The sequence below is a fragment of the Saccostrea echinata genome, unplaced genomic scaffold, assembly GCF_033153115.1.
Source record: "Saccostrea echinata isolate AGI-Se365-2 ecotype Australia unplaced genomic scaffold, CSIRO_AGI_Sech_v1 ptg000032l, whole genome shotgun sequence".
NCBI classification, from domain to species: domain Eukaryota; kingdom Metazoa; phylum Mollusca; class Bivalvia; order Ostreida; family Ostreidae; genus Saccostrea; species Saccostrea echinata.
This window is the reverse complement of record NW_026889781.1, coordinates 688,129-760,217: the sequence shown is the minus strand read 5'-3', so window position 1 is coordinate 760,217 and position 72,089 is coordinate 688,129. Positions and strand designations below refer to the sequence as shown.

The following is a 72,089-nucleotide window of genomic DNA, read 5'->3' as shown; positions in this document are numbered from 1 at the left end:
CCATGTGAGCTTTACATCAAAGTCATTAACACCGTCACGGTAGCTCAGAGCTAAACCGTAGACTTTTTGAGAGCTTATTGAATATTATAGAATGTTATATTTTTTACATTGTATAATTTCTTGCAAATTATTTGCTGACTGATAATAAAACATCTACTGTAATGCCAATGTTACTTTCGAAAATATTTCACTCAAATAGAGACGTAACAATATACCGGTTAAGGCTTCAAATTTAGACCTATATTCTGCGCTCAAGGACATTGAGCAGTGAGGAATCTTTATCATGCCATACCTACCGTGACACTGGACCTCGTTTTATCCTTTTTTTTTAGGTCAAAGAATCTGTTAATATCACTCCAAATGCCGAAGGATTGGCAAAGGAACAGTTCCTACAATGTCCCTTTTCTTCTTTGATCGACTTAGGCCAGTCAATAGCAGAGTTTGAACCCAAGACCTTCTGATCGAGTTCTGTGTCAAATCCCAAACTTTAACAAAATAATAGAGCAATATCTTTAATGCTGACTAGTAAACAGGTCCATTATGGGTTGTCACATGATCATGACAAGGTTAAGTTAACATTTTGATATACTAAACATATGGTTCATGAGAGAAAAATGGTAAAGCTAGCGCTAGTTTTTATTTTGATAATGCTATCAATATAATACTGCAAGCTTTTTAATCCCACATTTGACCATTTGGGACAAGATACATGTAACCGATGGAGTTTCTCACTCCCCCCCCCCCCCCGAAAAAAAGAAAAAAAAATGAAAAAAAAATCATCCCTTAACTAATTTATTAATTATAAGGAACTCATCCAATTAAAAATATTCACATCATAAATGTTTAAAAAGAATTACTCAGCACCGAACTCGACAAATTCTTCAAAAAGGAGAGGAAGAATTTGAAGAAAGGATTTATCAAAAGGAGGGAATGCAATAGGGTAACATGAGTATCCTTATTTGTCACCCCGGACGAAGTCGGGGAGAATTATTGCTATTTTTCGACCAATAACGCGGCCCGCACAGTTTCTCGAAGATGCCTCTGTCAATCTTAATGAAACTCCACTCTCATTATAATCACTAACTAAAGATGTGTAATCTTTCTTCAAAATTTTCAAAATGGCAACCGTTCCCATGGAAACCGATAAAAAGTGGGTTTTTTTTTTTAAATTTCATCTTTCTCGTCTGCTTTTAATTAAATCTTTTTGAAACTTTAAAAAAGTCTTCATTGCTTCCTGTCAAAAAAATTTAGGCAAAACAATTGGAAAAGGATGGAGGAAAATACGAGTAATTGAAGAAAAGTTGATGTCATCACTACTGGACGAAAAAAGTGCTGAGAATCCCAAATTTTACTGATAATGTTTGATAATTACTGATACTGTGCTGTTCTTGCTGATAAATACTGATATTTACTGTTATTCTTACTGTTGTTACTGATAATTTTAGTTGTTTCTGATAAATACTGATAATTACTGTCGTCTTTACTGTTGAGTCTGATAAACACTGATAAATACTGTTGATGTGCTGTCGATGCTGAGATTTACTGATAATTACTGTGGTCATTGTTCCTGAGCTGAGAAGGTGCTAAAATAGAGCTTAGGGTTGTTAAAACCTTCTTCAATCATTACTTTCTTTTTATTTAATTTTTATAACAACATTTTCATGTTTCTTTATATTTACTGTTTGTGACAAAAATTATGACACTGATCTCGATTACAATACGGTTGTGAAAATCTTGACAATTATAATTAAAGTTAACCATTACATAAAAAATGTCAGCGTAAAGGGAAATGTTTTCCAAGAATCTATGAAAACAGTACATGTTTGTCTGTAAGGAGAATAAATGGACTTTTCCTTTTGCATAAAGATTTCATATTCACATAAGTCACTGTAATACTAAAACATTTAGGCTTTTTGAGAAAAAAAAAAAGAAAAACGGATTGATAGCCCGACTCAAGAAATTTGGGTAAGGAGGTTGGTGAATTTTTTCATTTAAAAAAACAACTGAAGTGGAAATAGTTATTAATTATTAATGGGTTGGAAAAAAATCGGGATAAAATAATTCCAGCAGAACAGAAAATTTTTGACCTGTTTCACTCGGTCAAGAGAGGACAAACAATAATTTTCTTTTTAAACAATAATTTTCTTTTTAAAGATGGCCTTACATGACAGCATTTTTTTTTAATTCTTTCCCAAAGATATGCATGGTTTTAATTTTTTTTTTTAATGTTCGGTTTTTCTGATCCCCCCTCCCCCCACCCCTGAAAATCTTCCCGAAACTGATAAATTTTATGCTTTTTTAAAAATAAATTGAGAGATGAAAACAGGGGTTAATATATTCCGTCTGGAAGCACATTTTTATTATTATTTTTTTTTGTTTATGAATGCATAATGCAAGCATTCATAGAAAGTCCCAGAAAAAAATCTGCTACATGTTTATACATGTGCAACAGGCAGATGGGGGCTGATCAAAAATTATTTGTCAGAATTATAGTGTAAGTGCAATGGTATACACGTGTACATGTAATTTTGATGTTGGTCTCTTACAATTTCACAAGTCACCACATAAAACATTTTTATGCAATAAGTTTTAAAAATCTCATTCATTTAATTTAATTTTATGGAATGGAAAATAAGAAATGGGACCTACTAAATGTAAAAATTGATGATTAAGTTGATCGATTTTAGTATTGTAAGGTAACAGGTCTGAATGGAATACACATTTAAATTGATTTGTATTAATCAGAAATCGAAGATCAACCCGTGATTTGGCTATATTGTGTACATGTCTTAGGCACTGGGGCAGAACGGGGTACAACATGTATATTCCATGTAAGTTGTAGTGGTCAGCGTAACAATGGGCACTAATTACCTATTGTTCTGCGTCTGCCGCCACCGGTGTTAATAATAAACAAATGAACCTACACTGTACATGTACTTGCTACTTTTTAGAATAACCCAGTAATTTCAAGTTTTGTTCCAAATTGTTTTTTAATTGACTGACCACGTATAAGCAGGTTATTATTATTTTTTTAATTGATCTAGCTGTTACCAGTAATTACGTACATCGTACTAACGAAGAAAGAAAGATGCGTATTTCATTGAATGAAAATCACACTGCATAAGATTTCTAGTTCCTGGTGGCTTAAAAAATAAAATAAAAATAAAAACAACGAAAGATAGATAGCTTGATACCACAAAATGTTTAAAAAATTGCGAGGAGGACATAAATTATAGAACTAGAGCGCACTAGCCGAGTAAAAGAGAATATTCAACAAAGAGCTAAATCCACGAAGGGGCTAAATCGGCCCAGTCATCAAAATAAATGAAACTTTCTCACATAAAACTCTAAGATTTGTATGTTGTAAAACAATTTATTTTTTAACAATATCTTTTCTGGTTTTCTTTTGACATTCGTTTAAATTTGGTATAGTTTTCCTTATTAATACTATCACGTCATTACGTTGACGTTACATACTTTAACGTCATGACGTTGGCATTTTGTATAAGAAAGTAACATATGTACGTTAATGGAATAAAAATAATCAATACAGACTCTTCTTTAAATTTTTGGGAAAATTTTACTATGAATTTTTCAAGAAGATCTGAAAACTTCTGGTTTATTTTTTAATTAAAGCTATTTGTACTCGAAAGAAATGCCAAATATTTGATATATACAACGGTTGTCTGGTATAATCGTTGATACATGTAACACGTTTTAAATGATACTAAGAGAGACGTTAAGCTGAAAACAAACACAACGTGCTAATCCGTCATATCTGAGTAAAACTGAATTAATGTAGTAAAATATATTCTATATTAGCCATGGATAAGGATTTTATCTTTCTTAAATGTGTTATTGTATGGTCATACGGCGTACAAACAAAAAATAGACTTTTTTCAGAAAATGCACAAGTACGCTTTAATAACAAAAACATAAAATTAAAATGAAAAGTTGCATTAAAAATGAATACGTTTGAAGTTACCATCTATTTTATTGTCATTTTGGGAATTTCGTTGCACCTCCGTAATTTATGGCATTTCCCGTACATTTGAAATGAAATTGTAGTTCATACATGTAATACACGTAAAATAATGTGTTTAACGGTAATCCTGCTCACCACAGATTGACAGGAAAGAAGGCACTACAGACTTTTAAACAAGAGTGATGCAGAGCATCAAATCGGCCGCAAAAAATCAAGACTCCGACGAAAACACAAGATTTCCAAAGTATTTGAATTTCAAAACGGAACCTGAAGTTAAAAAAAACAAGATAAACGGAAATGGCAGTATACCACTTTACTCAATGTAAATTACTTAATCGAAATAAAGTTCACTAATTACCGGTATAATAAATGTGCTATATCATCAAAGAGAAACGTTTTTTATATACCCACAATAGGTATGAAAAGAGATTTCAGATGACGAAAACGATCGAATTAATTATTGCTAACTAATCGTTTTCTTGTCATATTATCATATCTTACACACTCCCATTTTGGGGAGTACCTATTATAAACCCTTTTAAATAAAATCATAAGTAATGGAGTCAAGTAATTTGAACGAAAATACAAGCTTATTTAGATCTATTTTGGATACCTTTGGACTTTCATTTTCACAAGGAAATTTTAATTCTTTATCTGACGAAGAAGATCCATTCCTTGATGTTCAAGTGCCAGATTTCTTACAAGTGAGATTCAACAAACAGAGTGTTACATTGAACTATGAGCAAGATAAATTTGACGACATTGTGACCATTCTTAACAATGATCTACTGTTTAGCAAAACTGGATTTAAAAATGGAAACATTTACAAATCACAAAATGGTAATGTTACAGCTACGCTGTATAAATCAACCCAAACAATCCACATTCAAGGGAGTGAAAGATTCACTTGGCTAAGAGAATTCCTAGAACAATTTACTCATCTACCAATAACCGAGATTAGTAAAATCGAAGGAATGCCAGAGCCACAAAACATGTCTACACCTAAACATTGCAAATCACAAGATGGGGAACCCAGGCCATGTCAAAGCTGCAATAGCTTTCACGTTATTGAAAAACTGACAAAGACTGTATCTGGTCTCTCCGAAGAAGTTGCTAGACTAAAAAAGGAATTACATTCTCTACAGAGTAAAACCACTAGATCAGTGGATGCAACTACCCAAACAAGGGAACTAGTTACAAAGTCTAAAGCGATTGACACAAGGGACCTAAAAGATTCCAAATTACAAGGTGTTACCAGGCATACCCAGTGTGTTAGAGTGGAGACAACAGAATCTTCAACATCGCCGGAAACAACAAGTGATCAGAGAAATCAAAAAGCTTACAACAAACCCAGTAAGAAGCAACAACTGGAGTCAGACATTCCATCTGGAAAGTCTGTATTAATAATTGGCGACTCCATTCTCCAGCGAATAAGAACCCGAGGATTATTGAGACATGTTGCTGTCCGAACAAACCGAGGAGCTCGGTTGTCTGACATTAGGAGAATTCTCCAGGAAACTGACCTAACACCCTTTCGGTCAATCATCCTTTTTGGCGGGGGTAATGATGCTGCCAACCACAGAGAAATTGAGACCAGTGAATGTGATCTCACTGAAATTGTGCTTGATATCCAGAGAAGATCCCCACACACCGAAATTTTTGTATCGGAAATACTACCACGGCGAGATACCGATGTTACTCACATGAATGAAATGATAAAATTTGTCTGTGAGGAATATAGTGTTAACATGATCTCTCTCCAAAATAAATTCAAGTCATCAGATCTGTTCTGGAAGGATGGGATTCATTTATCCGACAAGGGAACATCTACTCTCCTGAAATCCTATGATGCCCACATTCCACGCAGGTGTGTTAAGGCAGTACCCAGATCAAATTTCGGCGAATTTAGACTTTTTTTCGTAAAATGTATCATTGATAAATCGGAAAAGCCATAAATAAAACATTTACTATTACTGTCTATTGTATAGACGTCACTGAGTCTTAGGCTAATAGAAGCACTCCACTACGACGTCATCACGTGACGTCTATAAATAAAAAAATTGCCTTAATGAAAAAGTGAAAAGTTCAACACAACCCCGGAGATAATTCATTTCTTTGAGTGAAAATGATTATGTAAAAACATCATTGGGTCATGAAAAGTACTGCTAGAATCCTACTCTCCCGATACAGAAAAAAAAATTCCAAAGTTTCGCATGACACCTTACCAAAATTTTTACATTTTATACATACGATCAAGGAATTGTTATTAATTCATGTTAATCACACAATTCTAGCAGCACTTTCGAAGTACTATTGAATACAAGCTTTCGATACAAACAAAAATTATGTTTCAAAGTAAGCGGCGTAGTCTTGAACTTTTGCATCTTTGCTGTTATAGAACGACAGAGGAAAGGCTAATCGGGATTTCAAAGCACTGCCTGTGTTCGTTATTAGAAAATATGATAAGAATATATCAGCGTACCTGATTCTTAATCTTTAATTCCTTATGAATCACACATAACATTCACGGTATATGCTTTAAAACTCCCATTTCATATATTTATTTACATGAATTCTCGTCACCTTTAATTTCACTCGGCAAATATTTGATCAATAGTTATGACGTCATGGGTTTGGTATTTAACCCCCGTGCTAAATAATAAGCTTTTTATACCACCCAAAAACGACAAGATTTAGTTTATATTATGTTTTGAATGATTCCATTTATTTCTTAGACCTGAAATTAAACTTTAAATATAGATATTAAGAAATCATTATTTCTAAAGTTCACGTCATACAGCTTATTATGACGTCATATTGTAAGGCAAGTAGGATATCTCTGGGTGTAGCCTTAACATACCCGCGCAGTCATTAAAACCCGTCGACTGAGTGATACACAAAATGCAACTGGTAATGTGAATATGTGTTATTATTGCGGTGAAAATGGACATTCCTCACGGAATTGTAGGCATGGGCATAAAATTGTTTGCTGGAACTGCAACTCTTCGCGTCATAAAGCAAAACACTGTTCCTATTAGGAATACGGCAAAGAGGATAATGCCGAAAAACCATTCCTCTTAAAATCAAACCCCTTTAGTGTTTTAATCAGTCTTTGTGATGAATGTGGTGAAATATCATGCAAATGCTCACAAGTATGTAATTTACAGAATACTTATCATATATCACCAAGATCGAGTCTAGATAATGATTTTATGTCCTATTCACGTTTTAACAATGACAGTGATGTAAATTGTTCTTTTAAAAATGTATCTCCTAGGAAAACTTATACATGTACATCCTTGACTACAAGTTCATCAACAAGAAATTCTAACTTATTAAATCCTGAAATCAACGAGAAATCAAACAATAAAAATTCAAATTCACACTCATTTAATTTTGGACTCGTCAAAAAAGGTCTTAGATTTGGAAATCTAAATATATGTCACATTTTGCCTAAAATTGACCAGCTTAAGCTTCTTTTATCAGGCTATCATTCTATTGATGTATTTGGTATCTGTGAAACATTTTTAAATGAACAAACGGACAACTGTGAATTAGATATCGATGGATTTGATTTTGAGAGAAGAGATAGATTAGGGAAATCGGGGGGAGGACTAATTGTATATATCTCCAATAATTTGCATTACAAACGTCGCAATGATTTTGAAAAAGGAGACATAGAAACAATATGGCTTGAAATTAGCATCCCAAATTCAAAACCAATTTTTTATTGTACCGCATATAGGCCCCCATCTGCTACCACTTGTTGGGTAGAAAGTCTTACACGGGAGATAAATTGTGCATCCCGCTGTGACGATGCTGAAATTATTTTAACGGGTGATTTTAATATTGACCTGATGAAAGACCCCCTAAGGTACTGGACCTCAGCTTTTGAAGAATATGACTTCTCACAGATAATTAATGTACCCACTGGGATAACAAATGTCTCCTCAACCCTAATTGATCATGCATATACTAACCTACCCGAGAACATATGTGAATCTGTAGTACCTCCAATTGCAGTCTCTGACCACTATCCTATTTGTTTTACGAGAAAATTACATGATTATGTGAGGAAGTATAAACACACAGAGATAACATATAGAGACTTCAAAAAGTTTAATGAAATAAACTTTCTCTCCGACTTGGAAAAGGTTAATTTCCAATCTTTAGATTCACTCTCTAATCCAAATGATACATTAAAAAAATTTTATTCACTTTTTAATACTGTACTAGACAAACATGCAAAAATAAAAACAAAAAGAGTGAAGTATGATGCAAGACCAAAATGGTTAACCCAAGAAATTCTCGAAGCACAGCACATGCGCAATAACTTCCATAAAAATAAAGATTTTGAAAACTATAGAATATGGCGAAATAAGGTAACATCACTTATCGAAAATGCAAAAATAAATTATTATAAATCAACTATAGAGCAAAACAAAAATCCACGCCAGATGTGGGACGCATTAAATAAATTAGCTTCTACTCCACAAAATTATATTCCGACCGCACTGGCAACGAATAATAATGTTACAGAGGATACACAAGAAATTGTAGAGATGTTTAATTCTCATTTGAAGGTGTAAAGAAAGAGGAGTGTGACATTAACGGCCTTTTGAATTTTGTACAATCTAAAATGGGTACAGAAATAGTTGGTATCCCGCTTATAAGTCCCGATGAAGTGCTTTACTCACTTAATAAGCTAGACGTTAGTAAATCATCAGGTGTAGATACCATTGGTCCACGTCTATTAAAACTTACTGCACAAATAATACATAAACCTGTGACCCATATAATAAATACTAGTATTACAACTGGTATTTTCCTAAGAGTTTTAAACTTGCCAAAGTTACACCAGTTTTTAAGAAGGGAAACAAACTAGATCCAAATAACTACAGACCCATTTCTATTTTACCGACACTATCAAAAATTATAGAAAAACATGTGGCAAAATATATCCGATCTCTATTTTCAAACTTTGATCTTTTAATAGAATCTCAATCAGGTTTCAGAGAACTGCACTCATGTCAAACAGCCCTAACAAAAATTACAGATGAATGGTTATATGAAATGGATCAAGGCAAGCTTGTTGGTACTGTCTTTCTTGACTTCAGTAAGGCATTTGACCTAGTAAATCATGAAATTCTTCTTAAAAAGCTACAGCGTTATAATTTTAATGAAATAACTTTACAGTGGTTTCGATCATATTTAAGTGACAGACTTCAAAGTGTCCATCTGTCTAACAAACAATCATCTTATCAGCAAGTCACAGCGGGAGTTCCACAGGGATCTATACTAGGGCCTCTTCTGTTTTTACTTTATATTAACGATCTTCCACTTAATATTAAAAATTCAAACATAGATTTGTTTGCAGATGATGCCACTCTACATGTCCCCGGCAAAGATTCCCAATCTATTGTAAATGCATTATCAATGGACATTGCTTGTATAGAAAACGGTGCTCTCAGAATCAAATGGTACTTAATGCTTCAAAAACTAAATGCATGTTAATAGGCACACATCAGAAGAGATCAAAATTCGCAGAGCATGATTTTTCTTTATACATATCAAATCAGAAGCTAGACAACGTAACACATGAGAAGATTCTTGGAGTATATTTAGATAACTCTCTACAGTACAATGTACATATCGACCATGTGTGTAAGTCCCTGTCACATAAAATTTCTACCCTCCGAAAAATTAAAAAAGTATCTTCCCACTCAAACACGCAAGCTGTTTTATAATGCATATATCATGCCTACTATTGATTACTGCCTTACAATTTGGGGCAATACATCCCGATCAAATCTTGACAGAGTCCACAAGCTTCAAAAACGTGCTGCAAGGTATATTTTAGATGCTCCCCCTGATGCACCCTCACGACCTCTTTTTGATGAACTTGATTGGCTAACTGTCTATGAACAACTTACTGTAAATAAATATGTATTACTATATAAATCCCTCTTTAATTCTTGTCCTACTTATTTAAATGACATGTTTCAATTTCAAAGTAATAACCAATACAATCTCCGATCTGAATCTAATGTTGACTTGTGTGTGCCAATTCATAAATGTAAACTTTTTGAAAATTCCTTCCAGTACTCTGGTGCCATGTTATGGAATGATTTACCTGTACATATAAAAATGTCACCAACTCTCAATGCTTTCAAGAAAAAAGTAAAACATTATGTAAAACAATGTCAGAATAATTTGTGATTCATATTTGTCTTTGTATATTTATGTATATATTTATTATATGTGTGTATGTGTATAACTATGTTAACTTTGTAATGTTTATTGACAGAAGGCCCTGGGGAAGAATAGTGCATGCACTAATCAGGTTACCTTCTTTAAATAAAGTATTATTATTATTATTATTATTATTATCTGGTGAGAAGTGAAAATTACAATGAAACACAACAACTAAGAATTTCATATAGTTCAAAGCCAGTTTTAACATTTTACTCATAATTTTCAAATATTTAAAATAACATTTCGTTTCTCCATGTGCAATTTCTAACACAACTACAAATAGATAGGCGATAATGAGTACAGAAGACGATAAAATAATCATAATATCGTATACATATTGCATATATGGGATTTTTAACTTGGACGTCTTCGGATCGTTACTCTTTGTAATGAAACAAAAATATACGAAGACAGTTAGTGGCAGTAGTATTATTGGACTTTTGCGAGAAGCGCTGACTTTTACAATCGACGACTTACTTTTACACTGGGACAATATACGGCAGCTTTTTTGCGATATAAATATTTAGCTTAATAGTTAATTAAACGATATTGATAGGGCATTTCAAAGCACATATTACGTTTTCTGGGGAGGGGAAGGATAAACACCCTGTACTAACCTCCCCCTTTCCCATTTGACCAACTACTGCCAAGTTTTCATTCTGGAATGTTTTTTTTTCTTTCTTTATTTGATTCCTTCTTAAAATGAGATTGAAAGGGTTTTCACGGATAAGGTATTTTAAGTTAATTTATTCTACCTCCCATTATCTCTTGTGTTAATTGCATACAAGTAAATCATGTAAGTGCCCATAACACCATACCTATGACCACTAGTGAGGTTTTCTAATCTAATATCAATTCCGTACCTCCGTACATAACACATGTTTAAATGTCAAAGTAAGCCGTCGAATGTAAAAGTCAGTGCTTCTCGCAAAAGTCCATTACAGACCGTCTACAAAAATTATAGACCACATGTCGAGCGACATATTACCATACCCCCCCCCCTCCCAAAAAAATATCATGTTCAAAAGCCCGACCTATGAAGTTATATTGTATATAGACATCCTTTCAAAAAAAAAAAAAACAAAACAAACAAACAAACAAACCAAAAAAAAAACAAATATGATAGACAGGCAAAATTAGCAGTTATATCCGTTAATAATAATAATACATTCAGGATACATGGCCATCCCCCCCCCCCATAATTTTGCCGATATATAGTATACTATATAAAACAAAGCTACTACATGTATATGCTTGTGCCCCGTCAATAAAAACGTCTGATGCCCCCCCCTTTTTTTTTTTGCTTGTCAAGGAATTTTGGTAGTTAATAGTGCCCCCAACTGAAAATGTATGGCTGTCCCCCCACCCCCCTCCAAACTGAAATTGCTACCTACGGGCCTGGGATCTATATAATAAATTTATGCAATGACCGAGTCACGAAAAATCAATCGTTTTTAAATTAAATTTTTATCAAGGAGATTAAAAAAAAAATGAAAACTGCTATTGAATTTATTTTTTTATACTATATATACAAGGACTAATATCACTTCACTACTTTCTTGTTTAAATGGCAGCAGTAATTGGTCGAACTATCCCAAGTATTTAATGAGTGAGAGTGAAAATCCCGAAACCCCCCTCCTCCCAATAACCCCTGTCTTTTTTTTTTTTGGGGGGGGGCGTCTTAATTTATATCAATGCTCTAATCCCCCTCTATGAATTTACACTACTACATGTATAAACATGCTTGCTAATCTTGGTTGCCCTCTCTCCCTTGGGCCTGTTACATTTAAGCGGAGTAACTCAAAATAGAAAGAGGTATAGCAAGTAGCCTCCCTTTGACATTTTTTTTCATGTGTTGGCTAGGTCACAGCATGCATGCGATACTGAATTTACTTAAAACCTTAAAGAGTTGTCACTGCCATGGTAGTAAGTTATTCGTTTAAATACAATATAGGACATTTTTCTTATAGAGGTCCATCACAAAAATTACAAGCGATCTGTAAAATCAATCTATTGTTTGTTTGATTTGTCAACTCGAATTTTCTAGGTTCAGTACTTCGTAACATAATTCATGTTAAGAAGTCTCGGATTAGTAAAGGTTTTCACTAATAAATATTAATTAATCTTTTGTCTTAAAATGCCACTGGCGATTTCTGAAACGCATGTTGGGTATGGGTATGGGTTATAATACATGTATAGTTATAATAGACTCTATTACGTAACATTAATCATTTGTATGCTGTCGATGCAGACTTCAAGACATTAATGTTTTGTAAGGTGGCAAAAAAATCATTATAAATACGTCTTGGTAGTTGACTCCGATGTAAATTGTTTAATATTCTAGGCTATTCCGACACGGCCACTAACGAGAAAATAAAGATGTAGCCTACATGTTTCTCGGGTGATCTCCCTTTGATTACATAGTGACCATGGTGACGAGGAGACGGGAGTTGGAAAACGAATTCAAAGCATAAATAAATAGGCTGTCAGAGGAAAAGAGAACACATTATTATTTTTTTCTTAACATTTCAGCATAATGATAAGTTATAGATCAACTTCTTGAAGGAAAAGTCTTGGGTCAGGACTGAGGCATGTAGTACACAAAATGTCGACATTATTGCATCTACATGCAGTCATGCTTAGCGAGAATTTTTCGTACTTTTATGCACCAAAACACAAAATAACTTATAATAAATATAACATTCGCATTTCGAAACTTTTTAATATTTACAAAAACAATATAGAATCTTTTTCTTTTCTATTAATGTAGGGTAATCCCCGCTATTTTCACTGTGTGAGTCGGTGCTAAGGTATTGAATCGAACGAAAAGTATTAATTTCGATGTGGCCACACCCATCGAACAAAATAAAAATATACTTTATTTATTCATATTTTAATCCTCTTTTCAATGGTATAAATCTTATTTTGTTCGAAGGGTGTGACCACAGCAAAAAATTGAACCAAAGACGAAAAAAATGCTTTATTTTGATAAAAATTAGCAAAGTGCACGTGTTTAGACGTTTTCTGTATAAATATGACGTCATCAAATATAAAAATTGGCATAAACTTTTTAAGTTTGATACCCAAGGATAATGTTTCTATTGTTAATTTTCTTCTTCCCCTCAGTTTAATTTTCCTGAAAAAATAGGCCGATTTAGCCCCTTCGTGGATTTAGCTCTTTAAGATCATGATTAAATCTTATAAAAAAAAACCTGTCACATTTTCATTAAAGGGCATAATATATGTTATAGGAATAGATTTTTTGTGAGAAATATTTGATACTGCGTTGTTAAGAGGAGAATGGTTTGTAAAGGGGGGGGGGGTCGTCTAAACTAGCAGAGCAGACGGAACCCATGTTACTTGTCAAATATTCAGGTTCTCTACATGAAAATATATATTTAATTGCAACCATTGACTTTTTTAAAGATGCTTCCTATAATTTTTAACGACAGTACAAATTAACGCGGAAAAAATATGAGATGGGATTTAAAAAAAAACCTTTGTGAATAAAAAATTATTTTAAAAAGTATCTGTACAGACAGAGTAACCACTGCATGAACACCCCCTTCAGATATTGACAACAAAGGAGAAATATAAAGATAAAGGAAAACATAAACATTTATTATATAATTTTAACATTTAAGATGTAAAAAAAAAATAATGATAAAATAAAAATAAATAAATGAATAATGAAATGTGAAAACAAATAATTCATGTGACTTTTTCATTTAGAATTTAACTAGTAAGTAGATTGTAATGAATGTTGTTGATAAAATACTTTCTTTAAAATAATTAATCATCACTCAAGCTTTTTAGTACCTTCTCAGCTAAAGAACAATGACCACAGTAATTATCAGTAAATCTCAGCATCGACAGCACATCAACAGTATTTATCAGACTCAAAAGTAAAGACGACAGTAATTATTAGTATTTATCAGAAACAACTTAAATTATCAGTAACAACAATAAGAATAACAGTAAATATCAGTATTTATCACCAAGAACAGCACAGTATCAGTAATTATCAAACATTATCAGTAAAATTTGGGATTCTCAGCACTTTTTTCGTCCAGGAGTGCATGTGACCAATTTGGTGATAAATTGCTGGTGAGTTCGTCCTGAAAGATTCTGAAGAAAATGACCTGGACAAACTTACTGAAACTTGGCAGAAATGATAATCACAAACTGTAGTTGTGCTAAAACCCTTAAAAATTTTCAGACTTATCACTGTTGCCATGGCAACAGAAAAAAGTCAGATTTTTTTTTTATTTCGTTTTTTCACTAATTTTTCATAAAATCTGTTTTGTAATTTTAATGAGTTGCAAGTCGCATCCTATCAAAGTGATTCCTGCAAAATAATGGAACAGAATGGACAAAAAGAACGATTAATCAAAAAAAAAAAACGGCAGTCGAGTCATCTATTTCGCAATGTTTCCACACTTGGTTTTGTCCTTGAATGTTCTCGTAAAGGCTTTGACAATATTATTGAAACCTTCAACAGAAATAATCACTATTCGAAGTTTAACAAATCTCATTTAAAATTTTCTCCAATGTTCCATTAGAATGGAAAAAAAATCATTTAAGTGCAGTTTCCTGAAACGAGTGGCCAAAAACGTTGTATAAACGTTTATGTTTCATCTTTTTAAATTGTGATTTATTCAATTTCTTTGTCTTCTTAATTTCTTTTTCCGTTATAATCCTTGGGTATATAAGGTCCGATCCATGAAGCTTTTAAATATTACCGATTTCTTTTTTGTTTGATTTAAGAAGAAATTTAATATCTTAACATATCCAAAGAAACATAGGACCAACGTTTCCTCAAACACTACAAACTATTCATTTTATTTTCATTTATGTAGTTTACAGGCACATTACTGGAGTAATACACATAATATGAAGTGCAGAGGTATGACTTTTCTGGTGACGGAGAAGACACGGAAAACCTTCATAGTGTCATAGCATTGAGTTTCTGTTAAATAAAAAGAATTGTATATGGTATATACTTTGTGGGCACATTTGATTTTACCACTTTTCAAACAAAGAAGACAATAGCTTAGTAGTATTTAGTATTTTATCCCCCTCCTTTTCCTCTCTGCCATTTTTCTCTAATTGTTAACAAAGCAAGTTTTGTTTAACGTCTTCAATTCTAAATAAAATGTCATTGACCTTCATTTTACAAACAACCCTTCGTCATAAAGTTTTCAAAATGCTAAGGCTTCATACTTAGTACAAAGTGAGGGTTAATTTGCATGTCTATTTTAATACACCCGCCCCTTTCGAAACAAATATAATTGATAGGAAACATCGTAAGGGTATCATGAATAAAATACAGTGACGCTGATGTGATCTGATATTCTACCACCATTTATTTTTCTTCTGTTTTTCTATAGAATTTATATTTATTATTTTTAATACATGTATTTTTTAGAAGTTTTCGATGGTTATCAGCTGAATTCATTAGCATTTTGAGTTTTCTTGTGAATGTATTACTTGCATGTGAATAATTTCATTCATGATATTTAAAATTATTGAAACTTAATATCCATCATTTTTATTAATTGAAAATCCTTTGATCCGCTCCCGCAGTTTGGCAAAGGCCTCCTCACTACTATAGATAAAACAATCAGCACGCCGGAAGTGTTCATGATTCTGCTAAACTAAAAAAGTTTACGCATAGTTTGTCGTCTCGTTAATTTTATTTGAAGTTGTTTCTCGCCATTCAGATATATCTTTTTTTTGGCAAGAGGCAAGATTAGTCTTTCTTACTATCCTGCAGTCATGTTCGGGTATATAAAGACCACATCAAGATATTCAGATTTGTGAAATCTGCAATTTAGTTTTAGATCACTTTAAACCTCAACTTTAAAACACATGATTTTATGTGGGTTTTTTTTAAAGATTTTGTTGAAGGCCTAAAATAACTGGAAGCATTTTGAAAAAAAATTGACAAAATTTCACATTTGATTTATAAAGAATACAACATCAATTATTTCGTAGATAATTTGTACCCTATACAATCATAAATGTTATTTATTATCAATTTTTTTATCAGATCAGCTAGGCACAGCTACCGGTAAGTCTTAATAATTAAATCTCTCTCTCTCTCTCTCTCTCTCTCTCTCTCTCTCTCTCTTGACTTCTTTTTAAGCAAATATCAAACTTACAAGATGGAAACTACTGAGAATGAACGCAATAATTACATGTCATGTAAAAAAAGGGGGAGGATCCTCACAATAAACAAGGTTAAAGAAAACCTACGAAGACAAGAAAGTTTTATTATATCTTTAAGTATTTATACCTACCGTATTTAATTTCATGAACCTGAAAAATTTGTATTTAGGAAATGTTATCTTAAAATTCATTTTGTTACAACTTCCCACACAGTACACGCAAGTCCATACAATTGCTGACAATACTGCAACTTATTCAATAGTAACCTGTCTTGCTTTTGAAAGTGTTCCTTAGTCCTTGCATATCGATCCGATTGGGATACATAAACCAATATAACTGTTCCATCCGGAAAAGAAACTAACGAATAGAAAAATAAGAAAAAAAGCATTAGCTATTTTTCGTTAATTGTTAAAAAGACATTAATGTCTCTTTCAAGTAAAACATCAAAACACGTCTGCAATTCAACATAATATTTTTTTTCTTCAAAATATGTTTACGATACAAACCTGAAAATGAATCTTCAAATTTCAACGAAACAGCAAAGATTTTAATCAGTTAACACCATCAATTATAAATCAACTAAAAGTATCTACGTTAAATAAATGTATGTAATGTGTACTGTATGTAGGTCATCAACATATTTCAATATTGCAAGGGCATACCCTAGATTAAACAAAAGTAATACATTGTTTCTACGAAACTTGTAGTTTTTGGCAAGTGCAGCTGCTTTAAATAGAATTCGCATTTTATCAGTTTAAATTTCAAGTTATTTCGATCTAGTCGAAATATGTGTTACCTTTACGAAGTATTTTATTGATTTATTAAGTAGTGCTCTCGATTTCAGGAAAGCAGCAGCACTTTTCAAGTTAAGAAATGTAACCATTATGTATATTTAAAAAATGGTCAAGATCTATTAAATGTATGCCCTTGCAAAAAGGTGATTTAATGAAGCACCTCGCCGTGAAACATACAAATCCTGTACAAAAACACGGTAGAATTAATTCAGTACAGTATCTCGATAGTTTTTAAATAATGGCACTAAACAAAGGTATCAGATTTGTATTAATGGTTTGCTTAACATTTGCGAATAATATTCTGTTTAATAATAATTTGCATTTTTCACTTTGAAAAAATTAATTTATCCGCCTCTCACTGCACATAAAATGCGTCAATTTTTACCATGATGACGTCATGTCGACAAGTGCATTGCGATTAGTGACTTGTTTATATATCTTGCTGTGTGGAATTTAACTAGCAATAAAAATGAATGCAGTGGTAAGTTTTGATGTAGTTTATTACTCTTATGCAGATAAAATCGCAAATTATTTCATGGAGATGGGGTTAAATTGTGTTTTTCTGTGATGATTCCTTAACTTATTTACGTTGAAAGATCGTTTGGTAATGTCAAAATATTCATTAGTTTAGCCCAATAATTATCATTCTGAAAAATACATGTTATCAAAAGTAAAATTACAGCAAATGTTCAAATGAACCCTATCGGTTACGGTAGCCTAGTGGTAGGACGCTCGCCTTGTAATCTGGAGGCCCGGGTTCGTTAGCAGCGCCGCGTCAAATTTAAGTTTTTTTTCTTCATCTTTTGCCAAAAAGGGTAATATTCTACTTTAAAATCATTTAAACTTTTATAATAAATGGTCGAAATGATAAACAAAAGTTGTTTTGGCAATAAAGTACATAGTGTAAGGGTACATATTTTAGGCATCCTTCCTCAACTTTGAGGCTTTTGTTTTTTTTTTATGATTCTCTCAAACTTCCCAAAGAAATTTTGACTTACAGGGAAACTGCTCTGTATTGTAGAAAAAAATGTACTTTAAAATCACATCGGATCGGACGTGTAAAAATAAAATTCACATTCACTAAATGCCCATCAATCTAATTTTCACAGTGTTAAAATTTTTCTTCTTATTTTTGTCAATAAATCAAAAAACAATTCATACATTAGAGGATAGATGGATCTTTGACATTTTGAAACCTACGATGAAATGGACTTAATTTGGATTCATTCTCCAATTTGGGCAAATGATTTTTAGGAGGTTATTTTTGCTCATTACACTTACTTTAATTTAGGCCAATCTGTCCTATTTTGTTGAGTGATTGCGAAATGCATTTTAAAAAAATATTTTGATGAGTGATTGCGAAATTCACATTAGACTAAAGCAATGTTAATCGCTCTCATTAGGAAATATCTATATATAAAGAGTTGTCCGTTGTGTAATGTTAATAAACTTCCAAAGGCGCAGCTTTTCTTCATAATGCGAGGTCCAATTATGAATTGTAACACGTACATTAAAATAATGTGTTTTACTACTAGTGTCATATGGATAATGATTGGAAGATGTGATTCCGTAAGTATCATCTTATTACTGCTACATGTACAAGGCTTTTCTTTAAAAGGAAAAGTGAGCTTGCACACTGTAGCAGTTTTAAAACAGAATATATTACTAACAAATGGTTGATTCTGCTTAAATCTGGACAGGAAGATATTGCTGCATTCGGGGGGGGGGGGGGAATTTAAGACAAAGAAATCTCGATTGAGCTTTACGTTGGCAATGGCCTCACCGTGCTTTACGCTATCTATTGTTCTCTGTAATTTTAATACTGAAAAATAACTCTTTATAGTAATCGCATTTTCCCAGGCCTTTCCGGCTAGTTAGAAAGAAAAGCATTACCATATGTTAAAATTTTGTACAAAATGGAATCGCTTCACATCAGTTAAAGTATTTGCTAGACAGAGTTGTCTTCTCTAGAAAATTTAAGGCTACAACATTTAAATCAACTTCAATGATTAAATCATCTAATCATCGTATAAAAGAAAAGGAAATTGATGATTCAGTCTTCTAGTCTACATTGGCGGATCTAGGAAATTTTCTTAAAGGGGATATCCATAGCCATTCAAAAAAATCAAGAAAGGAATAGTTTTGTAACCTTTATAATTCTAAAAGTCTTAGATAATCCTCTGAAGACCAACCCTCATTGCCCCTTGTTATTTATTCTAGGTGACTTAAACCTCGAGTGTCTCTATTTCAGTTACAACAGCATCTTGAGCCACCCTGGCTTAAATAATAAATATTTACTTCAGTTTACTATAATTTTTTTTATTTATATTATCAATAAATATATTCTCACAGCAACTTTTCGTTTACCCGAACAAGAATTCTATTTTTAATACTTTGCAATTTTTGCTTTCACCAAGGCATATAATACTGTTAACATAGATACACAGATTTATTGATTTATTGATTTGCCATTCTATGTGTCATATTCACATTAAATTTCTGTAACATATGTGACCATGTGCATAAATTAAATTAATACTTATTAATATGAAAATAAATAAATAAAAATGAATAATATAAAAAAAGACTACGGCAAAGATTAGTAGATATCAGTTAAAACAATATCTACCTACATTTACCACATTGTTTGTCAGTTTAAAAAAATGCTTCTCTAAATTTGAATCCATTTAAGGAGGCTCATTACACCAACAGTTTATTTTAGATTTCATCACAGCACCACTTTTTATGAAGATTTCAAAAATCCAAATGGAGGTTATTATGCGATAAATATTTTTAAAAGATTTTTTAATCTTTTTTCTGATTTTGGTAAAATGTTTTATTTCAAGTTTCTGATTAATAGTATTGCAGAAATCTCAGTGTCAAGTGATGGATATCATCTTCAGATATGTAAGAAATATAACAACACTTCATTACATTCAATATTATTTTTATTAGAAAAAATAATTTTCTCCCAGAAAAGAATTAATGTGATTTTCTTAATCTTTGTATGAATAATTTGGAAAATCAGTTATAAATAGACAAGAAATGTATATTAATGAATAACAAGTGACAAATTGAATGAAAAATGTTTTAAGGAAATGAAAATTCCAATTTATAAAATAATTGGAATAAAAAGTCCACTTGCAAGAGTTATCTTTCCTAAATCCCCCTGACTCAAAACACTCAGGAACGGTTGAACATATCCGATTCAGAATAAGCTAAAATTTCTAGAATAAATATACATTTTTCAAAGAAATAAAGACAATCACACAAACTAACAAGAGTACAGTACTCTAAAAGCGCAAGACAATTTTAATTTATTTCAACGAGGTTGTAGATTTCAACTCGAATTTCCTCTATGCATACATGTTGTCAGTGGTAGAACTTGCTGCTTACGCTATGACATTGTACACTACTTGGGTAGCAAAGATTTGACTGTCATTCTCTTTGGTCTCTAGCAACCCTTCTTCGTTCGAGATTTATTTATGAATCCGTTACTAAATTCCCATTGTTTACAACATCGCATGTAGTCTATTTTTTAGAGCGTTTTTAAGATTTAGATCATCAGCAAAGCGAACCTCTACAATTCGTCCCCAGGAGAAAACGGACAAAACAATGGAGGTTTATTTTTCTGTGTAGTACGTCATCAAAAAGTGGTGTAATGAGCCTCCTTAAAGCCTGAATGAGTTGCTCTGAACATTAAATTTGAAGTTAAATTTTAATTTGGACAACATTTTTATTTTTTTTTTTGATATAGAGTCTGTGTACCGGTTACATATTTTCTTTAAGACGCGGAAATATTCATCAATTTAACATTAAATTAATCTTTCATATACAATTTAACTGTGTAGAAAGTTGCATGCAAGATATTTTCAATCTTAATGTTCACAATCAGTTCACAATGTAGTTCCTATTCAAAATCTTTAACAATATATCGCTGATCGAAATCCATGTCCAATTCGAACCTTTAACAATATATTGCTATTACTATATCAGATTACATAAATTGAAGGATATGTGTATGTAATCATGAATAATAATCTTGATCTACTGCTTAAGGAATGGATTGTACCTTATCAGTCATACTATATGTTAAGGTCAAAGGGACTATTATCTGAATTACAATATGTAGCTATGGGCACCAATCCCATCAACCTGAAAACAATTGTACAGTTACACTGCATTTCGTATTTGTGCGATTTGACATAATCATAAGAAAAAAAATATTTATACTCTCTGAAATAAGAAAGATGTACTTTTAACCCCCTTTCCCACAGTCACGAATTTTAAAGCATATATCATTACCCTGCAGTCACATATTTTAACGCATTTATCTTAACCCCGCAATCACGCACTTTAACGAACATATCGTTTTTGACGTTTTCTGCTCAAATAACGCGTAAGGTTTTGATGTATGATAATGAATGATTTGGTAATAAATTTTGTAATTCTATTCTAAAATATTCCTCAAAGAAGAAATTGACGTTTGAAACCGATAAAATTTCAACAGAAATTCATCCACTGGTACAGCTACAGAAAAAATGGGTTTTGATCATAAAATAATGCCTTGTTTTAATTCATTCTCATTTCTTGTTCGATTCAAATTCAACATCGTAAAAATACAACGCAGATGTGTTGAGAAGCACTTTAGATAATCTGACATGACTAAATCAGTGATACAATATGACGTCATAGTAGGCAAGATGACGTCAATTGTAGAACAGAAGTTTTCTTAATATTGTTATTCAGAGATATAATTTAACTCATGAAATTGAATGGAAACTTGCAAATATTAACAAAAATAAATGTTTTATGTTGTTATGCTGTATTTGTCACTTGAATTAAAATCTCCGACCAATGACGTCATAACTGTTCAACAGTAACATGAAAATTGATCATGTTCTGTAACGAAAATTTGGCTAAGACGGCATGTAAAAATATACATAAAAGAGGGTTTAGAAGCAGATACTGTGAATATTGTGTCTGATTCATGTGAGGTTAAAGTTTCCTTAACAGCTATGCTAATTTATTTTCATTGATTACATCTTCTATTGAAGACAGTAAGACATTTACGTATCCCGGCCGGCCTTTCCTCTGTCGTTCCTGACAACAATAATTCAAAAGAGCAATACTAAGCTGGATACTTCAAAACATAAGATTTGTACATATCGAAAGCTTGCCTTCTATAATACTGGGGAAGTGCTGCTAGAATCATGAGGTTAACGGTTTGAAGAAATATCTCGGATTACATTTATATAATGCAAATCATCGGGTAAGGTTTCGTGCGAATATGTGGAATAATTATTTTCCCGACCGGACAGTGGGATTCTAACAGCACTTTTTAGGAATAAGAGATTTTTTTTAAACTATATTATTAACTCAAAGAAATTATTAATCCCCGGGGTAATGTTGTTCTGTATGGCATGTCAAACGTTGCAATATTCGATCTTTTGCATTTGCATTGTATAATTTTCCATTTGCATTGTATAATTTTTATTTGTATTGTATAATTTTCTAATTGTATTGTATAATTTTTCATTTGTATTGTATAATTTTTATTTGTATTCTATAATTTTCCATTTGTATTGTATAATTTTTCATTTGTATTGTATAATTTTTATTTGTATTCTATAATTTTCTAATTTGTATTGTATAATTTTCATTTGTATTGTATAATTTTTATTTGTATTGTATAATTTTCCATTTGCATTGTATAATTTCTTATTTGTATTGTAAAATTTCTTATTTGTATGCGATAATTTTTCATTTGTATTGTATCCGCGGACTGTTTATTTGTTTCGTTACGAAGGATTTCATTGGTCAAGTTTCAGCCTGTATCGGGTTGAAGATGTTCCGGATGCTCAAAGCAAACTGGGCTCATATGTATTTGCTTGATTGATTATTGTTTAACGCCGAGTCGGCAATATTTCAGCCATATTTCGGCGGCATATGTATTTGCGTGCATGTTAGACGGTCATTGGATTCTAAAAAGGGAGCGCTGGTAGATGGCAAATAAATAATCTGTCCTTAGGAATACTGACTGAGAAAATAAATAAATTGACCTTGAGTGGTGGTAACTACCCCCACTCCCAAAAAAACTGAGTTTTCGGGTTTGGGCGGATTTTCTTCTTTTTGTTTTTCTCCTTGTCTCTGGTCATATTGGAAATAAATATTCTCTCCTGCGAGAGAATGAAAATAAATAATCGGATTCAACACCCCCCCCCCCGAGAATCAAATGGTCGTCCCTTAGCATGCACCGCAAATAGAGGAGCCGAGTTTGTGTTTGTAGAGAGTACGCGATCGGAATTGTGGGCAGGGTACCAGACTAAGTTTGTGATGGCACCTGAGACCTTTATACAGACTAAATTTTATGACCAATGACATCCTTCGTAACGAAATAAATAAACAATCCTCGGATACAATACGAATGAAAAATTATCGCATACAAATAAGAAATTATACAATACAAATAAGAAATTATACAATGCAAATGGAAAATATAGAATACAAATGAAAAATTATACAATACAAATGATTTTTTTACAACACAAATGGAAAATATAGAATACAAATAAACATTATACAATCCAAATGGAAAATTATAAAATCCAAATGGAAAATTATAGAATACAAATAAAAATTATACAATACAAATTGAAAATTATACAATACAAATGAAAAATTATACAATACAAATGAAAAATTATACAATACAAATAAAAATTATACAATACAAATGGAAAGTTATACAATACAAATGGAAAAGATCGAATATTGCAACGTTTGACATGCCATAGTTCTGTTAACTTATTTTGCTATTGATAGCAGTCACGTGATGATGTCGTGGCGGTGCACTTCTTGGCCTCAGACAGTCTGTCGTCTTTATGCAATAGTTAATAACAGTTTACGTTTAATCGGCGACTTTGGTAAATTGTCAAACTTATTTTTCTTAAAAAAGTCTAAATTTCCCGAAAAATGATTTGTATGCTTCCTTAACATACCCGCGAACCTGTTTTATTCCGCCTTAGACAGTAAATCACACGGAATACACAATATAGAGAAGAAAAAAAAAGAAACGACTAAAAGCATGCTGAAAGAGAAAGTAAAATGTTCATATAGATAAATGTTTATTTAAATTATTTTATTATGAAGTCAGCGTTTCTAACACTTAAAAAAAAAAAAAAAGAAGAGTTGCACTTATGTCTGTGAATTAAAAATTTGATTTTCAAAAATATGTAGAAAAAACAAGGTGTTGCAAGTTCATGTATAATGGATATCTGTTTAATATTTTTCAAAACAGGGCATAACAAAATAATTGCACACGGATACAAAATAATAGACATGTCTTAGGACTGGTTAATATTGGCGTTTCAATTAGATTGAATCGGTATATTTAAAGTTTTGATCTTTCAACAGTTTGTTGATATGTTTAAAATTATACTTGTTTGTTTGTCTGTCATACGGATATAAAACATCTTAAGGTCAAGATCTAGTAAATGAGTTTAGTCTGTCTTTTTGAAGCTAGATCCATTATGACGTCATAATAGATTTAAACTTAATTTTCCCGTACTTCATGGCTGTAATAGAATTATGTAGAAAAGGAAGCATTTTCATGGAATTCAATTCGAAGTCATGTCAAAAGTAACCCGGATACCTATGTTCAATTAAATATCATTTTAAAGTAGAGGTCAAGAAGATACGAAAAACCATTTTCTGAGAGACTGTGGGCAATATTGATACATTTCCTATTTCTGAGATGGAAAAAACTCCGAAATTTATACCTGAATTTCTTCATTTTTCATTGAAAATGACAGTTTAAAACATGTTTTTTTTTTAGTTTACCTAAAAATTATGTCCGGATACACATTATTTTACCAAGCTATATTTGTAAAGGATCATTAAAAGAACTCGCCCCTCAAATTTGAAAAGTGTGTAGGCACCTTTCATTTACTAGATCTTGACCTTAATCAATCTACGTTAGTTTTTGAATACACCCCTGTCTCAAAGTCAAAGTGCACGTATTGAATCATTGTAGCTTTGATGCTCCCGGTAACCCTTCCCTTAGAATCTGTCTAATCATGAGCAATAATACAGATGACATGGCAAAGTTTACAAAGCGATGATTGTAATTGTCTACAAGTGTCGACACAAGGTCTCTCTTTTTTTTTAAATTTCAGTCAATATAATTTACCCTTTTTTATATAAACAAAAACGGGCAAAAAAAGGTATAAACAAATGCTTTTGCACCAAAAATGGTGATAATGAATTTAATTAATACTTAAATATACAAAGAGTTGAAAATGAAAACACAGAACACACCGTGTACAAATATAGATTAGGGGAGGGTTCATGGGGGTTGACCCTCCGTTTTGTTGTTACGACCATTAAATCTATATAATGAGGAAAACATTTATGTAGAATACCCTTTTTTTAATATAAACATATGCACGGACACCTTGTAATTTATGAAGTTTATGTATCAAAAACAAAATTCATGAGCAAGCTGTTAGATTTTCAGTGGGCATAGGCTCCCTTAAGAATATTCCTTGATCCGCCTCGAGTACAATTATATTGTCAGTATATTGAATACTCATCACTAATCAGCCGCTACTGCATGTAGTTTTAGAATATACATACACTGTAGGTTCGTGTATGTCTACACTGCATACACTTGAAATTAGTAAAGTTCATGAAAATGTACAGGCAAAGTAAACTGTCCAGAAGGGGACGACGATGTGGTTCTGATGGAATTCTTCCACCAGCTATATGCATATGTTATGCACAGGTAAGAGAGCAATTCGACACATTTGACAGCCACCTTGTGGATGGACAGTTAATCCGTAACTGTATTTACTACCTCTGTTTCACCCTTTGATATGAGGACCAATGTATTTAGTCGATTGAAACTCAATTCCTCGCCCGGAAGGGGAAAGGGTACAAATCTTTGATCAATTGCTATATAAATAGGACGGATGATCAGACTATTCGCTTTATTTCATCTTGGGAATAATGTTAAGCATTTCCGATTTTTTTTTTCTATTTTCATTTCAGACTTTTTTTTTGGCAATTTATTGTTAATCTGGTAGGTGGAAATGGAATTTCTAAGAGGAAAAAAACATTTCATTTATTTCAAACGACATGTTCCTAATATATTCATAGATAAATAGTGATTAAATGTGCATTTTATGTCTACCAAACTGATGAATGACCGCTCTAAAAAGTCAACTATGCTTGCATTATACACGTGTATTATGTCAGTGACTGCACATAATTTATGTCCGAGACACTTGATACTGGTCTCAAAATCAGCATTCAATTGGTTTCTTTAAAAGCAAAGCAAAACATGTACCTTATTTGGATGTCAATGGTTTACTGTTTGAAGATTTTTATTTTCGATAAGGAAAGTCTTCAGCCCTACTTTTTTTTTTTTTTTTTTTTTTTTTTTTTTTTTTTTTTTTTTTTTGGTCAGAAAAAGTTCTATTTCATAAATGTCGGAAAGAAAACTTTAAAATGTAGGAAATGAAAAGTGGAATATTTTTCTGAAATTCCGGATTTAAAAAAAGAAAATTATTGAGACATTCTGTTTATTCTCCTTTCTGATATACATTATTTTTTTCCCGATTAAATTTGTATCAATTTTACAAACACAATAAATTAAAGATTTTTTTCTGTTATCAAATTGACATTTAAAGAATATGATGATCATAGGGATAACGGCGGAAACACGAAAGCAGATATTAAAAATCTGTTTATCCACTACGCACCAACTCCTGGCAGATCATTAGTGTGTTTGTATGTTGTTTAAAGTCCCTCTCGAGAATTTTTCATTGAAATTGAGACGCCACCACTTGCCGGTGGAGAGCTGCAAATTTTGTCCTATATTCGGCACTTACGGTCATTGAGCAGTGAGGGATCTTTTTCGTGCCAGCACCTACTGCGACACGGGACCTCGATGTACACGGTCTCATCCGAAGGACCGGTCTCCACGTCCCACAGTGGGATTCGAACCCGCGACGTAAGGATCAACTCCTTACGCCGCGACTCTAGAGCAGACGCTCTAGCCACTGCGCCACGCGAGTGACTCAGCAGATCATTAGTAATTAGTATTTCATTAATTAATTTAATTGCATGTACCATGTTTCTTATTTTGAATTCATTTTATGCAAGTTGATTGAATTGGATATAAATATACCTTTCTATAAAACTCATCATGCCATAGAAGCTGATTGTGAAGCCAAAATGTATTCCGTTAAATTTGCAGTCCTAGCAAAAGTAGTCGAAATACTTTTTAAATAATTCTCGATAAGGACAGCTACCATCAATGCATTTTTCATAGAAAGCTTTCCAAGATAGCAAGCCTTCAACAACTAATCGGAATACTTTGGACACCATAGGGAAAAAATACTATCGAGTACCGACCCCTTCGTCCCACAAGTTCCTAGACTCTCTTGTAAACTATTATATTGCAACAAAAAAGTGTTTTGAATCAATCAAAAAAATTTTGCATTTCGATGTTCTTTATGCGAGGTTCTTTTTTAGGAAAAATGGATGCTTTTCTTTCTTTCATGGCTTTTTAAAGGTGCTGACTTTTTATAGTAGTCGACATGTACATGTAGTTGTAAAGATATTGCTAATTTAAGATTAATTATTGTTAAACCTCCGAGTCGGCAATATTTCAGCCGTATGTCGGTGAAAATTATTTAAAAGATGTTAGTTAAAATATAATGTCTCCATTTGATGAATTGCTACTGTCCAACAGAAATTAAGAGATATTCAAAATTCTTCTTTTTTTGTAAAAAATTATTTCATTTAAATTTAAACAAATATGTTGAAAGCTACAAAACAATTTATTTTTTATTCCTCCTCAAATATCTGTAAAAATATCTGTTATAAAAATGTATACGATTGATAATCATTCTCTTATCATTTTTATTTTTATTTATTAGAAGATTGTAAGTCGAGATAAAATGGTTATGGATGTGTCCAAAGAAATAAAAAAGGGGGAGGGGGGTAACGATGGTTGTTTTCTCTCACTTTATTATAAGCACAGAAATTGGACCCTGTCTGGAAAGTCAAACAAATATTTTGAACATGTTTTAGATTTAAACTTTCTAATAAAGTTCAAGCTATGATATTATATTAAACGTGTAACACGGTCCAGACAAAAGAATGATTTAAACAAAATAAACAGGAACAAATCACCATTAAAAATACTTGAATTCAACTTGCGGATGGTTTGCATGAATTTTGACGATAGATACGGCAACCTATTTTACAAAAAATTGGTACACACACAATATAAATATTCATCTTCAAAATCACGTCGTTTCTGTAGGAAATCGCAAGTTCTCTGCGGGGAAAAGGATAACAGCATCAAACTGTGACAAATGTAATGCAACTATTACGTCACAGACAGTGCAAAGTAAAGGGTTAATAGTTTTTTTCTTAATTTCATAATTTCTTCCAATGGAAACGGCAAAATTATTTGCATGATCTTGTAAACTATGACAAAAAATATATGCTAGAAATTTGAAGATAATGGACAATCTTGTCCAAAATTCCAATTAAACAATACAAATTGTGAGCAGAACAAACACGGACTTCTGAAAACAAAGTTGTGATCAGGTGCCATGGAGAAGTTACCATCCCTTGTCCAACGGTCACACCAGCCGTGTGCTCTTTGTCATTATCAGGTAAACAGGAAATTTCGCAGACAATTCAGTGTGAAAATTTTGGCTCAAGATGTAAGTCATCATTCGTCTTAAAGATGAAAACAAGGTCATTGTATCGACCTACTATACACATGATTTGAAAATTATCCTTCAGTTCCTCAACATATAATGCCATTTGAATATTAGCTGGGAAACAAATCGTTGACATTTTGAAACTTCAAACATAACGCGTTTAACTGGGTATATTCTGCGTTAAGTGAATATAATTGTATATAACTGGGAGATAATTTTACATTTGAAACTTGCAAACGTTATTATCTAATAGCCTAAAATGATCCTACGTCGTGATCAATATCTTTGACATTTTCAGTATTTAATCATTCGAACCCCTCTATATAAATTGTCAATTTCATAGATATTAACATCAATTCTCTGTAAGGACCAAAAATGCTTGGCCACGCACTATCATGGAATTTTATTTTATCACTATAATATTAGAGAGTGCCCTATATAAAGACTATTGGTGGGTAAATTTTGGACAGTACCTCCTTGGTTTCCATAGCAACGACTTTGAAATATTTTGTCATGGCAAAACTGACCTGATTGTCATCACCATGTAAAATAATTCCGTGCTTCCTTAATGTAGGAAAGTTATGAACATAACATGGGTTTCATTTTATAGCTAAGTAATCAAAGTTTCTGTGCATCTAAATTTTATTCAATTTAACCCAAGGTTTTTAATATGATACAGATCAATTTACATGAATTTGTCATAAAAATGAACACAAAGGTGCCTATTTCTTGATATGCATATTAAATTTTGCAGGCAATTGAAACTTAGAAAAAAGATCTTTTTAGTAAGATCAAGCTTAGATCTAAAAGATGCAAAAAGATTTGAGGTGGGGAAATCAGTTAAAAGTCATATTCCAATCCCCTCAAATTATAACTTTTCCTAAAAATTAACCTAGAGTTATTTCCCTTTGCTGACTCTTTTGCACTGAAGACAAAAAATTAAACTGGTGTTATTTCCCTTTGTTGACTCTCCTGTATTGAAGTCTAGAGAAGTTTATAACAACATGTGGCAAAAACAGACGCCAGAAAAATAAACATGAAACAATAATGGAAAAATGATGTGTTTTTCAACTTTTTAAATTGGAAATCAGGTGTGAATGGCAAAGGAATTCATCAAATGAAGGAGACACTGCTTTCTCAGCATTCAACTTGATAATGATGTACAGGTCTTTATTATGATAATAGATTTTTAATGTCAAATTCACTTTGCAAAATATTGAAACAAATTTTATGAGGTCTGACTTGCATTCCCATCATGTGGGATTCCATGTACTCTAAAACCCATGAGAAAAATGCAAGATTCAATTGGAGGAAAACAACAAGCAGAAGATAGGGCAGTCAGTGGGAATGGTTAGAACAACCCTAGGCACAGGTATAAATTTGAATATTTTCAAATATTCATTTTGTATAAAAACTACATGTAAGAAGCTTTTTTCAAATAAATTGACATACCGGTAATTTTAAATTAAATAATTTTTTTTATATAATAGACTTAATTGGTCTATATTCAAAGATCACCATGTTAGCAGGACATTCCAGACATATATCTTATTAATATATTTGCATTATAGGAATTTTTGCTTGCTTCAGAAAGCAACTTACTTTGGCAAATCATAACTACAAAGTTTATCAAAAGGAGGAGAATATTGTAGAAGATGTAAGTTTGTATGTAATGAAAAATATACACAAGGCTATATAAAAAAATATATATATTTTTGGTAACATTGTACACAGTGGCGGTTCCAGGAATCTTGAAAAGGGGGGGGGGACCAGTGTGGTCTCGGGGTACTGGCTCAAGGCCACACCAAAAAAATTGATTTATTAAATCTGATGTATATTTTGGACACAAAGAGGTGGGGGGGGGCTGAGCCCCCCTCTAAATCCGCCATTGGTACAGTTTTTAAAATCTAATTTGGCCAAAAAAGTAGTAGGTGGTGGGTAAAAATTAGAGATGGTTGACTTAACGGAAACACATAAAAAAATTTTTAGCCTAAAAGGAAGTCATATAATTCCGATTCACTGTAAAAGAACAAAACATATTTAACTGCAGCTATAAATACAAACTAATAAGATATAAATATAATATACCAATGTAAATGTATGCATTCATGATTGACAATAAGAATGAATTTCTTTAATTTGAAAAAAAAATATTTTAAACATATTTTAGATGTACTGGTGCTTTGAAAAGAAAAAAGAAGATGAAAAGATACATAGAGAAATAATTTTCAGTAAAAACCAGGGGAATTTTTTTTTAATATTACAATTGTCTGGATATTGAATTTTCATTTTTTTTAATGCCACTGCCACCATGAATTTATCAATCTTTTATAAAAGTAAGATTCTGGGGGTGTAATAATTATGAAAAGAAATACAAATTGGTTGTTGATTATTTATACTTCTATGTATATATTGTTCACATTTTAGGACTGTGACACAGGAGCATCACTTATGAAAGGTTGCACTCAGATAGTACAACGATGAAGGATATATGAGCAACTGTAAGTACACTATAATTTAATTAATTCAATTTTCTTTTTTCACTTGATGTATGTTTTATCAAACTTTTAAGATAATCTTAATTCACAAGCAAATTTATGGTGGGTATAATTTACAAATATTCAATATTCAATATATTGTTCAGGAAAGTTTCGCTTGTGAGTACAAGTTCATACATTGAATATGTATAAAATTTATTTAAAATGCAATTTTATATATATATATATATATATATATATATATATATATATATATATATATATATATATATATATATATATATATATATATATATATATATATGAAATAGTGTTGATGACTTGTATGATTATCCCTAATGCATATGATTTATACAAGAAAATTGCATAGGCCTACATGTATAAATTAACTACAAATAGAAATATCCAGTATACAGTAATGATCGATATAGTTGCAAATGCTTGGGAAGTAACTGATTAAAGAGAACCTTTATTCTTGTGTTTTTATCATCTTTATTCAACACAAAGGCTATATACCAGAAACAGGAGGCAGTTACAAAATTAACTAATGGAGACAGAAACCTTGCAATTGACTGTGAGAATTGAACATTGGACAGTATCTTCCCTGAACAATATTCTTTTGGAGAAGATTCTGTTAGAGCATGGGGACAGCTTTTGGAGTAGGTGAAGGCAAATTGTTTCAGTTACTTTTATCTTGCAATTGGCTACACTGAAAATACTGTATGTGTACATAAATTGGCGTATTCAAAATTTAGCGCAATCACTGGGTATGGAGTAATCATGAATTAGCGCTACATACGTCTGCGGCATGTATTGTATTTATTAATGATTTATTTAAGGTATTCATTAATTGGTGCATTGTTGTCTGCGTAAAAGGCGATAAAATATGAAGAACAGGTGCTTGGGAATGGGACCCCCTCCCCCGCGTTCCATACTCCAAGGGTTTTTTTTTTTTTTATAATAAAATACATTTCTATGACACATTCACAAAGTATTACAATTCAAAAATCCAAAATATAATCTAAAACTAACCTTTTATTAAAATTCATACTCTCTGATACTAAAAGTTCTCTTTTAGTATCCGAGAGTATGAATTTTTATAGGGGAGGGAATGGATTGGGGGGGGGGGGGTCCCGTCCCCAAGCACCTGTGATATGAAGCCTGCTTTTTAAGTACACATGCAGGAGTTTTGAGGCAATTTATTTCAAGATGTAAATACTAACTACTTTGATAAAAATAGATATCCTTATATACTTGTATTTGTTATCACATGAAAAATATAGTAGATATTAAACAATTGATTTTTGATTAAAGTATACATGTATGTTTTTTTTTCTAGGGGAAAAGATGAAGATGATTATTTCAAGTATCACTTTTCAAACCCATTTAAAATTCTTCTTGACTGGTCAGACACAACATCACATAATGGTCAACCTCTGATGTAAAGAGAAATCATGGAAACATCAAGCCTAGCTGTTTCTATTGTCTACAAAATTGCTATATAGCAGCTATTTTCTACATTTTGTTTATCTCTAAATACACATTTTGGATAATGTTTAGATGTAGATTCTTGCTCGATTAATAATTTGAAAAAAAAACAAACTGTTTTTAAAAGTAACGATAAAATTATACATATTCACATGAATATGTGTATGTTTTCTGATTGTAAGACTATACATTAATGGTATTATTTTTAATGGGGTGTTAATTTATGGTCAGTCTAAATAATTCTAAATTTCTTTAACCAAATAAAATTGACATCTAAAGATTTGCATCTGGGAACAAGCAAAATTTAAAAGGAGGAAATTAACATTAGCTTATCAAATTTCAAACCAGCTAAATTAATACACTGTATCTACCTACCTATGCATGAAAAACTAATAATTTATTATTTATTTATTATTTTTGGTTGCAAAGTATCATTAGAGTTTTAATCCATTATCTTTTTCCATTTTTTTACCTAGTATTTGAAAATGTTGTTTACTGAAATAAGTTCCAGTGAAAAGTTGAATAGCTAATTTTCTTTAGATTTTGAGTTATCTGCCCTTTGTAAAGGATCATAGAGAAACAATAATAATTCATTTAATTTTGTTTTATCCTATTTATTATTTTAATAATATTTACTAATCATTCCGTTTGTCTTATTTATTAGTGAGAAAAATGTTTGGAAAAGAAATTTTATAAAACAACCAGTGTCTAGTAACATTTTGAACAAAATATTATTTGGCAAAATGCCAATTTTCGAAGTTAAAAATACCGAAAACGAAAAAAATCCCCACTCCACTTTTCATAAAAGTTAACTAATATTATTATGGTGTTTCTAAAATTTAAGGTGATTTTTTCTTGAATTGCCTGCATTTCTTGAAAGACTTCTTGAAATTTAGGGTAAAAACGACCATTTTCAAAATGTAAGAATTTGGACATCTTTGAGCCATCAATTGAAGAATTTGCAGGTGACTTGTAAAATTTTTTTTATTGTGTTATATAGTGCTTCATTTGTTCTATTCATATAATGTATGAATCATCTCAAAATAATAAAGATGATTAAACCACAAGAAATCAAGTATATAGCATTTTTATGCTTGAATTGAGAGTAAATGGGGCAAAAATCTATATTAGCCCGTTACCATGGCAACCAAGGTAGTAACTTTAATTTTGAATGTTGATTATGTCACAGTGTATGGGCATTAATCAACTGAAAAAGTTTCATGAAAATCGCTCATGGTGTGTGCCACAGCCCTACAGTAAAATTTTGGTCCTTACAGAGAATTGATGTTAATATGCTCTGAAAAAGATTTCTAGATTTATGCAAGGTTCTTCAATGAATTGTAAAATGTTAATTAGAAAGTTCATTCTCTCTGTTCTTGTCCTTTGGATGCTGATTAATAGCTGTAATTGCGTAAGTATAATTTATAGGAGTGTATGTGCTATACCCCTTTCGGAAAGACCAATTTATCGGTTTAAACAATAACTAGTGAATAGGAAGTGTATGTACATTTCATAAAACTCATCCCCTAACTGAATGGAAACAAAAACAAAGTACAAAGTAATTCAAATTTACAAAGTTTATATACATTTTAGCAAAACTGGGTAATTATTTAATAAATTTAGTTGGAAACGGTTTTGAATCTCTTTTTACCCAATGGAGTACATTTTTTTTTTCCAAATGGAAATACATGTGCATTGCCTGTAGATACCTTTTTCATGAAACATCTTTCTATTGTAGAAAATAACATTTGCCAACACCATGTTTTCTGAAGAAATTTATTTGCTTTTTATAAGGAAGAAATTTCTTTTTACGAAGTCGTGTTATAATTGTATAATATATTTATCATTATATATTTATAAATATACAAGAGAAGGAAATTTTCGGAAGCACTCTGAATCGCATTAGTACTCCAAAAATAGTTTTCGTCGTAAAAAAAAATTATAAAGAGTGTGTTTCTATTCCTACTTTCTAATCAATTCTGACAAAAAGGTCTTGAAATAAAGAATACACCATTTCTGACAAGGTATAATATTTAACTGTAGTATAAACAAAACTATAATTAGCTTAATTTTTTTTCAATGACAGACTTCCAAAACAATGCGGATTCTTGAAACGCCAAACATAAAGCCACTTTACTTAAATGTATCTGAATCAAGGACGGAAAGCAGAGTAACTGTGTATGGAAGATTCCGGAGCCCTCAGGACACAACAGCAGAAATTGACGACGGAACAATTGTTAAATTTGACAAAGGTAAATTATGTGTATAATGTTAAGTTTATCATTTCACTGAATACACGTGTACATTAGATAACAATTTTATTTACAAACATTTGTATTAAAGCAATGCGTATGATACATGTATAAGCATATTTATAACTCTTTAACATGGGCCAGTTTTAGAATATGGGCTTCATGATGATATCAATATTGTTAAGTGACTGATATTATTATATCATTCAAGAATTGGTTCAAAATAAAGTTAAGACTTTATCACATTATCTGACCTTAATTATTTCTTTATGAAAGTATAAAAACATCCAATTACAATTGGAAATTTCATAAATTACAACAGTTTAACGGATACGGTAAATTGTTTAGCTAGTTTTGATTATGTAAAGTGTTGAAAATTTTAGAATTTTATTCATTTCCCGTTTTATACACGTTATATATTTTTTAAGGTATAGTAGCATCCAAGAAGGCATTTCAACGTTGATTCAATGTTGAATCAACGTTGCACTTCAACGTTGAATCAACGTTGAATATAGGTTGCATATAAAAGTTGAGAAAGCATTGAGACAACAACGCTGTTCAACGTCAATTTTCAACGTTGAATAGACGTTAAAAATGGGTTGAATTTTGATTGATTTATAATTGAATTTTTGTTGCAAAAGAAAATTGAGGCAACGTTGAAACAACGTTGAAGATTCAACATATTTTCAACGTTGAATTTTTGTTGTTATTTCAAAGTTGAAACAATGTTGAAGCTGCAACATATTTTCAATGTTGAATGTTCGTCAATATTTCAACGTTGAATATTTAACATATTTTCAACGTTGAATGTTTGGTGTGTTTTTTTTAAATGTTGAAGCAAAGTTGAAGCTGCAATATATTTTCAACGTTGAATGTCCGTCGATATTTCAACGTTGAAACAACGTTAAAGATTTAACATATTTTAAACGTTTAATATTTGCTGTTTTTAACATATTTTAAACGTTTAATATTTGCTGTTTTTTTTTAAAGGTTAAAACAATGTTAAAAATGCAACACATTTCAACGTTGAATGTTCGTTGATATTCAAAGTTGAAATATCAATATTCAACGTTGAAAATATGTTGAATCTTCAACGTTGAATATGACGGACTTTCAACGCTGAAAATATGTTGCAGCCTCAACGTTTTTTCAACATTGAAATAATACGAACCATACAACGTTGAGAATATGTTAAGTTTTCAACCTTGAAAACCTTACTTTTTTATTATGGCCTATGAACCCTTGAACTTGATTTTTATGCAGAGTTCAGCCAAAAGCACCCTGAAAACGAGGTATAAAATTCTTTGACTTTCATGCAAAATGGAACAGTTTTCAATGAAAACATATACATAAATATACATTATTTTTTATTTTATTTCATTGGCGCCATGTTTTGTATAATAAAACGATGTGTCCTATGTGTGTTTTTTTTTTTTTAAAAACTGTAAATCTAACAGCTTTGATTATTTTTTTCCCCTCAAAAATAGTACTATTTTAAAAAACAACTTGATGCAATGATTCTATATGAATTAAAATCAGAATGAATTTTGACATTTCATATTCTATTTCAACTTTTTTTTCCCATTATGGTGTTAAATTCTATAAAGCTTAAACTGTAGCATAGGCTTTCTTGCTTTCAACATATTCAAAAACAATTTCCGCCAGGACAAGGTGATCAGTACATATTAATTCATAGCGCAGGAAACTTTGCAAATTGCAGGATGTAAATTTTGTTTGAACAATTGTATTCTTTTATCATAATGTTTGTTTAATCTAAGTTATTATTTCATTTTCAGTATTAAACTCCGAGGGAAGTTCAATGGATTTTGAATTGGTTTTGTATTATGATATATGGAGATATTTGCCAAGACTAACTCTAAGCTCAAATTCCGCATCAGAATTTTTGCACATTTATTTGAGTGAGATTGTAGATGACTATGTGCAGACCGACTTTACTGGAACAGACTGCTCAGTTGGAATAAACAGGTCATCCGAAAGTCAATCTACAACGTACAATTCCGTGATTCAAAATTGTAATTACGCCATCGACGATATATTTACCATTGGGTTGAATAAATCTGGTGAGATTATTCGACTTGACTCAGATATGTATTGCTATTCTTCAAATGCAGAAAATATGAAGTATTTTAAATCAAGATGCTCTTTGTATGTATCCGATGATCCTTTATATGTTACGTTCTATGAAGACAAAATGGCTGCTGACAATGTGGAACTACTCTATCTCAATTACATGTTCAATCCTGTAGGACCATGTTCTCAGAAATGTATTGCAAACATCAAACGATGGTTTTTCTCAATCATTTAGCTTCATCAGCTATCAATAAAGTGGAAAAAAATAAACATCACACGACAACTTTTTGTTTGTCTTTTCCTCTGTTTTGTTTTTGATTCATAATAAATACATTTTTTTCCAAATCAAGTTTAAGGAAAATAATGTACTGTTACTATTGAGTTGTGTTTCATTTTGTTATAGTACTGCTGCAAATTATTGATTGTTGAAAAAATAACACATTTAATTTTTCAAGTAAATTGTTTGCTAATCTATTATTGTTAATATAACGGGTTTTAGTTGTTATATTTAGTGTTAATTGCTAAAATAATCATACGTTCCAAAGGCTTTAATAGCTCAAAGTGTTATCCTTTTATGATCTCTCTCTCTCTCTCTCTCTCTCTCTCTCTCTCTCTCTCAGGAATCAAGAGTATATCTTATAAAAAAAACTTACCTCTACTATGCAAATTGATTTAAAGTTTAAAAGGCAACAAAAAAGTGATATACATGTATAAAAGGGCAGCTAACATATCTTTGTAGACCTATTATTTCCACATATAATTACTATATTTAAAAAAAGATATATCAAGTGTCAATATTTCAAACAATGCAAAATTTCAATTTTTTTATTTACGACCTAATCGTAATATAAATCATGATTTTAAAATATTTTAAAGATAAAATAAATCTTTCTTGATAAAAAAAACCTTTCCTCATAGCCTTTATTTTCATGTTACTGAAGCTCCCTAAAAAAAAATTACCAACTACCTCAGAACGCAGTATTCTCCAGAAAAAAGGAGGTTTGGGGAGGTATAAATTTCCTTCATCATGGACGACATCATTGAAGAACAAACGTTCTGAAATCTACAACGCAAAAGAGATCAATGAAAAATGATAACATGTAAAATTTGCATAAAGAGTTGTAAACTAAAGAGTAAATGATCAGATGATCAGCCAATCAAAATTAATTTCTATTTCATTTTAAATGATATTTTAAATCTAGAGATGATTCCTCACTGTTAAATAGCGAAAAGAATTCGAGAAAAAAAGACTTATATATATATATATATATATATATATATATATATATATATATATATATATATATATATATATATATATATATATATATATATATATATACAGTAGTCATATTGTATTTGTTTACTTTTAAATGCTACGATTAGAGAGAAATACGTTCCTGAGATGTTCAAAGTAGGAAAAATTATAAATTTTTTAAAGGTTAAAACAGAGATAAATATATTCCTACTAATTACAGGGGTATCACATTGACATCTGTAGTCAGTAAATTATTTGAAAAAATACTTTCGTCAAAAATTGAAGATAGCATAATTAGTAGTGGAAAATCATTTCCACATAATCTACAGTTTGGGTTTAGAAATGGTTATGATGCCATCCCAGCATGTTATGTCCTAAAAGAACATATTAGCTACTATGTACACTGTAGATAGAGGTTCTCCAGTTTTCTGTGCATTTTTAGATAATGAAAAAGCCTTTAACAGAATCTGGCATTATTGTCTTTTATTTAATTGTATGATCTTGGAATTGAATCCAGATTTTGGCAAATTTTAAAGTACTGGTATAATGACAGCCAGTGTTTTGTATCATTTTGTGGTGTAAACTCCGATGTAATCAAAACTTATCAAGAGGTAGGGCAAGGAAGAGTACTTAGTGCTTTTATGTATCTTGTATATATTAATGATTTATTATATGAAATATTTTTTTATAACAATGGCAATAGTCTTTTACTGGGTGATTTACACATTCCATTTATTCTATTAGCAGATGATACTGCTCTAATGAGCAATTCACCAAGATTCTTACAATGTTTACTCAACCATGTAAAAAACTATGCATTTACTTGGAGACTCCATTATAATCCTAGTAAAAGTGTCTTTATTGTATTAAGGAAAACACAAAAACGTTCCTTATCTTGCAGCGTTACGCTTTTTGGTAGTGAAAAACCTCAGTCTGAAAATACAATGTATGCTGGTTGCCCTCTCCAGGACAACATGAAAAGTGACAAACTTACAGAACGAGTGTGCAAACTGCTAGATCAAAAATCCACTCTTTTATATTCTGTTGGTGTTAATAACTCTGACATTCATCCCGTTTTATCTGCAAAAATATGGACACGGTCGTACTATTGTCTGCCCTCTACTCCTGCAAGATTTGGCCGTCATTGTCACTAACAGACATGCAACAACTTGAATATGTACAAAGACACTTCTCCTGAATAATTCAAGGATTTTCAATGTTTTCTCCCTGACTTTCAAGAATCTCAAATATTGGTCTGTGGACTATACAGAGTTACATTGATAAATGTCGCCTACTTTTCTTAGGTAGACTCCATAGGTCAGAAGAAACCTTCGTACATTATCAGATCTATTTTTATTTCTAATGCTCATATATCTGAAATTTTTTTTGCAACCAAAAACATGTTACAAACTGCTAACAAATACCAGCTCTTAGATGTGATTGAAAACAATTATAGTATTATATACAGTAAAAAGGAATTTTCAAAAATGATTATCAAAACAATATAGTCAGCAGTCGGTAAACAATGGCGTGTTGCTCTGTCTGAAGATCCTGATATGTCTTTTTTCAGTAAAATACATACCAGGTTAAACCAAAATAAATTGTGGCAGATTGCTAGAGAGGATCCCTAAAAAAGAATATGAATCAATTTTTTGATTCAGGTTTCCTCGATGTAAATTGTTTGTAAATTTTGTCAATTTTGTAATAAGCTAACAAATAATTATCATATGCACTTGATCTTAAGTTGTTTTACATTATTTTACGACAGAGAAACTATGTTTAAGTACACTTAAGATATACTTGATGTAAACGAGTATGTTTTATGTGAAGATCAAGATCCTGATTTACAGATTTTATCGTTAATGGGTTGTGTTCAAGGCACAAGTTTTGAAAAAAAAATCTTTTTACAAAATGGAAGCGTATTATGATAATCGTTGCCTCAACAATATATAAGAACAAAAGCCTTTTCGCCATAGATTGTCGAATCTTATATTGTTCTTTTATTTTCTCTTTTGCGTTGTGTTGTTACATGAATCAATTATTTGATCATACACACTCTCCATTAATTTAGGGGAAATAAAGAACATCTTATCTTATCTCGAAGTTCTTATATCAAAAGATAATATCAGCTTGAATACGGATATATACTATAAGCCGACAGATACACAGTAATTTCGGATCGTGCCATCCCCACCATACTAAAACGGATATACCATATAATCTCTCAAGACGGATTTGTACCATTGTGAGCAATATCAATACGAGGGATATCCGTCTGGAGGAGTTAAAATTGTATTTATTAAGCCAAAAATACCCAGAGCAACTTGTAGATCATAGTATTGTGAAAGCCAAGGAGTTTAATATGAACACAATTACTTTCAAAAACACAGGGCGTGCTAAGGGTGGAGAAACAATACCCTTTGTTCACACGTACAGTCCGAGAAATAAAAATATTAATTCAATTGTTTATAAATTAAATAGCCAGCTTAGAGAGGATAAACAAACGAAAAGTATATACAAAAAAACTGTCGTTTTATTAGCAGTAAACGTCAACCAAAAAACCTCAAGAAAATACTTTGCTCCTCCCAATTCGCTGACCATACTTATACAGTGTTTTATATATATATATATATATATATATATATATATATATATATATATATATATATATATATATATATATATATATATATATATATATATATATATATATATATATATATTAAAATACAATCCAAGATAAACAAACAAGTTCACATTTAATTATTACACTAAGCGCTTTCAGAGTGTATCAAAGTTTATAAAAACAATACAACTTGGTTGTTATGACGTCGTTATTGTGACGTCATAAAGGCAGCATTATATATTGGCGCACGTAAATGTCATTAGTGCGCCAAAAGTAGAGAATTGAACATATGTACATTGTGATGAAATAGACTGCTAATTTTAAGCTATAATGTTCAATTTACATTTAGTTTAGGTTTAAATAATTTAACAAAGTAATCTTCCTTGGCTCTCCGTAATTGTTCATTATTTTCTAGAACTTTATAAAATGGAAATATTAAAAAGTTTCCATTCGCACATGAATCAAAATGTTCACTGCATGGCGTATTCCTGACAGAAGGGTCCCGTATTTGTTGCTTATGGACTCTTACGCGGTCAGCTAGTTTGTTACCGGTCTGTCCAATGTAGTTTTCCCCGCATAAAGTACAAGTCATACAGTATATTAAATTTTTAGATTTGCATGACATATTTGCATTTACGGTAAATGTTTTACCACATTTAAAAGTAAATGAAGTGACGAAAAATTCCCCGAACACACAAAGAAATCATAGGAGCAAAAGCAATGGAAATACAAAATCCGGATATAGAAAGGAAAACCGATTTTCTTACACTGATGCCGTACGCAATGATAAACCACATAGATCTGAATTTCCGGCACACAGCAACACCAATGCATATAAGAACAGACCAAATAACACTCGCAACAAGGATAACCAAATGAGGAAAAACAATCAAGGAAACATGGTGAGAAATGTAAATTATCAACGGCTGACACAACCCAACAATGCCGGAATAAGGGATCAACACTGGAATCTACCCCCTAAAAGGAACCAAAGATGGCGGACAGCACAAAACAGTTTACATGGTTTTAACAGTAAACAAGAAAATCAAACAAGGAACAATTCGGAGAATATTTTTTTGTGGAAAGGACGCTTCCACAAGGGACGACAGAAAACATTCCGATTTCTGCAAATTTAGACAACTCAGAAGTAAGTCAAAAACAGAAAATCGATGTAAAAATTATTAATATATCTCAGAGAGATATTTCAGAAAACGAAATGAAAATTCTAGAAAAGGGTTTAAGATTCACACCCACGCCAAAACAGGATAATGTGGATCTCATAAAAGATACCGAGGAGTTTTGTCGAAAACTTAGACTTACAGAATATTTTCAAAATGAAGAAAATATAGACGAATCTCTTGTAAGAAATAAAAGTAACTTCAAACCACCACCTAATAGAGATAAAAATTTAGATGAATTTATTAGATGTTTACAAAGTTCCGCAAGAAATAATGACTTCTGTATGAATACCCGTATTAAAGATAATATCAATAGACTGGAACGAGAAGCTATCAAAAGCCTCGCAAGTGATAATTCTATTGTTATAAAGGAAGCAGATAAAGGGGAGCAATTGTCATTATGGATATGGATCATTACAGAGAAATGGTTTTAGACCAACTTATGGACACCAACTTTTACAAAGAATTAGTTTCTAATGAGGACAGTAAAACCATATGCAAGATTAAGAAATTAACTTCTAAATTTGCGGATAATTTAACCGTGAAAGAGGTGGATTATTTAACAAATTTCGAAAATAAATCTAGTAACTTTTATGGTTTACCAAAGATCCACAAATCCAAAGAAATACAGGACGGACTCGAAGGTAAAAACGCTTTATATATAAAATTACCTCGACCAACAGATTTAAAGCTTAGACCAATTGTAGCTGGCCCTGCATGCCCCACGCACAGAATTAGTAACTTGTTGGATATACTTCTAAAGCCTCTATGCCAACTTGTACCAAGTTATGTAAGGGATGATATGGATTTTCTTGGCCACATCCCAGATACAGTTGAAATAAATACAGAGATGGTTAGTTTTGATGTAACGAGCCTCTATACTAACATACCACATACACTTGGACTGGAAGCAATCGCTTTTTGGATCGATAAATACCGCAGTGAAATAAATGAAAGATTTTCCAAAGACTTTATCCTAGAAGGATTAAAAATAGTATTAGAAAATAACCATTTTGTTTTTGACAGCAGAAATTTTCTACAAATAAAAGAAACAGCGATGGGCACAAAAGTTGCCCCAACCTATGCCACCCTAGTACTTGGGTTTTTAGAAGAAAAATTGATCAGTGAAACAGACAGAACATTTGGAAATCAGTTTGCCCAATATATACGCTTTAATTGGAAGCGATATTTAGATGATTGTTTCATTTTCTGGAACAGATCTAATGAAGATTTACAAGAATTTCATTCTATTCTTAACAATCTACACCCGTCTATTAAATTTACGGTGGAAAAAAGCGGATTGGAACTACCTTTTTCAGATATCCTTATAATTAAGGAGGGTCGTAAAATCATAACAGATTTATACTACAAGAAAACGGATTCCCACCAATACCTTGTATTTAATTCCTGCCATCCTTCACACGTAAAACGTAACATACCTTTTAATATGGCAAGACGTGTTTGTACCATTGTCATAGATGAAACCAGAAGAAACAGCCGTCTACAGGAATTGAAAACTTTTTTACTTAGACAAAAATATCCCAATGATCTAATAGACGTCGCTATTGAAAGGGCCAAGTCAATACCAACTACAGATCTCCGGAGTTCTAATAGAGCAGGGGCCCCCGCTTGTCGTTACACATAACCCCCGGAACCTTAATATGTATAATTCCGTAAAACAGTGTTTCCCCATTCTACAACAATCCCAAAATCTAAAGGAATTAATTGACCTGAAGAGCATAATCTATAGCCGGCGCCAACCCCCAAACCTGAAGAAACTCCTTACAAGAGCCAAATTTTCGTCAAATGAAGACATACGCACAGTGGCCAAATGTATGGACCCCCTATGTGGAACCTGTCCTTATTTAAAAACAAGAGAGACATTTACTTTTAAGGTGTGTCACTCGTCAGCCTTTTAGAAAATTTCAGTCAGAACCTCTTACTTAAAAACTATTTATTACAATTCAGTCTTTATAACATATTTAAATTAAACAATGTAAAATGTTCAACATTCAATTAAAAAACTGCTCAAAAATTCATAAAGAAGCAAGATTTATAAGGGACTATTTCTTGTGGTGGAAGGATATTTAGCAGAAAATTCTGCAAATCTACACATTTATTAAATTTAATATCTTGGAACTTTAGCCTCGCATACTTTAACTCAGAGAATATTTTCCGTTATGATATGCCTGGAATATTAAATATAGGTCTCAATTTATATATTTATAACAAAATTTACACCTTCGCTCAACAAACTTTGCCAAGAAATGAAGATATATTAAGGAAATCGAGATAAAATTTACACAGTTTTTTGCCAGAAAATCGCATATTTTGACCAATATTTCAAAATTTACATCACTGACCCCAGCTTTTTCTTTCATTATTTTAAACTACTCGATACTTTTGACCAATCAGCACTTAAGTCGTAAAAAGTTTGATACAAGAATATATTCTATTGCCTATGTAGATTTTTAATACACCAAATATGAGACTTTTTTAGTGCAAAAAAGGTCACACAATAATTTACGCGTTTTAATTTGCATGATTTGTTCAATGATAAATATTATTCAAACTATTTTACGTAAAATAAGATTATGTTTATTGTCATGGTTACATCTGATAAAATATGATAACGGTTAAAGTGATTAATCAAAGAGTTACAATTTAAGTGCAAAAAGGTCAACTTAATTGTACCGTAGCTCGGTAAGATGCACACTGACCCCCCATTTTCTCTGCGATTTTGAGTCATACTATATGAGTACTTATCCAAAATATACTTCTCAAAAAATCCTTGATATAACAAATTTCACGAGTGACATACCTTAAATGTGGTAAAACATTTACCGTATATGCGAATATGTCATGCAAATCTAAAAATTAAATATACTGTATGACTTGTACTTTATGCGGGGAAAACTACATTGGACAGACCGGTAACAAACTAGCTGACCGCGTAAGAGTCCATAAACAACAAATACGGGACCCTTCTGTCAGGAATACGCCATGCAGTGAACATTTTGATTCATGTGCGAATGGAAACTTTTTAATATTTCCATTTTATAAAGTTCTAGAAAATAATGAACAATTACGGAGAGCCAAGGAAGATTACTTTGTTAAATTATTTAAACCTAAACTAAATGTAAATTGAACATTATAGCTTAAAATTAGCAGTCTATTTCATCACAATGTACATATGTTCAATTCTCTACTTTTGGCGCCCTAATGACATTTACGTGCGCCACTATATAATGCTGCCTTTATGACGTCACAATAACGACGTCATAACAACCAAGTTGTATTGTTTTTATAAACTTTGTTACACTCTGAAGAACATGTTTAATTTGGAGTTTATAAACAGTTGTGAACAAAGAAATCCGGAGCGCTATGAATTGCGTCCGGTCTATCGGGTGTACTCCAAATTAAACATGTAACATTGTAAATATTTAGTGTTTGGTAGTTTAGTAGTAGTGTTAGTTGTTTTTGCTTCTCTATTTCCTTTGTTTTTATGTCTTCTTAACTTTTTTTTCTTTGACCTGAGGAAGGGACAGGTTGTCCCGAAAATTTGACAATTATTATTGTTCGTGTCGTTGGTCATTTTTAGTGCTTTATATATATATATATATATATATATATATATATATATATATATATATATATATATATATATATATATATATATATATATATATATATATATATATATATATATATTTATTTATATAAACGCACGTAAACAAGGGGAGTTGACGATAGGGAAAAAAACTGTTGTCATCATGACTATCATTAAGTTTTGCTAAAATATTTTTGAATTGTTTTTTTTTTCTTAATGATATCCAGACATGAAATTTATGTTTGTTTTATCTTGCATGAAGGGGATATATCGACGTAGAAATTTAAATGAATATCTAAATTAATAATACAAAGTGGATATATTATAACTATCAAAATTGAATGCCACTGCAAAATACTTTTTTATGCATAAGTACTTGATATTGATTAAAACTGTTGAATAACATGATCTCTAAGAAACTTCACAGGTATTGTCAAACTCAAGCACATCAATTATCGGTATGAAGAAACTGTAATTGTGATTTTACATTAAGAGCAAAACATACATAATCTCAAATAATCTCAAATATCAAAATATTGTTCAATGCTTAATGAAGTGATCCTTTTTTACCTCTGAAGTTTTAAAAAAACTGTTAGAATTGAAAATAAACAAGATTTGCATAATGGGCTTTTTAAGTTAAAAATTCTTTACCTTATATCGGTACATCTACCTGCACATGCGTAGACGCAGAAAATAGCAGTAAATAGAACATTGAATTCTGAGAAAAATATTTTTGTTCACCAAGAGATATTATAAAAGGAGATGTAATGCACAAAATGTATTAGAAAGAAACCACATCATCGCAGAGGACAAAGGTATGTTGAAACCATCGGCGCATGTAAATCTTCATTTAAATTTTTAGAAAAATTCCTTTTTCTCATGTGAGTATTAAGAAAAACAACATAGTGGTATCGAGATTTATATTTTCAGAATATGTTAAACTTTTTTTTTCAAAAATGATGTTGTGTGAATATCTTTTTAATGTTGAATTTAGGTTAAGCAAACACCTACAAGTGCCAGCATGAGTGAAAAGTGGTATGAAAAACACATCGGCGAGAAAAAGACATTTCATGAAGGTAAGGTGTATATATTCAACACATACGGAAGCGTAAAGGGCTCTACACTTGTTGTGTTATAACTTGTATATTGCCTTATATTTTATTGTCTTATCAACATATAAAGTGTAATAACTCCTGATTTATACATATATTTTGAATTGTATTTAGATGTTTTTACATAATTTAAGGCACCTTCTTTCATTTAATTGATTTTATTGCTACAAGTTTTATCGAATTAAAAAAATTGGTTTTAAGATATTGATCAAAGCATGATTTTTAATCATATCAATATAGTAATGTCGATATGTAAAAATAAATATGTAGTTATATCGATATAAATATATGAATATTTCCGAGACGAAGTGAGAAAATATTGTTATTGAATTAACTTTGCAGGGGCGGGAATTCTAATGAATCATCACTTCACTCAGGATTCAGTGAAAGCTCATATACCATTTATTTGCTATCGTGTTCGATTATAGACTGATACAGATTCAAAAATATTTTTAAACTAGAGCCGAGCTCGTTGCAAAGCAACGAATAGGTCTTCCGTTAGAGCTACGGGCAGGAAGACGTAACGTCGAGTCTCTGTCAAGCAACATTTAAAGTTATACAAGATAGCAACCTAAAGGCTTGTAAAGGAAGCAACTTACAATGTTTCGCCAGGAAAAAGACTGTAAAGGTATGTATGTGACATTGAACTTTTTTTTATATTTCTATATATCTTTAGATCTACAGGACATGAATGCCACGCCGAGTGTAGATTAGTAATGCAACATTGAAATCTGTATTAGTGTATGACGTTTGTTAAGAATATCTTGAATTGTTTTTTTTTTTTGTAACTGAAATCTTAAAAAATGGATGTAAAATATGAAATCCCCCTTAAATATAAAATAAAATTAATATCTCAGATGTTTTTTTAATACTTAGCAAAATGCATATTAAAGACAAGTGAGGTCAAGGTCACAGGAAAGTGCATGGAAAAAATGTACCGGCATACTAAAGTTTTATAAAAATGTCTTGAATGGATTCCTCAAAACTGAGCGTCGCCAACGCGTGTGGCGCAGTGGTAAGAGCTCTCAAAAGTGTGTATCAGCATATGAAGTTGAGTGAAATTATTAATGGTTTCTTCAAAACTGAGCTAAATACTAACTTAAGTATAGTGAGATCCAGGTTAAAGGAGAGGTCAAAGTAGAAAGAATATTGATGCAGTTGAACAGCTTACATCCGTATGTATCACAATGAGAAGTTTGAATACTCAGTCTTTAATATCCCTCTCCCCTTTTTCAAGCTTTCTGGATCCGCCACTGATACGAGCTATAACTCTTTGATTTTCAATTTGTAAGTTGCGCCATCTTTCGGTAACATGTTAATATAGAAAATCTTTTAACTACAATGTAACTGTTATCGATGAACATAAGGAATGTGGCCATAGATTTAATAACGTTCTATAAAATGGTGAAATGTATACATGTTGTTTGGAGGATGAAGATTGTGTTTTCATTTGTGTATTATTTATGTAATAGGGATATAAATTGTGAGGCATTAAATATAATTTTAGCTTCAATATTTCGTGCGGATTAGTGTGTCAAAATTTTTGCAGTTGTATAGTGTCAGAAACATGTATGATAAAAGAATTATTCGTATTAAACATGATATGGGGTTTGTTTCCTGTTATTTTTTTCTATTAAATTAGGTAGAAATTTAATTTTTATTGATTATATGAGGTTTTCATTAGTAATATGTTATTGTACAAGACTGTCTGATTCTGATGATATATGATATGTATATGTTCTATTGATCTATATATGAGGAATCGACGATCAAAAGTTGTGAGAAAGCACAAAACAGCGTAATCGCTGTAATCCGAGTTTCTTCTAAATAGGATGTTTTCGAGGCGGTCCGCGCTCTGGGTGGAAATAATTAGACGCCTTTATATATCCTCGTGTGTCAAGCATTGAATTAAACGCATTGTAAAAAAAATTAAATACCGATATTATTTATAATTAAAGCAGTATGACGAAGTTAGCGTCGGATTTAAAAGCCGTAAATTGGAGGAGACATGTTTTTAATATCGATGAAATGAAGCTGAATGTTCTTAAGATATCTAAAAGAAATATTTTAAATAAAGCAAAGGGAGAGATAGAGCATGGGTCTGTGTTTTTGCGCTATAAAAGCATCTAATTATCAGTTCAGCGGGTATTTGATGTCAGTTTAAATGAAGTTGGAATCCATGAGCCGTTTGTATTACTGGCGGATTTTGAGGGGGGCGGGAAGGGGAGGGGCACCCCTTTTTGTGTTCAAAAAGAACCCAAAATTTCATATATCAATGATTTTTTTTCTTTTTTGATGAAACTGTGGGGACCTACAGGCTACTCTGACTTAATCTGGTCGGGCTATCCCTCTCCCCTTTTTTCAAGCTTTCTGGATCCGCTACTGAGACGAGCTATAACTTTTTGATTTTCAATTTGTAAGTTGCGCCATCTATCGGTAACATGTTAATATAGAAGATCTTTTAACAACAATGTAACTTATCTCGATGAACATAAGGAATTTGGCCATAGATTTAATAACATTCTATAAAATGGTGAAATGTATACATGTTGTTTGGAGAATGAAGATTGTGTTTTCATCTGTGTATTATTTATGTAATAGGGATATAAATTGTGAGGCATTAAATATAATTTTAGCTTCAATATTTCGTGCGGATTAGTGTGTCAAAAGTTTTGCAGTTTTATAGTGTCAGAAACATGTATGATAAAAGAATTATTCGTATTAAACATGATATGGGGTTTGTTTCCTGTTATTTTTTTCTATTAAATTAGGTAGAAATTTAATTTTTATTGATTATATGAGGTTTTCATTAGTAATATGTTATTGTACAAGACTGTCTGATTCTGATGATATATGATATGTATATGTTCTATTGATCTATATATGAGGAATCGACGATCAAAAGTTGTAAGAAAGCACAAAACAGCGTAATCGCTGTAATCCGAGTTGCTCCTAAATAGGATGTTTTCGAGGCGGTCCGCGCTCTGGGTGGAAATAATTAGACTCCTTTCCTCGTGTGTCAAGCATTGAATTATAACGCATTGTAAAAAAAATTAAATACCGATATTATTTATAATTTAAGCAGTATGATGAAGTTGGCGTCGGATTTAAAAGCCGTAAATTGGAGGAGACATGTTTTTAATATCGATGAAATGAAGCTGAATGTTCTTAAGATATCGAAGAAAATATTTTAAATAAAGCAAAGGGAGAGATAGAGCATGGGCTTGTGTTTTTGCGCTATAAAAGCATCTAATTATCAGTTCAGCGGGTATTTGATGTCAGTTTAAATGAAGTTGGAATCCATGAGCCGTTTGTATTACTGGCGGATTTTGAGGGGGGCGGGAAGGGGGGACACCCCTTTTTGTGTTCAAGAAGAACCCAAAATTTCATATATCAATGATTTTTTTTCTTTTTTGACGAAGCTGTGGACACCTATAGGCTACTCTAACTTAATCTGGTCGGGCTATCCCTCTCCCCTTTTTCAAGCTTTCTGGATCCGCCACTGATACGAGCTATAACTCTTTGATTTTCAATTTGTAAGTTGCGCCATCTATCAGTGACATGTTACTATAGAAGATCTGTTAACTACAATGTAACTTTTATCGATGAACTTAAGGAATGTGGCCATAGATTTAATAACGTTCTATAAAATGGTGAAATGTATACATGTTGTTTGGAGAATGAAGATTGTGTTTTCATCTGTGTATTATTTATGGAATAGGGATATAAATTGTGAGGCATTAAATATAATTTTAGCTTCAATATTTCGTGCGAATTAGTGTGTCAGAATTTTTGCAGTTGTATAGTGTCAGAAACATGTATGATACAAGAATTATTCGTATTAAACATGATATGGGGTTTGTTTCCTGTTATTTTTTCCTATTAAATTAGGTAGAAATTTAATTTTTATTGATTATATGAGGTTTTCATTAGTAATATGTTATCCTACAAGACTGTCTGATTGTGATGATATATGATATGTATATTTTCTATTGATCTATATATGAGGAATTGACGATCAAAAGTTGTAAGAACATATATGGCAAGAAATTGGTACTGTGTTTTTAGGTCATACTTTTGTACCCTAGGGTACATCCCCTATTTATCCTTTAGCTATAAGGTTACAAAAAGGTTACAGTATAAAACCATTGAAAAATGAAAGTAGAAAATTTCTGAAGGACTGTTAACGTGACCTGGTTACATTGGGTACAGAAGTTACTTAATAATACAAATTCTACTTTTATTATTATATGTATTATCTGGATTCTGAATGTAACGAGAGTACAGAAGGTACTATGGCTACATGATTTACATTTCTAAAATTATACATTATTGACATATTATATGACCTTTGGCACGCAGCAACCAAGTTTCCTATTGACCTTAAGCTTTGGAAACAAAGGGTCACAACCAAACATACATAGCACAGTGTAAGAGACACAAAGTATCAATATATTAAATGCAAATTTTAAAGTGTAAAATTTCAGCTCCTTACCTGACATTTAATTGTGATTAATAGTCCAATGTTCTTAAAAAAATTAATTATCAATTGACTTCAGCATTGCATGCTACACTGGCCACCTGCTACCTATCACATGTCATTTACCTGTGACCCCACTCTGATTGGCAAACACAAACTCACAGTGCTTGATGATGTACACTATACACAAACCCATTTATCACATCATAATTATAATGTATGTGTACTATTCATTGTGATCAGTGTTGTATTCATAACAATTAATATTATTGCTGGAGAATTTTTTAGTAACTGTTCTATTTCAGGTCAGATTATATATAGTTTCATTTATTTTATCTATCTTTGATAAACAAAACTAGTAATATCATAACAATTAAGTTTGATTTTTGTGTGAAAAAACATTTACCTAAAAATTACATTCCTTAGATGTCAGTCAGAAATTATCACAGAGTAATGTTATCTTAATGTAGAATCGAGCAAATCAGCCGTCCTTATTATTGTTTTTTTTCTACATTTTTTTTTTCATTTCTTGTAGTGTAAGTCATATTGGCTAGCTAGTATACCACTGTAGTATAATACTATAAAAAAGTGCTTATATGAGTTGGCCTCTATGTACTTTCAAATAGTTATATATATAGCCTTGAAAATATACTGAAATTTCAAAATTACTCTGGTATTGTTTTAATATTCCATCTAAATTTCATGCTAATTTTCTCTTCATTTTTCTTTTGTGTATTTTCTCTTTTAGTAATTTCTTCTCATTAGTCATATATAACTGTATAAATTTAATCAATAATAGTCAATAAGAATTAATTCATATTGAAAGAAAAATCATACTATATAGGTCTACATGTACTTTTTACAAGGTAGTGTACATGCATTCATTCTTTTACTGGTCATTTATAATTAGGCAATTATATAATGCCTCTCCTATGGATATTCAGAAATTATTAATATATACAGTGTACATTATAGGATAAATCTGCATGTACCTAGGGGACAAACTTTTGATTCAGAGGGGAGGGAATATGGCAATTTTTTTTTTTTTTTTTTTTTTTTTTTTTTTTTTTTTTTTTGGTTAGATTATTTATTTTTATGTTGGTGAAGCTTCATTTACAAGAGGATCATGGACAGCTCTATTATAAATTTCATTCACTGAAAAAAAAATGATGAGCAAAAAAGAAAAAAAACAACAAAAAAGGGGGGTGGGGGTGGAAGGAAATTTGGTTGTTAGAGAAAGACAATTTTTAATAAACCATGTCGTATTGCTAAGTGAATCAGACACAGGAGATTTATAATTATGCAGTACGTACAGTGTAACAGTCCAGTGATTTGACAGACTGGTTGCATAGTTATTGAACCTGATTATTACAGTTGATATTTGTAGGAATGTTGAGGTGAGCTTGTATATGTGCATATTTACTTGACATTGAAGGAATATGTATATGTTATGCTTTCCATGTAGTTGATAGGTGATTATTGACAAGTTTAACTTTAAGTGATTTGTATTTGTTTAGTTGGAATAGTTTGTGCACATGTTTTGAGTTAAGTAGGAATCAAACAGCAAAATAGTTGTAGAATTTTAGCTTAAAGTTGCCAGGGACTTTTAATTGGTATTCCCTAGTAGATAATCCATAGCTTTCTGGAAGATTTCTTGTTTTCCTGTAGTTTATCTTGTTTTCAGTTGATTTTCAGGGGTTTATTGTCCAGTTGTAAACTGGTAGAATTCTGAATTGTTTACAAACTTGGTCGCAGGTCAAGCCCGATTGTAAAAGTTCGATAGATTAGGGATGTTTGGAGTTAATTGTGTTATTTCATGGACAATGATTAGTCTATTTCCATTTAGGAATGCATTTGGTGATAGTTTAAAATCAGAATAATGTTTTGTATGTTGTAATTAGATTTTTCTAAGGACTTTGCTACTTACGGGAAATGTCATGAGAGATTCTCCAACATCTTCCGACATTTCCAATGTTTTCCAACTTGTACGTCATGTCTTTAATTTTTTTTTTAAAAAAAGAAGAGATTCAAGGAATTTTTGCTCTTCTGCTATGATCATTTATTTAGAGATTCTGGGTTTTTGTGGTAAGAAGTAAGCATAGATTTGGCGTTCTTGAATTCAGACTTAAAAATACAATGTATCTAATTTTATTGAAGAAGAGCCAGGGATACTTCCAGCTCATTTTAGGAACTTCTGGAATATTTGTGGAAGTTCTGGCCAATTTTAGTGACATTACATGTATTAACATTTGCTGTTTGTTAGAATTTTTAGTAAATTTGTGATAAATTTGAAAATTAAATAAATTAAATTATTTAAAAATCTTTTCATTAAATTTTCGGTAATTTTAATTTATACATTTAGCTGAGGATTTCTAAATTTTGCTATTGTTTTATAATGGAATTCAGATTTGGGAATTTTCAGGAATTTTACTAGTGATTAGGAAATTTAATTATTAGGAAATTATTGGTTTTTAATTTTCATCCAGTAGGTCTAAGAGAAATTTTGAGAATTATTAATTTAAACTTTGAAGTTTTACTTTTCCAACATAAGCATTGTGGGAGAAGTTGGTTATATATACAGACAGTGACTATATAGAGACAGACTGATACAGAGTTTAGATTTGTTATTGCTTGTTTCATTTCATTTAATTATATTAAATTGTATTTTGCCTTATTTCAAGATTTACAAGGGTTTCTAAGTTGAAGATTTCCAGCTAAGCTGGGAATGTGGGATATATTAGTAAAGATTAAGTTAGAAGATTCTGGGTACATAGAGAGAATTTTATTGACTGAGAGATTTAATTCATTTATTAATAAATTTAGAGTAACTTAGAGAGTGTGAGTTAATAATAGGAGGTATAGGTTGTAGACAGTGGAGATTGATTGAGTTGAGTAGTCTAAAGGTTATTGATTATAAAGGGAAATAATTTAGAATTTAACACAGTGTCAATTAAAGGGAGGTGATTAAGTGTTGTCAAGTAAGTATTAAATTTGAAACCATTATGCCACACAAGCCCTTCTTGGCTCAGATGAGTCTGAGAGAGTATAGACCTATTACAACAGGATCACATTGCTTTCATTTCTTTCCTTACTCGGGAATTTGTGAAAACCTGCTAGTTTTTCACTAGCCCATAAATTTCTAAATCTGCAGAGACCATTTTTACTAACTTAATTATAATCCACAGGCATCAATCAGGATAGTGAGTTTTTGTGAAGAATATTACTCCAGTTCAAAACTATACTTCATGATCCTAAAAATATTGGGAAGTGGTGTTTAATTTGGATAATTTTAATGATGAAGACTCCCAGGAATAAACATATCAAAAGTCATGCCATCTAAATGAAGATCATATTTTATTATGAGCTGAAGTGGAAACCTTCATCAAAATTAATAGAGGAAAGATTTATAAGGCTTATATATTAAAGCTTACAATACCTAATAAAATGGTTTATATGGCATATATAGCACAGACTGCTTATAAGTTTAGATACTACAATGTAATTATAGTAAGGAAGTAAGTAATCATTTATTATAATAGTGACATTGTGCATTATAAACATTGTAAGTTATATATTGAAATCAAAATAAACATTAAACTAAACTGCACCCGGTCCATTGGACCTATAAGCATGCAGATAAATCACTTTGTCCATTAAATTATGTAGAGATTTGTTAATCTACGGATAAAAGCTGTTTATATAAATTTGGCTGATTTTATCTGGTAATTTTGATTTAACGAATTGAACAAATAATGAGTATTATTATTTTGATGTCAGACCAGTATATAATCTATACTGTTTGGCGATCTGGTTTGTGGTCCAAAGTGTTAAAAAGTGGTATAGATGGTAAATGTCTAAGATTTATAAAAAATATGTACAGTGGTATTAAATCGAAGATATATATTGATCAAAATATCTCTGAATTTTTCATGTGTAACCTTGGGGTAAGATAAGGGGAGAATTTATCCCCATTTCTTTTTACTTTATATATTAACAATTTAGAAAACTATTTATTGCAGAATGATACCAAATTCTATGTATTATTTTCCAAATCACTCAAAAGGATCAAGATTATGACATACTGCTTTTAAATATACAAGTCAAAATGAATAGGAAAATCTAGATTATATCAACTGAAACAATGTGATTTCATTGAATTATATATCATTATTAAATTGGAAAGATGTATACTCTAAATATAGTGTAAAATTTAGAACTATAAATGGAATCACACAAAAAGAGTAAAATAATGTGTGTGGAAGGGGGCTTAATTACAATATTGTTGAATGCAGTGTATAATGCATATCTGTTGATTCAGATGAAGATCGGTTGGTAAGGACACTCAGTATACACTGTACCTATTGTTCTCCTGAGCAGGTGTGAAACTGTAAAACCTTGCAATTCACATAGAATATACAAGAAATATACAGATCTCCTTATGTTCTCCATAGGAAAGGTGTGAAAATTAAAATCCCTTGCAATTTACAATGAGGAAAATATGTTGGGATGGGGTTGACAGTCATTTTAAATCAGCTTTTGGTCTAAATTTTTTCCCCCAGTTATTCATTTGTAACTATTGAAATAAAACTTTTGAAGAAAAAAAATCCAAAATAGTTCTGTATGAATTTCCCATTTTGACTCTGAATTTCTTTTCAATCCAAACATTCTGGGATATATGTGAACCCCATTTCCCTATTATGGCAACCTTAATTTAGGAAACAAGAGAACATATATTAAGATTTTTTTTAAATTTAATTAATATATAAATTTATCCAGTAAAAGTTTTATTTTTCATTCAATGAGTAGTAAATCTTCTCAGTCATTTTAAAAATAAAATTTTTTCAATCATTTGATTAAGTACATCCCCCCCCCCCCCAATGATGTTAAAATATTTACCTGTATTTATGAAAATTAAAGGTTTTAACAGCTGATGGAAATATTTCTATAAAATATCTGTAAAATATAGCTTTTATCAAGTGGAAATACTAGTATTTCTATCAATATTCAAATATATATCTAAGAAATCAGCTCGCATTCCTGTTTTCAATTGAGTGTATGTGTAAGTGTTAAATTTCCTGTAAATAGCTTTATTTATCAAAGGTCTCAATGACTATTATCATTCACATTAATTTGATTAAAGAATGTCCGACATTAAACAAGGTTCTATCAATGTTAATCTATATTTACTAATTCATATTTGTTTATATTTTTACAAAAATTTTGTTTTTGCTTTAACAAAGATTCTATAAAAGATGTAATAACAAAATGACAAACTGCAAAAAATAATAAGATTCTTAGAATTTAATTGTTATCATGATGAAGATCAATCTCACAACTGATGGGCCGCTGATTTTCTTTTAACAGATCATTTTGTTTACGGACTGCATGTGCAGCTAGAGTATTCAAAATTGCAGTAAACTGATCAAAATTGCAAGAAGTTTTAAATTGGCACCGTAACATGACAGATTATACATATAATCATAATGTCAATTTGTTTTGGATTAACAATTTCTTTCCGTTATTTTCTTTTCATAGAAGAATCATGACGATGTTGTCATAAATTCAGGTAATTTTATTGCTATATCATGTATATAGGTTTAACTGCAATCTGATTCATATCACAGAAAACAAGATTTCAAAGATGCTGACATATTTTCATCTGTCTATCGATCTGTTTATAAGAGATGCTCGTGAGCTGTTCATTACAAACGGGTACCCCTGGCCTACTTCCATCCACTCAATATACGTGTTGTGAATTAATTAAATTTCTAATTTACGGTACATATTTTTTTTTTAAACCTTATTAACATGTTTTATGATAAATAGCTTGAAGTCAGTTCAAATGTATTAATTACTTTATTCTTTCTTTCACTTGGAATAAAAAAAAATGACATCGATAGTATAATACATAATTATATTTATTGATCATACAGCATTTTTGATAAGGTTACTTTGATGACTACGTTTCTTAAAACTTGCATTTTTAAAAGCACTTTATCACTTTTTAAGTTTTAATGACCTAGCCAGATCACATTTTCACATTTCTCTACAAATTATGCACCAACTGACAAAAAATTTCTTGTTTCTAGTTCTCTAATCTAGATCAGCCCAAAAAAGGGTTTGGACAAATTTGGTCATATCATTTACATTTATAAATTAAAGTCACCAGTGACTTCAGGTAGGGTGCAACACACCCTCTACTAAAGATGCATTTGTCAATCAAGTTGGATAATTCTATAAGCCAAATAATTTTCCAGTTATGAGCCTGACAGGTTTTTCTATATTTGGCCATATCATCTTATAAAATTAAAGTTTAATTAAATTTAATTAAAGTTTACAGTGACCTAATTTTAAAAATAAAAAAAAAATGTAAAAAGAAGAAAAATTGTCCAATCAACATGGAAATACTAGGTGCACATCTTCATGTAGTACCTGAATAAGGAGTGTATAAATTTTCAGACAAATCTATGTAGTACTTAGTCTGGACCAGATCATATCTGTTTACATACACTCTGACGGACATGCTAATATCAATTCTAATATAATTCCTAAACTTCATGTTCCTTAGCAGGGGGTATAATTATTACATGTACAGACTTTGATCATGTACATATATATACTGCTCAGATATGGCAAAAATTAATAAACAAAAGTTTTGCATGAGTGAATTTACTTCAAGAGCATGGTTGTACAAAATGAATTTTAAAGTTTAATTATCAAATTTCTGATTCTCTAAAGTCTAAATAATAATATTTATTTCTTCATGAACCCCCCCCCCCCCCAAATAGTATTAGAAATTATGGAAGTTTTAAAACCATCACATTAATTTTGTTGTTTAAAATTAAGATATTTTTTAATACATGTACAATAATTAATTCCCAAACTTGTAAAAGATAATGGGGAGATTATCAAGACCAGCTTGAAATCTAAAACAAAGCAATTTTATGAAAATTTATATCCTACACCTAAACAAAGAACTAAATAAAATAGACAGAAATTCTGGGTTCAATTTCAAAGATTATATTCACAAACTTTAAGTTATCTAGAGGGCAATCTTAGCTGCAGAACTGTAGCATTATATATGCATGGTTTTACATTTTATTTTTTGATCATAATGCTACAGATCCCACAATGCAAATAATCATGAATAATATGGTGCAATTTATGGTGCAAGATTTTCTGCACATGGTTGGGGAGAATTTCTCTACTTTCCAGCATTTGTCAATCAACTACCTTTTACTCCCTAATTCTGGACAAATTTTTTAACCAGACTGAATATATTTTATCCACCTCCTGACCCTTTACAATCGTCTCTACAGACCAATAATCTCGCTTGTTTTGAATAATCTAGCTGCCATATCCGACAAAAATTCAAAACAAATAAGTTAATTGGTCTGTAGTGACATGCAACTATAAATGGTTAGAAGGTGGATAAAATATACAGTTTGCATTAAAAATATGTTGCACCGTAAATTGCACCATCTTTGCACCATCTATAGCGTTATGGTCAAAGACTTAAATACAAGTGTATAAACGGGAAACCATATAAACGCTACAGTTCTGCAGCTAGGGGAATCTAGTCTTTATAGAAAGTAAAATTATATATTAAAAGTGGCTTCTATAACTTAACTAAATGAAGGCCAATAAGACACCTGTTACTGATGGCTTAATTTAATTTTCTGGAGATCAAGTTTTTAAAGATTTTAATTTCTGAAACATCTCGGAATATTTGTTATCAGGCCCATTAGTATATACATGTAATGTATCCATATGTATGATAGTGTGATAGTGTGTCAATCACACAGAGGCCCTCGTGGCGCAGTGGTTAGAGCGTCTGCTCTAAAGAGTCACGGAGTAAGGTGCTGCCATCCCTACGTCGCGAGTTCGAATCCACTGAGGAATTGGAGACCTGTCCTTAGGATGAGACCAAATAAACCGAGGTGCTGTGTCACAATAGGAATTGGCACAAAAGAGATCCCTCACTTCTCAATAGCCCCGAGTGCCGAGTATAGGTATAAATTTGCAGCCCTCCACCGGCAAGTGGTGGCTTTTCCATACAAGTGAAAAATTCTCAAGAAGGGTGTTAAAAAAAAAAAAACAACAACAAAAATACATACACAGAGGCATGATTGGAATAATCACTATTTTACCTATAGGATACAGACCTATAGACAATAAATTGGCATCTCATTATTTTTTTAATATTATATATAAAATAGCTTGTAGTACCGTTGCAAATATTTGGAGAAACTTATCAGTCCTGATAAAACTGGTTTCATCTATAAGTTTTAGGTTAACAAAGGTAAAACACACGATTAATTTATGAAATATTATGCAGTATACTGAAGAGAAAGTCTCAGATGCTTGGTCTTTTCCTATTGTTTGATTTTGAGGTACGGGTAACTTTCAATACTGGTTAATAGAATTTTATACCAAATTTAAGAATTAGTTTCCATGAAGTTTGGACCCAATATCCATAAATGGGTTAATTACATTATTTTATCATATAATTTCTTTGGCTATGGATAAAGGTCAGGCCATCTCTCATGATCACCCTTAAATATCCAAAGAAGAAAAAGACAAGGTCTTTCTTTATCACCTTATAATTTCCTATTCTGTGCAAAACTTTTAGCTGGATGTAAATACAAATATTAAAGAGAAGTTCAGCCTAATCTAAAACTTTGTACCCATTTCTTAGGGCTTGTATCCTGCCGGACCCATGTGTACCCCGAGTAACCCCTGTACCCCTTAGCATTAGCTCTGTCCCTGAAATTTTATATCAAGAACTTTTGGCCTCTTGGTCCTTGAATCCATTTCTTTAAGTGCTGTATTCTGTTGTACCCAAGTGTACCCTTTGTAACTCCTGTACCCTGTCCTTAAGCTCTCTTGTGTGATATTTTTACTTAGAAAAAACTAGACTTCTAAACCCTTGTATCCCTTTATAATAGTGTTGTAACCATCTGTACCCAAGTGTACCCTTTGTAACCCCTGTACCCGGTGCTTCAGCTCTCTTGTTTGATTTTTTAACTTAGAAAAAAACTAGACTTCTAAACCCTTGCATCCCTTTATAATAGTGTTGTAACCATCTGTACCCAAGTGTACCCTCTGTAACCCCTGTACCCTGTGCTTCAGCTCTCTTGTTTGATTTTTCAACTTATAAAATCTTGGCTTCAGAACCCCTGTATCCCTTTATAATAGTGTTGTAACCATCTGTACCCAAGTGTACCCTCTGTAACCCCTGTACCCTGTGCTTCAGCTCTCTTGTTTTATTTTTTAACTTAGAAAAAAAACTAGACTTCTAAACCCTTGTATCCCTTTATAATAGTGTTGTAACCATCTGTACCCAAGTGTACCCTCTGTAACCCCTATACCCTGTGCTTCAGCTCTCTTGTCTGATATTTTAACTTAGAAAATCTTGGCTTCAGAACCCCTGTATCCCTTTATAATAGTGTTGTAACCATCTGTACCCAAGTGTACCCTCTGTAACCCCTGTACCCTGTGCTTCAGCTCTCTTGTTTTATTTTTTAACTTAGAAAAAAAAACTAGACTTCTAAACCCTTGTATCCTTTTATAATAGTGTTGTAACCATCTGTACCCAAGTGTACCCTCTGTAACCCCTGTACCCTGTGCTTCAGCTCTCTTGTCTGATATTTTAACTTAGAAAATCTTGGCTTCAGAACCCTTGTATCCCTTTATAATAGTGTTGTAACCAGCTGTACCCAAGTGTACCCTTTGTAACCCCTGTACCCTTTGCTTCAGCTCTCTTGTTTGATTTTTTAACTTAGAAAAAAACTAGACTTCTTAACCCTTGTATCCCTTTATAATAGTGTTGTAACCATCTGTACCCAAGTGTACCCTTTGTAACCCCTGTACCCTGTGCTTCAGCTCTCTTGTTATATTTTTTAACTTAGAAAAAAACTAGACTTCTAAACCCTTGTATCCTTTTATAATAGTGTTGTAACCATCTGTACCCAAGTGTACCCTTTGTAACCCCTGTACCCTGTGCTTCAGCTCTCTTGTTTGATTTTTCAACTTAGAAAATCTTGGCTTCAGAACCCTTGTATCCCTTTATAATAGTGTTGTAACCATCTGTACCCAAGTGTACCCTCTGTAACCCCTGTACCCTGTGCTTCAGCTCTCTTGTTTGATTTTTTAACTTAGAAAAAAACTAGACTTCTAAACCCTTGTATCCCTTTATAATAGTGTTGTAACCAGCTGTACCCAAGTATACCCTTTGTAACCCCTGTACCCTGTGCTTCAGCTCTCTTGTTTGATTTTTTAACTTAGAAAAAAACTAGACTTCTAAACCCTTGTATCCCTTTATAATAGTGTTGTAACCATCTGTACCCAAGTGTACCCTTTGTAACCCCTGTACCCTGTGCTTCAGCTCTCTTGTTAGATTTTTTAACTTAGAAAAAAACTAGACTTCTAAACCCTTGTATCCCTTTATAATAGTGTTGTAACCAACTGTATCCAAGTGTACCCTTTGTAACCCGTGTACCCTCTGCTTCAGCTTTGTTTTTATAATTTAGTTTACAAAAGCACTACAGAATATCTACTTTCATTTTCAGTAGGAATATATAGCGTACCCTTTTTGTAACCTTTTGTCCATACATTTCATAAGGATGTACCCTAGGGTACAAAAGTATCACCTAAAAACGCAGTACCAATTTCTTGCCATATCTATGTAAGAAAGCACAAAACAGCGTAATCGCTGTACATAATCCGAGTTGCTCCTAAATAGGATGTTTTCGAGGCGGTCCGCGCTCTGGGTATAAAGAGGTCACCATTTTCTGCCTCCGGTTATCTCCCTGTTGCCGGTGTGTTGTTGTGGAATTCGGATTTTATTTCAGATTACGGTAAGCCATGTTTTTTTCCTTCGCTCATTATTTTTTCAGTTGAGATCTAAACTTTACTTAGCATAGGAAGTGTTTTAGTGCAGCTATGCAATGAATATTTCTGCTTTAGGCTTTCAGTGTTTTTTCTAAAGATGACTGAACTACTATTCATATTTGAAGAGTCGCTTCCTTATAGCACCAGAAACTGTTTTTGCGATATTATACTGTTTTAAGAACAATAATCATGAACGGTGATTAATTTTTTCAATTATCGGCCCAGATATGGTTATGTTAAGTCACTAGATTTAGTTGCGTTTTTTGATGACATGCATAGCTGTTGCTATTTTCGTAGCATATTTTTTAACTATTTTCAAGTTTCTTTATAACTTTCCTGTTTGGTTTTCTGCTTTTTATCTGCCCTTCCGATTTTTTAGCTAACCTGAGTTGAAGGCTCAAGTGAGCTTTTCTGATCAAAATTTGTCAGTCGTCTGTTGTCGTTGTCGCCGTTGTCTTTTTACATTTTCATCTTCTGGCCAAGGGCTAATTTCAACCAAAGTAAATTAAGTTGCCACAAAATATCCTTAGGTGAAAGGGATTCAAGTTAATTCAAATGAAGGGCCATGTCCTTATTCAAGGGGTGATAATTCAGAAAAAGTGAAAATTTGGTTGTATGTTTTGAAAATCTTCTCAAGAACAACTGTGTCAGGAAAGTTAAAGTTTTTATAGAAACACCCTCAGGCAGGGTTCGACACTAACTTTTTAAGGCTTTAGTCCAACCGGACTAGTGTTTCATTACTTTTACTAGTCCGCACGCGATTTTATTAGTCCGTCCAAAAAAAAAACATCAATGTTTTTTAACATTAATTTAACATGACAATTAATATACGTATTATTTTTTTTAAATAAACAAATTATTTACGTGAAAAATATTATTTCACAGATTTAATGAAATCTCGCAATCAGCAAGTGAGATCGTATTCCCGATCTCTTTTTTTTTTCCTCTACATTACATTCAAAACATCCAACATCTTTCTTAAAAGTGTCCAACTAAATCATGATCGCTAAAACCTTATACTTCATATCGATCAGTCGAAAAATTAAGCGCTGAATTGACCCAGCATTGCGTAACTACCCGCCAAAAGCTACAAATCTAAAAATACACGCGGGGTTTTCCAGTAAAAGTTGTCGAGATCGGACATCGGTATTTTATTCATATTGTTTTTCAGAAATTTTTATTGGTCCGTTTAGACTAATTAGCCACATATTTTATTGGTCCGAATGAAAATGTACTAGTCTGAGACTAACAGACTAACGTTATTGTCGAACCCACAGGGGCTTGCTCCTGGCGTGTAATAATTATTTATTAATAATTAAATTAAATATTAATTGGAGCCTCTACAATACACTTAATCCAAACTCGCTCTTTAGGACAGTTGATAAGTACGGAAAAGAAAAACACATTCGAAAATCTCGGGGTTTTTCAACTAGTTAACACAGCTCTAGTTATATAAATTTGAAAAAACCGCGTTCCAATTCCGTATTCGAATGTAAAACGCCGAGGTTACTTTCGTTTTCTGTCCCTATCAACTGTCCTAAAGAGCGAGTTTGGATTATTATTAGTCTGAAATGTGTATTGTAGAGGCTCCAAGGGGAAAATTTAAGCATCATGTCCTAGAAGAATCATTACTTGACAGATCCGAGGCGGTGAGTCAGTAACATACGGGAAAATATAACGAAAACAGAGGTTGAAGCGAGGAAGGGGTCCAAAATGGCGTCCTCCCTTGTGTAGTTTTAGTATTACCATATATGATTTTTTTTTAATAAATAATTATTACACGCCGTGAGCAAGCCCCTGTGCCTGGGGTAAGGACAGGGCCACAATTGTTGAACGTAGTTTTGCAAAGAAATATATTGGGAAATTTTTTTAAAATCTTATGAACCACTATATGCCTTGAAAAATAAAACTTATATGGAAACATCCTCAGATAGTGTAGATTCAAGTTTGTTCAAATAATGACCCCAGGGGTAGGGCGGGGCCACATTGGCCGATCTAGGTTTTACATAGAAATATATAGGAAAATTTTTTAAAAATCTTCTTCTCAAGAACCACTGTGCCAGGAAAAATATAACTTTTAAGGAAGCATCGTTAGGTAGTGTTGATACTAGTTTGTTTAAATCATGACCCCAAGGGGGTAGGATGGGGCATCAATGGCCATTCAAAGTTTTACAAAGAAATATATAGGAAAATTCTTTAAAACCTTCTTCTCAAGAATAGCTAAGGCATGAATGATCATATTAAATGGGAACATCCTCATATAGTGCAGATTCAGGTTTATTCAATTCATGATCACGGGGGGTAGGGCGAGCTTCAATGATCAAAGTTTTATAAATCTTCTTGCAACTGTGCCAGGAAAAATGAAACTTTTAAGGAAGCATCCTTAGGTAGTGTTGATACTAGTTTGTTTAAATCATGACCCCCAGGGGGTAGGACGGGGCCACAATGGCCAAAAGTTTTACATAGAAATATTTTGGAAAATTCTTTAAAAATCTTTTTCTCAAAAACCACTGTGCCAGGAGAAATGAAAGTTTTAGGGAAGCATCCTCAGGTAGTTTTGATACAAGTTTGTTCAAATCATGACCCCGTGGGATAGGACGGGGCCACAATGGCTGTTCAAAGTTTTACATAGGAATATATGAGATAATTGTTTAATAATCTTCTTCTCAAGAACAACTGTGCCAGGAAAAATGAAACTTATATGGAACGTACATCTTTAGATAGTGTAGAGTAATAAACTGATTTCTGCTTTTTTACAAGTTACAGTGCTCAGGCGAATGATTTGGCTCATGGGCCTCTTGTTAAAATTGTTCAGAGATAGATCGTACTACCATTGGGTTTAATAGAATGCTGACACGGAAATGCTGATTTCAATTAGAAATTTAAGTGGTTTGTCAAGATAGTTCGATGACTTGTGGAATTACCCTAGTCAAAGTGGAAGGCAGTTCTTTGGCAGTTTTTTAACCTTCACAGTTCAATGCTTTAGCAGTTTTTATACAGTTTACTAGCCTTCTTCTCTGTTGTTGGCTGAAGGTTTTTGCATGCTAATCATTAGCCAGTTTATTAGCAGTCCACCATTTAAGCAGTTGCTAAGCAGTTCATTAGCAGTATCTAAGCAGTTGCTAAGCAGTTTCCTTGGCAGTATCTTAGCAGTCAATAGGAAGGTTAAGGTGAACTGCTTAAAAACTGCTAAGCAACTACTATAGGCAGTTTCCTTTGCTATACTTATATGGAAATGACTCCACCTACATATAAGTATGAAAATATACGAACTGCTTAAAAACTGGTAAGAAACTGGTATAAGCAGTTTTCTTGTCTACTTATAAGGAGATAAATCCACCCATATATGAATATGAAAATGCATAAAATTTATGCTTCTAGGGTGATTTATTCATAAAAATAACATTACAGATGGGAATTTAGCTTAGTACATGTATTGTGCAGATGAATAAACATCATTTTTTAAGGATTTCATTTTCCACTCCATTATGAGGAATGCTAAGACTAAGACTGTTAGAAACTGCTTAAAAACTGCCATAAAACCTCCAGACTGCCTAATAACTGTTTATAAACTGCTTAAATAAGCAGTTCACTTTGACTTGGGTAAATATAGTTTCTTAAAAGTTCAGCCTTCCCTCAAACAAATTTATTTCGCAAGTTACCATAGGTGTCCATTTTACCAGTTACGAATAAGCTGACGGGTTCCGGATACCCCAGAGGTTCTTATTCAATTCAACCCTAAATTAAAAAAAAACATCCCAGACGTTATCCATTGGCACATCTAAGAAAAGTTAAATTAATTGCTTACCAATAAATTATTTGTATTTCCAAAGGTTTAAGAGAAACTATGGGTACTATGGGCACTGAACTCATTTTAATGATACCCCACGCTTCCCTTTGGATTATTTAAGACAAAGTCCATGTTTTACTCTGGTAGACACGAAATAAGTGTCAGATGAAATAGTTTAATAAAAGGTCACAATGTAATAAAGAATATGTGAAGTTATCATTAAATCTTATTCAGTGGTATAGGGGGAATTGCGGATAACAGATGGATATACCTTTCAATATTACATTATGTTGGAGGTTTTCAGACCCAGGAGGTTGGGGATTTTTTTTTTTTTTTTACAGTTGAAGCTGAATGACTTCTAGTTTATCTGGAAAGTCTAATTTTAATTATTTTATCAGTCTAGTTCTGTTTATAGCATTTCTCTTTGAAATTTAGCCCTTTCTTAAGACAAACTTTACAAACAGTGCAATCCACACAAATTTTTTTAAGAATATTGTTATGAGATGTTTGTTCTTTTGTAGAGTGTTCACCAAAAATTAGTTTTATCATTATGTTTCAAAGACTTGTCATATATATTAACAAACACCATTTTCCTTTAATATTTGGGATAAAACATTTCTGATATTTGGGATAAAACATTTGTGATGGACCTATGTAATTTTTAAATCTCATTCGTCTGTCTGTCAGTCTGTCCGTTCATCACGAGAAACTTTTTCAATGCCCATAACTTTTGATTTAGTGGAGCTATGACTTCATATTTTACATGTATATTGCTTGTGATAAGACCTTAATTTGGGTATCACCATGCAAATTTGACGAAGTGACCTTGGAGTTTGAACCACTTTTACATAAAAATTCCAAACTTTTACTTTGGCCATAACTTTTGAATGTTAAATACTATGACTTTCATTGGATTCCAAGAACTTTGACCTTTTGACCTTGACCTTTGAGATTTCCATACTTATGAAAAAACTTTGTTTGACCATAACTTTTGAACGGTGCGGGCTTGGGCTTTCATACTTCATATGTATAATTCTTGTGAGAAGACCTTTCATTGGATCTAAGAACTTTAACCCTTTGAACTTGGAGTTTGGCCTACTTTTCATAAACATTGACCTTGGACACAACTTTTGAACAGTAGAAACTAGTACTTTCTTATTTCACATATATATTCTTTGAGGCAAGACCTTTCATTTGATATTAACAACCTCTACCTTTTGACCTTGACCTTGGATATTTTCCGTACTTATGAAAAAACTTGACCATAACTTTTGAATGGTAAGGGCTAGGGCTTTTATACTTCACATATGTAATCCTTGTGAGTCGTGAGAAGACTTTTCATTGTATACCAAGAACTTTGACCTTGACGTTCACGCAGTGATAATTTCTAAAGGGTGCACGATGTTTCGGGACCCCGACGTTTCGGGACCTGACTAATACGACGTTTCGGGACTAGCGACAAGATGGTTCGGGACTTGGGCAAAGACGGTTTGGGACTTGGGTTAAATTTTTCGGGATTTCAACAAATTATGGTATTATGGTGATATAGTATGTTTTATAAGTACACATAGCACGTAATATAAAATTATTTCAAGCTAAATCCGCATTATGATTTATTTATACATGTACGTAATTATAATTAAGTTGTATACATGTATATTACTGTCATAAAAATATACTTCAGTGTTTTATTCACAACAGACGAAGAAGAGTAAAACTTTATTATATTTATTTGGGGGGGGGGGGGCGAAATTGAATCATAATTTAGAAAAGATTTCTCACGTTGATGAAATTTATTTAAAATGATAATTTATAATATTTATTCAAGTGATCTCCAGCTACCGTCCAATATGTTTAAAACAACATGTCAGATAATTGTTAAAACAACAATTAGGATCTCTCACACCGACTGATACTGTACATAGGGAAGTGTTACTTGAAGGCGCCGCCGGTAATATTTTTTTGTAAATCTAAATACTTTATTTGAAGGAAAAGGTTGACTAACTATTGAGCATTCAAAATTCTTCAAGAGTTCGAAGTACTTCAGCCTTTTTGGAACATACATGTATTTTGACCAACTACTGCATACGTTCGACTATTCTCTGTTGAGAAGTTGATGGCTCGTTGAGGGGGAGTATTAAAACGAGACATCAACTTCTCAATAGAGAATAACGTCAGTCGACATTTTTTTTTTTATGTCGACATTATTTCAATGTGTTATAGACCTACTAAAATTCTTATATGTCATGCTAAACACGTACTGCATAATCTGATTCATGTTTCAAACAAATTTATTTCAAGTCCCGAAACGTGTTAACCCAAGTCCCGAAACGTGTTGGCCCAAGTCCCGAAACGTGTTGTGAGGTTCCGAAACGTCGGGGTCCCGAAACATCGCGGTCCCGAAACATCCAGAATTCATTTCTAAATAAGTGACATATGATTGGGTGTTCATATTAGATACTATTTGTCAACAAAAATGACATCTCACCCACAAAGACACTGAAAATGGGGGACCACAACTCTTTGAATTTGCTTGTTTTTATGGAGAAACATAAATATTCTGCTCTTCAACGCTGCATGTTTTCACATCCACTGATCCAACCTGATCTGACATTTTGGTGGCTTTCATTTTGTCAAATAGCCACTTGAATCTCTATTTCATTAATACTAAGAAAGGGTTTTATTGACCTGTATTGTTAAAATAATAGAAATGGAAATATTATGATATAATCAAATTATTGAAAACTATTAAAACAAAACGTGATGATAACATCTCTGTGGGGTATAATTTTCAGGGTTTTAGGAAATATCTTGGTTTTGGGGGGTTTGAATTCAAGGATGTAGAGTTGTTAAGTAGTTACGTATATGAAATTATATTTTTATCAACAGAGAATTTAGGTAAAATGCATTCCGTTGGGCCCTTGCACCAAACTGAATGCCTGATGCTGTAAGGTTGAAGGCAGACAGTTTAGTTCAATGGTCCAATAAAATGCATTTTACCTGAGAATTTTCTCAATAATTGTTTTATACCTTTCATTTTAATATTTCTATGTCATACGTGTACTGTCTTCCGTGATGTAACCTCAGCTCCATCATTTGAACACCAATGAAATATTGAGATTAAGCTTCATCCATTGTGTGACAAAAGCAGTCTGAAATCTCTTCGGTTTTCTTATTAGCAGAACATAATAAATTTAAAGATTTTTTTGCATTATAGATTGATATAGGTACAAATTTTTTAAACATGTGAAAGGTATAACAATGTACTATTTGTGGTGCGCATGAATCAGGGTTCTCCATTTTTGAAAATTTAACCATGGGGGGAAGCTGCGCGAAGACGAAATGTGACTGAAAACACGAATGTGTGACAGACATCCTAATCTTTATTAATCAATGATATGGTTTACATTTTTCTTTAACTTATTAACTTCTGTAACACAAAACGTTGAAATAACCAAAGAGAATATTTAAGCTAAAAAAATAAAAATTGTATTGAAATAAAAGGGATTATTATGTTATCTTACTTCAGAAATGTACCAAAATTTGCCCAAAACTGTAGTAACTTTTTGAAGGAATTTCATGAAAAACTTTTGATACATTAACCATGGCAATATTTTTCAGAAACAAATAATTATAAGAATTTTTGTAGCCTTTTGTATGAAACATTTTGTTTAAATATGACTAAAACTGAGGAATGGGTATAATAAGTATTCTTTTTTAATTTAAAGCACAGTGGAACATTTGGGTTTATGTCCCTTTTTTGTAAACGTTCTATTCTTCTAAATATTGCATTATTCATCTACATGGTCTAGTACACTACTTTTTTTACTTCTCCATATGTCCTTAGTGCTAAAAATAGCACCACGCGACGTTGCATAAAAACGGGAAGTAACTCTAAAACTTAGACACTTACGTACATTTTATCAGAATGATAAGAAGCTTAAACTTTTAATACAGAACATGGGATATTGATTTAATACAGTGGGGAGGATTCTGGAATATGAAATTTTGAGAGAGTATTTTTTTTTGTACAGAAACTTAAATCAGAAGCATGAAGATTATCATTCTTTTACTCGTAATTGTCATATTTTATAAACCCGTTATCTTATCATGTGGTGAACATGTTGAAGTTCCCCAAAATTATTAACAAATTATTAACATGTGTACAGGATAATTGAATCTCAATAAATTAATCATCAGCTGATTGACTCTCCATAGTCACGCTTCACAGCATAGCTAGTAGCCGATTATTGACAGTGTTTTAGCACAACCAGACGGAGTGGCTTTCTCTCGAGGCATGCCTTGTGCATGGCAGTCTTAGTATAAACACAATTATCTACTCAAGTCATTAAAAATTAGGGTCAGGACTGAAACGCAGTTTAAATTTATAATCATGGCGGCCGCTGATTTTAACCATGGTGCAGCACGTTTAATCATCACGCACATAAATTTAACCATGGCGGGCCGCCATGGTAAAACCCCTTGTGGAGAACCCTGGCATGAATTGATGGGATTTCTAAACAATGAAAATGAAGCCGTCATAAACTTTGTTATTAATATGTTTCACTGTATGTTGGAAATAGTTATAAATACTTTACATCATATGGTTTATTAATTAAAATATTTTGATTTTAGGTTATCATTAAGATATTGCTTAACCATGGCGTCTCCTGCTAAGAAGTTCAAAAGTGATACGGTAAGTTACTTAGTCTACAATATATAAGTTAATGTTTTTAGTGTACAGATAAATAATTTTCTGTATCAATTTTTGTGTTTGATGAACGATATATTGTAAATGTATTATATTAAGTGTACACAATTTTTGGTGGAAATTGATTTTTTGAACACAAATTAATAGCGTAGATTAGATTCAGGGTTCTCCACATTTGAAAATTTAACCATGGAGGAAGCTGTCCGAAGGCGAAATAAGACCGAAAACAAGAATGCCTGTTAGACCTTCTAACCTTCATAATCAATGATTAATTTCACAAAACTTAACCACTGCAACACAAAAAGTTGAAATAACCAACACATTTTTTGTTAAGCTAAAAAAAAAAATAAGATTAAAAAGGACTATTTATGTTACTTTACTAATGTACAAAAATTGGACCAAAACTGTATGAACGTTTTGAAGGAATTTCAAAAAATGATACAGTAACCATGGCAACATTATTCAGAACCTGATATACAGAATTTGATGTTGCCTGTTGTATGAAACGTTTTATTTAGATATGAGCAAAACTGATGGATGGATAATATTTTGAAAATAAGTTAACAGACATACAAACAAACAGACAAACAAACAGCGACATCTTTTTCTACATGTTGATTTTTTCGCCGAGTTTCTTCCATTGTTTACTTCTCCACGTGCCCAAGTGTTCAAAATAGCTCCACACGACGTTTCGTTAAAATGGGAGGTAACTCTAAAATATGACTGTGATAAGCGATTTACATTTTATCAGAAAGATAATATTAAAAGTTTATGCATAAAAACAGAGCATGGGTTGATTAAATAGAAAGAAATTTTGAAAGGCTTAATTTTTCTGGAAACAGAAACTTGATTCATATGCTTGTCAATTATCATGTTGTTACTGATCGTTATGTCATCTGTTGTAAATCTGTCATAAGCTTACAGTGAACACGATGGAATTCCCCAAAATTACAAGTGTACAGGAAAATTTAGTCTCAAGATATATTGATCATCAGCTGATTGACTCTCCATTGTTACGCTTCACAGCATAGTTGCCGGTCAACGACCGTGTTTGTTTAGCACAGCCCACTTTATCTCATTGTATATGGCACTCGTAGTACAAACACAATTAACTACTCAAGTCATTAAAAAGTATGTGCCAATACAGAAATGC

The 72,089-nt window shown here is 31.8% G+C and overlaps 3 protein-coding genes across 3 annotated transcripts in view; all 3 read left to right on the top strand.

Annotated features, from left to right (window-relative positions):
- Window positions 1-18,681: 18,681 nt before the first annotated feature.
- On the top strand, window positions 18,682-37,556 carry LOC133197845 (uncharacterized). Its single transcript, XM_061334034.1, has 3 exons — window positions 18,682-18,774; window positions 35,022-35,187; window positions 36,984-37,556. The coding sequence occupies exons 1-3, from the start codon at window positions 18,682-18,684 to the stop codon at window positions 37,511-37,513; spliced, it is 789 nt and encodes a 262-aa protein (XP_061190018.1). The 3' UTR covers window positions 37,514-37,556.
- Window positions 37,557-42,740: 5,184 nt separating this feature from the next.
- LOC133197844 (uncharacterized) lies at window positions 42,741-43,985 on the top strand. Its single transcript, XM_061334033.1, has one exon. The coding sequence runs from the start codon at window positions 42,741-42,743 to the stop codon at window positions 43,983-43,985; it is 1,245 nt and encodes a 414-aa protein (XP_061190017.1).
- Window positions 43,986-70,859: 26,874 nt separating this feature from the next.
- The window catches only part of LOC133197843 (uncharacterized), a 12,711-nt gene continuing 11,481 nt past the window's right edge, over window positions 70,860-72,089 (top strand). The window contains exon 1 of the mRNA XM_061334032.1: window positions 70,860-70,921. Coding sequence (XP_061190016.1) covers window positions 70,886-70,921 — 36 coding nt within the window. The 5' untranslated portion in view covers window positions 70,860-70,885. The remainder of the gene's footprint in view (window positions 70,922-72,089) is intronic.

Coding starts and splice junctions, on each gene's coding strand:
- LOC133197845 (XM_061334034.1), top strand. CDS start 18,682: ATGCGAGGTCCAATTATGAATTGTAACACGTACATTAAAATAATGTGT. Junction 18,775..35,021: donor TGATTGGAAGATGTGATTCC/GTAAGTATCATC, acceptor TTTCAATGACAG/ACTTCCAAAACAATGCGGAT. Junction 35,188..36,983: donor AATTGTTAAATTTGACAAAG/GTAAATTATGTG, acceptor TTTCATTTTCAG/TATTAAACTCCGAGGGAAGT.
- LOC133197844 (XM_061334033.1), top strand. CDS start 42,741: ATGGATATGGATCATTACAGAGAAATGGTTTTAGACCAACTTATGGAC.